At 45.8% G+C, this 72089-nt stretch overlaps 1 protein-coding gene across 4 annotated transcripts; it reads left to right on the plus strand.

Annotated features, from left to right (window-relative positions):
- Window positions 1–8822: 8822 nt before the first annotated feature.
- PAN2 (poly(A) specific ribonuclease subunit PAN2) lies at window positions 8823–53070 on the plus strand. 4 transcript variants are annotated; one of them, XM_075591375.1, is made up of 27 exons: window positions 8823–8980; window positions 11287–11463; window positions 17391–17701; window positions 21471–21640; window positions 22354–22474; window positions 23286–23363; window positions 24254–24521; window positions 26903–27242; window positions 27724–27820; window positions 28353–28463; window positions 31221–31340; window positions 32073–32201; window positions 32725–32927; window positions 35339–35487; window positions 37804–37910; window positions 43788–43886; window positions 44492–44565; window positions 44656–44806; window positions 46845–46997; window positions 48044–48103; window positions 48571–48661; window positions 48867–49024; window positions 49659–49802; window positions 50045–50224; window positions 50320–50413; window positions 50957–51154; window positions 52866–53070. In XM_075591375.1, the coding sequence occupies exons 3-27, from the start codon at window positions 17420–17422 to the stop codon at window positions 52898–52900; spliced, it is 3612 nt and encodes a 1203-aa protein (XP_075447490.1). In that variant the 5' UTR covers window positions 8823–8980; window positions 11287–11463; window positions 17391–17419; the 3' UTR covers window positions 52901–53070. The 4 variants fall into 4 exon arrangements, with proteins under 4 accessions (XP_075447490.1, XP_075447493.1, XP_075447491.1 ...); XM_075591378.1 differs by having other exon boundaries at window positions 46854–46997; XM_075591376.1 differs by lacking the exon at window positions 8823–8980 and adding an exon at window positions 9007–9785.
- Window positions 53071–72089: the final 19019 nt, after the last annotated feature.

Consider the following 72089-nt stretch of genomic DNA (forward strand, 5'->3'; position numbering starts at 1 on the left):
TCCAATCCTAAAACAATAATCCCCCCTCCTCCAATCCTAAAACAATAATCCCCCCTCCTCCAATCCTAAAACAATAATCCCCCCTCCTCCAATCCTAAAACAATAATCCCCCCTCCTCCAATCCTAAAACAATAATCCCCCCTCCTCCAATCCTAAAACAATAATCCCCCCTCCTCCAATCCTAAAACAATAATCCCCCCTCCTCCAATCCTAAAACAATAATCCCCCCTCCTCCAATCCTAACACAATAATCCCCCCTCCTCCAATCCTAACACAATAATCCCCCCTCCTCCAATCCTAAAAAAATAACCCCCCTCCTCCAATCCTAAAACAATAATCCCCCCTCCTCCAATCCTAAAACAATAATCTCCCCTCCTCCAATCCTAACACAATAATCCCCCCTCCTCCAATCCTAAAACAATAATCCCCCCTCCTCCAATCCTAAAACAATAATCCCCCCTCCTCCAATCCTAACACAATAATCCCCCCTCCTCCAATCCTAAAACAATAAACCCCACTCCTCCAATCCTAAAACAATAACCCCCCTCCTCCAATCCTAAAACAATAACCCCCCCTCCAATCCTAAAACAATATTCCCCCCTCCTCCAATCCTAAAACAATAATCCCCCCTCCAATCCTAACACAATAATCCCCCCTCCTCCAATCCTAACACAATAATCCCCCCTCCTCCAATCCTAAAACAATAATCCCCCCTCCAATCCTAACACAATAATCCCCCCTCCTCCAATCCTAACACAATAATCCCCCCTCCTCCAATCCTAAAACAATAATCCCCCCTCCTCCAATTCTAACACAATAATCCCCCCTCCTCCAATCCTAACACAATAATCCCCCCTCCTCCAATCCTAACACAATAATCCCCCCTCCTCCAATCCTAAAACAATAATCCCCCCTCCTCTAATCCTAAAACAATAATCCCCCCTCCTCCAATCCTAAAACAATAATCCCCCCTCCTCCAATCCTAACACAATAATCCCCCTCCTCCAATCCTAAAACAATAATCCCCTCTCCTCAAAACCTAAAACATTAATCCCCCTCCTCCAATCCTAAAACAATAATCCCCTCTCCTCAAAACCTAAAACAATAACCCCCCTCCTCCAATCCTAAAACAATAATCCCCCCTCCTCCAATCCTAACACAATAACCCCCCCTCCTCCAATCCTAAAACAATAACCCCCCCTCCAATCCTAAAACAATAACCCCCCTCCTCCAATCCTAAAACAATAATCCCCCCTCCTCCAATCCTAAAACAATAACCCCCCTCCTCCAATCCTAAAACAATAACCCCCCCTCCAATCCTAAAACAATAACCCCCCTCCTCCAATCCTAACACAATAATCCCCCCTCCTCCAATCCTAACACAATAATCCCCCCTCCTCCAATCCTAACACAACAATCCCCCCTCCTCCAATCCTAACACAATAATCCCCCCTCCTCCAATCCTAACACAATAATCCCCCCCCCTCCAATCCTAAAACAATAACCCCCCTCCTCCAATCCTAAAACAATAACCCCCCCTCCAATCCTAAAACAATAACCCCCCTCCTCCAATCCTAACACAATAATCCCCCCTCCTCCAATCCTAACACAATAATCCCCCCTCCTCCAATCCTAACACAATATTCCCCCCCCTCCAATCCTAAAACAATAACCCCCCTCCTCCAATCCTAACACAATAATCCCCCCTCCTCCAATCCTAACACAATAATCCCCCCTCCTCCAATCCTAACACAATAATCCCCCTCCTCCAATCCTAAAACAATAATCCCCCCTCCTCCAATCCTAACACAATAATCCCCCCTCCTCCAATCCTAACACAATAATCCCCCCTCCTCCAATCCTAACACAATAATCCCCCCTCCTAATCCTAACACAATAATCCCTCGCATCCAATCCTAAAACAATAACCCCCCTTCTCCAATCCTAAAACAATAATCCCCCCTCCTCCAATCCTAAAACAATAACCCCCCTCCTCCAATCCTAAAACAATAACCCCCCCTCCAATCCTAAAACAATAATCCCCCCTCCTCCAATCCTAACACAATAATCCCCCCTCTTCCAATCCTAACACAATAATCCCCCCTCCTAATCCTAACACAATAATCCCCCTCCTCCAATCCTAAAACAATAATCCCCCCTCCAATCCTAACACAATAATCCCCCCTCCTCCAATCCTAACACAATAATCCCCCCTCCTAATCCTAACACAATAATCCCTCGCATCCAATCCTAAAACAATAATTCCCCTCCACCAATCCTAAAACAATCAGCCAGTCAGGTCACTATGTCCAGCGAGATAATACTGGACACGTACATGTTCAGTATTACCTCAATTTTTTTTTACTGGACAGTGTCCAAATATAGGACAGTCTGGTTCAATACTGGACACCTGGCAACACTACCCTCATCGTAAAACAATAAACCCTCCCACCCCCAAGGTATTGGGGGTAGGCCTAGGGTGCTGCGTCAATCCGGACGTTAGGCCCGATTTCCGGACGGGCCCAATGTATGTGTGCGGGAACAGGGTTTACACCGGAAGCTGGGCCCGCAGCAAGGTGGAGAGGCCCACTGCAGGGGGGAGAGAGAGAGGCCCGCTGCAGGGGGAGGGGGTGTAAAAGCTGTGGCCAGCAGCCAGACCTCTGGCCAGACCAAAGAACCAGTGCCAGCCACCGCCAAATCCCCACCCGCAGCCGCTCTCCCCCTCTTGGCGGCCCTGTCCATGTTGCCAGGAGTGCCTCTTTAATAAAGACATATGGTAGAACATGCATTCATCTACTCACAGTCACTATTTTATTTATCAAATATTTTCCCAGGAAAAAATACTTTAGCACTCGTTTTCAGGTATGTCCGCTGTGCAAAATAATAAATTGACAACATTATAAGTTACAGTTACAAATATGTTGAAAGTAGGAAACAGCCAAAGTTTTAAAAGAAATTAGACAGGAGGCGGTTTCTAAAGACTCGGGTAAATTTTCCCAGAAGCGCAGCGTTAGGTAAGAGAAGGAAGAGCGACCGGATTCTAGCCTAATTCCTACCAATTTCAGAATCCCTATGTAGCCCCCTTTCCCTGTAGCTAATAGAAACTACCCGTGCTGCCGTTAGGGTTGCCATGTGGCTTGTCCAAAAATACATATAAAAAAATACCCCCACGCCCCCGAATACATATAAAATATATCCCCACGCCCCCGAATACATATAAAACATATCCCCACGCCCCAAATACATATTAAAAAAATACCCCCACGCTCCCCAAATACATATAAAAAATACCCCCACGCTCCCCAAATACATATAAAAAATACCCCCACGCTCCCCAAATACTGTACATATAAAAAATACCCCCACACCCTGAAATAGATATAAAAAATACCCTCCGCCCCCAAAAACGTATAAAAAAATACCCCCCATCCCCAAATACATATAAAAAATACCCCCTACCACCTCCCCAATACATATAAAAAAATACCCCCTACCTCCCCAATACATCTCACCCTGGCTCCCTATCATATCTCACTCTCCCCTCCCCACCCATCATATCACATCTCACTCCCCCCCCCACCCATCATATCACCCTGGCTCCCTATCATATCTCACCCCCCCCACCCATCATCTCGCTCTGGCTCCCTATCATATCTCACCTTGGCTCCCAATCATATCTCACTCCTCCCCCCCCACCCATCATCTCGCTCTGGCTCCCTATCATATCTCACCCCCCCCCCACCCATCATCTCACCTTGGCTCCCTATCATATCTCACTCCCCCGCCCCCCCATCATCTCACCCTGGCTCCCTATCATATCTCACTCCCCCCCACCCATCATCTCACCCTGGCTCCCTATCATATCTCACTCCCCCCCCCCACCCATCATCTCACCCTGGCTCCCTATCATATCTCACTCCTCCCCCCCCACCCATCATCTCACTCTGGCTCCCTATCATATCTCACTCCCCCCCCCACCCATCATCTCACCTTGGCTCCCAATCATATCTCACTCCTCCCCCCCCACCCATCATCTCACTCTGGCTCCCTATCATATCTCACTCCCCCCCCCCCCCCCCACCCATCATCTCAATTTGGCTCCCAATCATATCTCACTCCTCCCCCCCCACCCATCATCTCACTCTGGCTCCCTATCATATCTCACTCCCCCCCCCCCACCCATCATCTCACCTTGGCTCCCTATCATATCTCACTCCCCCACCTCCCCATCATCTCACCCTGGCTCCCTATCATATCTCACTCCCCCCCCCCACCCATCATCTCACCCTGGCTCCCTATCATATCTCACTCCTCCCCCTCCACCCATGATCTCACCCTGGCTCCCTATCATATCTCACTCCCCCCCCCCCCACCCATCATCTCACCCTGGCTCCCTATCATATCTCACTCCCCCCCCCCCATCATCTCACCCTGGCTCCCCATATACCCCCCACATACCATACCTTATTTCCTGCAGGACGCAGACATTACAGGATCTGTCCCTGAAATAGATATAAAAAATACCCCCCATTCCCAAATACATATATAAAAAAAATACCCCCACCCCCAAATACATATAAAAAAAATACCCCCCACCCCCAAATACATATCAAAAAAATACCCCCCACCCCCAAATACATATAAAAAAATACCCCCCACCCCCAATACATATAAAAATACCCCCCACCTCCCCAATATATATATAAAAAATACCCCCTACCTCCCCAATACATCTCACTCTGGCTCCCTATCATATCTCACTCTCCCCCCCTCCCCCACCCATCATATCACCCTGGCTCCCTATCATATTTCACTGCCCCCCCCCACCCATCATATCACCCTGGCTCCCTATCATATCTCACTCCCCCCCCACCCATCATCTCACCTTGGATCCCTATCATATCTCACTCCCCCCCCCCCCCCACCCATCATCTCACCCTGGCTCCCTATCATATCTCACTCCCCCCCCCACCCATCATATCACCCTGGCTCCCTATCATATCTCACTCCTCCCCCCCCCCCCCACCCATCATCTCACCCTGGCTCCCTATCATATCTCACTCCTCCCCCCCCCCCCCACCCATCATCTCACTCTGGCTCCCTATCATATCTCACCCCCCCCCCCACCCATCATCTCACCTTGGCTCCCTATCATATCTCACTCCTCCCCCCCCCCACCCATCATCTCACCTTGGCTCCCTATCATATCTCACTCCCCCACCTCCCCATCATCTCACCCTGGCTCCCTATCATATCTCACTCCCCCCCACCCATCATCTTACCCTGGCTCCCTATCATATCTCACTCCTCCCCCCCACCCATCATCTCACCCTGGCTCCCTATCATATCTCACTCCCCCCCCACCCATCATCTCACCCTGGCTCCCTATCATATCTCACTCCCCCTCAACCCCCCCATCATCTCACCCTGGCTCCCCATATACCCCCCACATACCTTACCTTATTTCCTGCAGGACGCAGACATCACAGGATCTGTCCCTGAAATAGATATAAAAAATACCCCCCATTCCCAAATACATATATAAAAAAAACCCGCACCCCCAAATACATATAAAAAAAATACCCCCCACCCCCAAATACATATCAAAAAAATACCCCCCACCCCCAAATACATATAAAAAAATACCCCCCACCCCCAATACATATAAAAATACCCCCCACCTCCCCAATACATATAAAAAATACCCCCTACCTCCCCAATACATCTCACCTTGGCTCCCTATCATATCTCACTCTCCCCCCCTCCCCCACCCATCATATCACCCTGGCTCCCTATCATATCTCACTCCCCCCCCCACCCATCATCTCACCTTGGATCCCTATCATATCTCACTCCCCCCACCCCATCATCTCACCCTGTTTCCCTATGATATCTCACTCCCCCATCATCTCACCCTGGCTCCCTATCATATCTCACTCCCCCCACCCCATCATCTCACCCTGGCTCCCTATCATATCTCACTCCCCCTCCCCATCATCTCACCCTGGCTCCCCATATACCCCCCACATACCTTACCTTATTTCCTGCAGGACGCAGACATCACAGGATCTGTCTCTGGGCTGCAGGCCTCCAATTGGCTGTCTTCTCCTCCAGTCACTCACAGTCTTCTCCTCCAGTCTCAGCACAGGCTGCCTTTCAGCCACCCTCGCGCTTCCGCCCTCGCCGCTGTCCTCGCGCAAGTTATAATGATAATACTGGACACATAGGTGTCTGGTATTACCTCCAATTTTATACCGGACAGGCATCGGAATTACCGGCCTGTCCGGGTGAAAAACGGACACCTGGCAACCCTACCTGCCATTACCTGCGTGGCTAACAGGAGGCCTAATCCTCCGCCGGTAGGAGCCTGGGGTGATCACGTTCATTGGTACCCAAGAGAGATCCTACGTAGTAGGATTACCCCTCACAGGACCCAATAGTCAGTAAACACACACCGAGTTTATAGCAATGTATTTACTAACATATAAACAGACAACCCTATAATAACAAGGCTATGCAAGGTCGTACCCACACAGTACAAACCCACCACCTTGTCCACACCCCAGTGAGGTTCCCCAAAGTTATGAGGGTGCCCATGGCACCTAACCACCCAGTGTCCACAAGACAGGCCCACCCCAAAGTGTGTGAATAGCGCTACCGCTGTGTGTGGCCGTTGGTGCACGTAGTGAGATACCTTCCTGGTCTTAGGCCAGACCAGGCCAAACTGTAGTGTGGTTTCATCAGACCACGGATTGATCCCACGACGTGATCTCTCCGCTCCTTCCACGAAGGCGTCCGCATCTGAAGGAACACCCGCTGGAGTGTGTCCCTTTTAAGTGACTCTTTAGGTGACATCGTGGTCTGGTCCCAGACCACAGGCCGCAACTGACAGTGTAGCCGTCTGTCACTGATATAAGACCTGTCACTACAATGGGCTAATGGGGAGCGTCCCTATCTGCGGGCCTTCCCTATAGAACCACAAGCTGACAGGGTCAGGGGCCTAGCTGGAACCTAAGGGGGATGCCTGGCCTAGTCCGGGACCCACTTGCACCCGGACACTACCTTACCCCTTGCTGTCCCTGCTCCGACTGGCGTGGTCCCTTTCAAGCGCGCCAAAAGTATCTTTCCTTCGCGCAGGGGATACTACAGCCCTATTGGCTATTGCGCACCACGTTCTGCAGCCCCAGTGGCTGCTGGGACTCATAGTCCCGTGCTGAGTCCTTTCCAAGATGGCCACCGCAACTCTATTCTGCACTGCACATGCGCGACATTAAAGATGGTGGCGCCCTGTACCGAGTCTCGCCACGGAGCTCCGGCGACCCGATCGCCACGCTCCCTACTCCCGGCGGCACCCGCACGCACCTCTGCAGCTGACCCCTCCCCGATGACTAGGAGGTAAGGGGAACCCAGCTACACCTATATGGAGTTCTTTATTGACCCCTAAAAAATATTATATAACTCAGTGGCCCCACAACAATCGATCTGGACACATATCTACGATCGAATTCCAGGATACCTGTATGACAGTGACCCGGTCCTGATTTTGTTTTCCCATTTGCTGGTTTGTTGTCTATTTAATAATAGTGGAAGATACAAAGAACTACACACAAAAACAGAAAGGCCAGCACAACATAAAAAACGACACAACATATAGTACAATACTTCAGTGCTTATCTGCTCATGAATAAGGGTCATTTAGTTAAACCCTTTGGCCAAAAGGTTATAAACCTGCAGCCACTTCATGGCATGACCAATCTGCAGGTCCTAACACTACCTGGCACAAACATGTACCTCTCTTTTCTGCTGGAGGGAGAAAGACCATACTGGGTCTGTGATTCACAAGATCATGATAAATACTGCTAATTGGAAAATGGGGCAGGGCGACCTTTAAACCATTAGGAGGGCCACACCTCCAAACAACAACAGCTGCATAACCCATCAAGCCCCAGAACCCCAAAACCCACCCTCACATCATATATACAGCATATATATTATTGTCAAAAGCAGTGCTACTGAGCGTGGCAAGATATGTACACAAAAACTGAACTACCATCCTCTATCTCACAGGTCATCTGGAGTTGGTTAGAAGGTATGAACAATGATGCTGCCAATTTGATTTTCCCAAAGCACCAGGAACACTACTGCCAGATTGCGAAATGAAAAGAAAAGAATGGCCCTGATGAAGGTCTGATTATGGAACGAAATATTGGCACTATGTTTTTAATCTTGTTATAATAAAGTATCATTTTTTGAGTGCCTGGTTTAAGGATATATTTTTGACAATTTGTGAAAAATATTTTTAAAAAAAAGTAATCCCCCCCTTTATGGCCCTTTATGTAACCGACAGTAATCTTTTCATTTCTTTTATTTTGTAGAACTCCAGACATAGGTTTTGTAATGGACTGGTTGTGTATAAAATGCTTGCCACATCTAATCTTTATACCAACCTAATGATAAAAAAAAAACAAAATAAAAACATATTATAATAAACATAAAACATATTGTTGAATATCTGTCATAGCACTTTGCTTTGCTCCAAAATAGGACTTGGGAAATTGTAGGTTGCATGAATGAGATGAATAACTCCTGATTAGAGATGGATCATTATTTTTTTAAATTAAATAAATCAATATTAAGAAATCCTGGCAGTGGGTCTCAACCCTCTGAACAATAAATAATCTCTTCCATTCACTCCTAGCAACATCAAGCCGTCACTTCACACGCGAAGCTTTCGCACTGAGTTTGACCCTGCACGCTTCCCGTTCAAGTCATTTCTATGCTCTCATCCTACCCGAGTCACGCCACATCCGTCAACAAAGTTCCACCAACAAGCCCCGCCTTTCTGCCCTCTGATTGGCTGAGATAGCTCTAACTTTTCTACCAGTGTCATCTGATTAGTCCAGCCAGCTGTCGGTCGTGGTATCCTGGGAGGTGGGGTTAGGTTGTAGTGCGGTTCCCAAGCAAGATGCGCTGTTAAGAGGTAATCCTGTGCTTGAGTTTCACATGTACGGGATGGGGTCGATGCGGTTAATTGTAAGATCGGGGGGGGATCACAGTAACCCTTTATCGGTGTTTCCCCTAATGATATTCATTATTTAACACTTACAATAGAAATAGTTTCCAAGTATACCTGTCCCTATTCAATGAAACCGGGAATAACAAGGAATATTGGCATATGTCCTCCTGATATATCGTTATATAATGTCATGGGTAATATGTTTGCAGATAAAATACGTTATTTGTTCAAATAAACAGTAAACCCCAAACGATTAGTTTGTTCCCATGTTTAAATAGCATCTAATCTTGTAATTCAATAGAAAACAATGATTAGTGCAGCTGATGGGCAAACTTTACCCTCATGAAAGACACACTGTTTTCTTTGTTTTTGTTTTTTAAATAAATCAGTTCTGTAGTATTAAATACTAAATACTACCTTTTTTAAAATTCAACTCAATGCCATTTGTAATGAGTTTTAATATACTGAATATCCTTTGATTTCTATAAAAAGTTTTAAACACTTTCCCAGCAGTGCAAGATCTTTGTAACACTTTCCTGTTTGTGATAATTTGTTGCCAATGTTCCCAGCAGTTTGAGCTACAAACTATAACAATAGATAATGTTACCTTAGTAATATAAGAATACATTGTAACTGCTGAGTTACACTGACTGAAGGTAATTTGAAACGGAAAGGCAGCCATTTAGTGAACCCAGTGAAGCAGGATTTTGGTGATCGATCACTGGAGAACGAATTGAATGGCAGTTTAGGTAATTGGTTTTCAATAAAGGTAATCCAATGCTGCATATATTAAAACAAAATGTAAACAAATATATATGTTCCTGAGCAGCCCTGAAACATTGCTTGAATAGACACAATTAATTGAAGCTACTGTACCACAATTCAGGGAGGACCATCAGTCAGGTTAAAGTTTATATGAGAGCAGAATACCTTAGAGCAGGGGTGCGCAAACGGGGAGGGTTACAGAGGTCTAACGGTCTTCCCCCAAGGCATTTAACTGCCGCGGCACAGTGCGAGGCCTCTGTAAACTCACTTCTTGTGATTAAGCCGGCTTCGGGCGACTCATCATCGTGGCACTAAAGTAAGGGGGGTCGCGAGCACTGGGGGAGAGCAGCACTAGAAGTTTGCGCACCCCTGATCTAGAGATAGGACAGGAGGCTGTTCTAAAGGTGTAATCTGTGATACCTTAGGCTGCGTCCATAGAGCCTCAGCCCGCGCTCCTCCGCGCTGACGCTGGGGCTCGCCTGCCCGGTCAGGTGTGATCCCATGGATTGGCAGGTGAGCCAGCATGCGCGATCGGGAGGGAGGGGGAGGCGGGGCAGTGACGTCGCTGGGCCAATAGCCCGCGGCGCGCCGACGTCACGGCACCATGACGTTCACGCTGCTTTGCTGTGATTAAAGGTTTTCAGCCGACAGCGCGCTGAGAAACGGTCTCTGCTGACGGCTGAAAATTCCAACGCCTCAGCACGCCTGCGGACGCTCGCGTGAGCCCCATCTAAAGACATCCTCATTGAGGATGCCGGGGCTCAGCGCGGCTTCCCCTGCTATGGACGTAGCCTAATTCAAATAAATCAGTGGTCTCCAAACTTTTCAGTACGAGGGACACATCGTATATTCTACACATTTTCGCGGGCCAAAGAAAAAAAATCTTTGTATATATTTTATAAATGAATGAATACGTTTTATTTGGATCTTTTTGGGGTACTCAGCATGATATGATTCAGAACAAAAGAGAAATGTGACAATTACAAAGAGAGGATGCCATGCTTACACTGGGAAATGATAATATAATGAGCAAAAATATATATATTTCAAGTTGCTGCGAGCCGGATAAAATCTTGTGGGGGGCCTGATGTGGCTCCCGGGCCGTAGTTTGGAGACCTCTGAAATAAATGATAGTTTGGAAACTGTATCAAGTCAGTCATGTTGTCTACAGTTATTTGCGAAAATTGAAAAGGTAGAGGGTAGAGCACAGCAAAACAATGTAAGGGCTGGAGGCAAAAAGTAAAATAAATTATTTATTAGGCATATTAGCCACAAAAATCGAACACACAATTAAAAAAAACTCTTGACACGTTTCCCGCCGTGGAGGCGCTTTATCAAAGAGTAACACACTCCTTTCAACAAGTAAAGTTTTTACTTTTTGCCTCCAGACCTTACATTGTTTTGCTGTGCTCTACCCTCTACCCTTTTGCTTACCATATCGAAGCACGCCCTCTGGATCTCGGGTATAACAGCTGCTCATCTGCATTGTGAATATTTCCCTGCAGCAGCGCTCCGGTCCTTTCTCACCAGTGTGGTCACGGTACTCCACTCGCCAACAGCGGTTCGGTGGGAGGTGACACAGGCACCCGACAAGAGGTGCTCTGTTGCTGCAGGACTCATCTCTCGGGTGGTCGGATCACCCTGTCTTTCCCCGCGTTCTGCTGCCTCCAGACGGAGTTCAGGTGAGGTGGTTGCCGCATTATTCCACACATAATTGGGTCATTGCATTGACTTTTATTACCTTATATTGTTATGGCTCCGGTCATACTCTTCACCACCATACCTCAGTGGTCTCCTTTTCAATGATTGTTATATGGACATTGTTAGACACACATGGTTTGTAGCATCAATTGGGGGTTTTTCCCATTTTTTTTCTACAGTTATTTGTGATCTACCTGTGCAAAGAGGAACGGTCCTGGGTTAATTAGGACATTTTGTATCTTTACAATTTGTTATTTAGGTGTGTGTGTGTTTTGTTACTTAAAGATTTACATAATACTTTCTTGTAACTGGTCTCATTACATTTAATATCCATTTAGAATGCTCGTTGTGAAACCTTCCAGTAATTTTTAATTTGGGGAAAAATTGTAAAACCATTTATTTCAAGGGAATCTTAAATATGACCACACTTGTGTGTGTTGTATAAATTTTTTTTAAAAAAACAACCCAAATATTTCAGCTCTGATTATTGCTGCATTGTCATGGCTTCTTAATTGTTTCGGTAGATATGCGCTTCTCAAGGAATCAGTATTATGTATTTTGTGATTAGTATTGTCCCTTTTGCTGTTTGGCAAAGCTTTATTAAACAAAATTGTGTGTGTGTATCCCTAGAGATCCAATATAGCGGCACAGCACAAGAGATAATCACTTAAAAGTGGTTCATTGGGTCCAAAATGCACACATATATGCCTGACGTTTCGGGCCCCTGGGACCCAATAAACCACTTTTATGTGACTATCTCTTGTGCTGTGCCGGTATATTGGATCTCGATCCTCTCAGACTTAACTATATATCTATATCTATCTCTTCTCTCTATCTTACCTGAATGAGGATTTCCATGGGAAAGTGGACATACAATTGGTGCAATGTAGTGATGTTCCTTTCAATGATTACTACATGAGCAACGATGAGGGGGCCAACTATTTTGATTTGCCTTACGACCAGCAAATCCATGTTTACCAGGTCATGCTATTGCATAGGTCACTATGGGCCATTCAAGTGAATGGGCTGTAAGATTGTAAGATGTCTCCAGTGTAGGAAGATGCCTTCTAACATAGCATCGCTTCTTAAGTGTGCCCCTAAATTCTTGTCTGACAAAGAGGGAACGGCTTCACAGAATGTTGAATAGAAGCCAAAGAGAAAACAAGCACAATATAGGCACTAAAGGTGTTTTTTTTGTGTGTGATCACTGGAAGTCAATAAGTAGTTCAAACTTGGAGGAACATAGGCGTAGTTATGCTAAAAGTATATCTGTAGATACCTGGCAAAGTACGTATGACAATATGAGCATTGTACTTTAAAAGTATGTGTATCTGTACTCATAAAAATACATATGCAAAAGGGTGCTGGAATTCTTGAGTACCCCTACAAAAACAGCGGTTTGTGTGTATATATAAAGAATGTGTGCTATGTTCATTCTTATTCAGTATTAATGGGGCTAACAATAAATAGGAAAAATAAATGTTGTTGTGTTTTTTTGGTACAAATATTTTATTGAATAGGCTGGAAGATAAATAATGTAGCATAACATTGATTCAAGTGTCAAGGTGCAGATACCCTTACAGTGGGTTTAACACAATTCGGATACTTTGACATTTTATATAACAGTGTGCCATTCTTTCAACATATATAACAGGGGGAATAACAATCTTCCCACCTGTAAGCGGAATCCAACTAGCGCCAACCAGTGGGGTTCGTTACTGCAGTATGGTGGGACAGAGAGTTGGGGGGGGAGTTATTGTATGTCTTTATTTATATAGCGCCATTAATGTACATAGTGCTTCACAGTAGTAATACACGTCGTAATCAAATAAATAACAGATCATGGGAATAAGTGCTTCAGACATAAAAGTAACATTAAGGAAGAGGAGTCCCTGCTCCGAGGAGCTTACAGTCTTATTGGTAGGTAGGGAGAACGTACAGAGACAGTAGGAGGGAGTTCTGGTAAGTGCATCTGCAGGGGGCTAAGCTTTATATCATGTGCCCAGTATTATCCACAGTGCTATTCATATGCTTGTTTAAGCAAGTGTGTCTTAAGGTGGGTCTTAAAGGTGGATAGAGTGGATGCTAGTCGGGTATTGAGGAGAAGGGCATTCCAGAGGTGCGGGGCAGTCAGTGAAAAAGGTTTAAGGCGGGAGAGGGCTTTAGATACAAAAGGGGTAGAAAGAAGACATCCTTGTGAAGAACGCAAGAGTCTGAATGGTGCATAACGAGAAATTAGGGCTGAGATGTAAGGCAGGGCAGAAGAGTGTAAAGCTTTAAAAGTGAGGAGGAGAATAGAGTGTGAGATGCGGGATTTGATAGGAAGCCAGGAGAGGGATTTCAGGAGGTGAGACGCAGAGACAGATTTAGGAAAGAGCAGAGCGATTCTGGCAGCAGCGTTTAGGATAGATTGTAGGGGAGACAGATGAGAGGCAGGAAGGCCGGACAGCAGGATGTTACAGTAATCAAGACGGGAGAGAATGAGGGCCTGAGTCAGAGTTTTAGCAGTCGAGCAACAGAGGAACGGGCGTATCTTAGTGATATTGCGGAGGAAAAAGCGACAGGTTTTAGAAACGTTTTGAATGTGAGAGGAGACTGTGAGAGAGGAGTCCAGTGTGACCCCTAAGCAGTGTGCTTGGGCTACTGGGTGAATGTAATGTGGAAGGAGGTAGTAGGGCCAGATTTGGGAGGAAGTATGAGGTGTTCTGTTTTTGCCATGTTGAGTTTAAGGCGGCGGAGGGCCATCCAGGATGATATAGCAGAGAGACATTCAGAAACTTTGGTTTGTACAGCAGGTGTAAGGTCAGGTGTTGAAAAGTAAATTTGTGTGTTGTCAGCGTAGAGGAGATATTTAAACCCAAGAGATGTTATTAGGTCACCTAGAGAGAGTGTGTACAGAGAAAAGAGAAGAGGTCCCAGGACAGAGCCCTGGGGTACCCCCACAGAGAGATCAATAGAGGAGGAGGTGGTGTTAGCAGAAGAGACACTGAAAGTACGATGGGAGAGGGTAAGAAGAGACCCAGGATAGAGCTTTGTTCCGAATACCAAGAGTATGGAGAATGTGAAGGAGAAGAGGGTGGTCCACGGTGTCAAATGCTGCAGAGAGGTCGAGCAATATGAGCAGAGTGTAATGACCTCTGTCTTTGGCAGCATGGAGATCAGTTATTTTAGAGAGGGCTGTTTCCGTGGAGTGAGCAGTGCGGAAGCCAGATTGTAGAGGGTCTAGGAGAGAATAGGTGTTGGGAAAATGGAGCAAGCGAGAGAATACAAGACGTTCAAGGAGTTTAGAGGCAAAAGGCAGGAGGGAGACAGGTCGATAGTTAGAAAGACAGGTAGGGTCAAGCTTGCTGTTTTTGAGTAATGGTATGACTGTTGCATGTTTGAAGGAGGATGGAAAGGTTCCAGAGCAAAGGGAGGAGTTAAAAATGTGTGTGAGCGTAGGGATTATAGTAGGGGCAAGAGGTTTTAGGAGATGGGAGGGAATGGGGTCAAGAGGGCAAGTGGTTGAGGAAGAAGAGGAGAGCAACAGTGATACATCCTCATCTGAGACCGTGGAAAAAGAGTCAAGGAAGGCAGGAGGAGAGTTAGGAAGAGGTGTAGGATGGGAGGAAGAAACAGACGGGATGTTCTGACGTATGGATTACACCTTTTCCTTAAAATAGTCAGCAAAATCCTGAGCGGAGATGGAGGAAGAAGAGGCAGCTGAGGGTGGTTTGAGTAGAGCGTCAAAGACAGAGAATAGTCGACGTGGGTTAGACTTGTGCGTGTTGATTAGTGAAGAAAGGTAGGCTTGTTTCGCTTGCGAGAGGGCAGAGTTGAGACAGGATAGCATAAATTTGTAGTGAAGGAAGTCTGCGAGAGTATTAGATTTCCTCCAGAGGTGTTCAGAGGAACGTAACATGCGCGTGTGGGAATTTAGCCAGGGTCTGGGGTTAGAAGGGCGAGGACGGCAAAGAGAAAGTGGGGCATGTAGATCAAGAGAGGAGGATAAGGCAGAGTTATAGTTCCTGACCAGGTTGTCAGGGTCTGTAGCAGAGCTGGGAGAGAAGGAGGAGCGTTAAGTGGACTCAAAGTCAGGTAGGTGAATAGAGCGCAGGTTTCTGCAGAACCGGGGGGGTATATGGAGTGGGAGAAGCGAGATAGAGAGAATGAGATGAGGTGATGGTCAGAGAGAGGAAAGGGGGAAATGGAGAAATCAAAGAGAGAGAAGTTTTTTTGTGAAAACCAGGTCGAGGTAGTGGCCGTCCTTGTGGGTGCTGGCTGCAGTCCACTGTTGAAGGCCAAAAGAAAAGGTTACAGAGAGAAAGCGGGAAGCCCAAGGGAGAGAAGGGTCATCAATGTGGCAATTGAAGTCCCCATGGAGAAGAACAGGGGAGTCTGAGGAGAGAAAGAAAGAGAGCCAGGATTCAAAGTGAGAGAGAAAGGCAGAAGGGGGGTGAGTAGAGGTAGGTGGGCTATAGATGACTGCCACGTGGACAGGGAGAGGAGAGAAGATCTGGACAGTGTGAAACTCAAAGGAGGGAAAAGCAAGAGAGGGAGGAGTAGGAAGGGTTCGGTAACGGCAGAGAGGAGAGAGCAGGAGCCCAACGCCTCCACCCCTGCCATCAGGGCGCGGAGTGTGGGAGGAAGAAAGGCCACCATAAGAGAGGGCAGCTTCCAGAGCAGAGTCAGACTGAGTGAGCCAGGTCTCAGTTATAGCAAATAAGAGCAGAGAGTGAGAGAGAAAGAAGTAATGCACAGAGAGGAACTTGTTAGAGAGGGAGCGAGCATTCCAAGGGGCACAGGAGAAAGGGAGAGAAGAGGGAGGGTGGCAGGGGATGGATATGAGGTTGGAGGAGTTTACACCAGGAGTAGAGGTTGCATTTGGCAGGTGAGGGCGAGAGCATGTAGGAATAAGGCAGGGACCAGGATTGGGAGCGATATCCCCAGAAGCAAGGAGGCGAAGCATGGATAGAAAGAGAATGTGTGAGGAGGATTTGTAGGGGTGTGATTTAGTGCAGGCAATATAGCTGTGCAGTGTCAGAGGGCGCAGGTAAGAAAGGAGTTCATGTGAACTCAGAAGTGGTGAAGGAAGGAGAGATGGAGATATATGAATAGAGTTAGAGACATACTGAGCCTGGTAAAAGGAAGTGTATAATTTGAGATTATTGTATTTTTTTGCATTATGAAATTTGAGTAATAACTGCAGAATTTGCCCAACCTTTTTTTAATTGATGCAATTAAAAGAAACAAATGTTTTAAGTGTTTTTTAAAATATGTTCTGAACATTTGTTTTTATTTCCAGCGGACTTACCGGTGGTGGGGGGGGGGGGGGGTTAATCTTGCGAGCATTATTTAGTTAATGTATGTTTTTTGTTCTCGTGTGTGGGTCATTTAGTTCAATCTTGTCACCAAAACATGGTAAGTCTGGAACCATGTCAGGATAGACTCCATAGGCTCAAGAAGTTGTGTTTTTAGATATAATTTTAAAGTAGATGTACATTTCCAAGATAAACGTAAAAAATGTATGTATATCTTTATATAGTGCAATCGATGTACATACACGTGATACAGCAATAATACACGTGATAATAATATAACAAATAATTGGAATAAGCACTTAATAATAAGCGACATAAAAGTAACATTAGGAAAAAGGAGTCCCTGCCCTGAAGAACGTACAATCGAACTGATATTAAGACACTTGTTTTTTGGTAACTTATTCAGCAGACTAGGGTCTTTAGTTCAGTGGGTTGACTTCAGTGTTTGAGTTCATCCATGAAAGCTAGAAGACTCTTATCTTTGGAAAGGCTTCCACCTGGGTTAGGCTCTAGGAAACCTTCCGTCCTAATCCTGAGTGCTCAACGTGTCTGGGATCCAGTGTGGCTGGCAGAAGTTAACCCTTTCCTTTTTGTTTGTTTCTTTTTAGTCCACCTTCTGCAGATCTCCAATGCCACCATGAACTTTGATGCCCTCGACCCTGCTCTGGCAGAGTATGCGCCCACCCTCCACGCCCCCCTTGACCCGACCCTTGATCCCCACCTGAACCCCAACCTCCTGCAGAACGTGGAGCTGGATCATGATGGTGTGCGCCTGGAAGGGCTCCCTGTCCCAGAGTCTGTACGCATCATGGAAGGGATGTACTCCGAGTTGCACACCACTGTGTCAGAGGTTGGCGTACCTGTCTCTGCTGTACACTTTGATCTTCACGAGGAGATGTTGTGGGTCGGGAACCACGGAGTGAGTTTTATCTTATATCCTTGTGCTTTCTAGTACCATGTACTTGTGATAACTCTGGGACTTAATCAGCCTTTAAAATACATCAGCATGTAGCTGTAATTTATTTGGCCTCAACATGGGATGAGGTCACCAACGAATAACCCATATCCTGATCTTTTAAAGGTGAAATATCCTCTGCTGTACTTTTTTATTTTTTTAAACTCTGTTTCCATTTGAAAGGCATCCCTCCACTCCTACAGAGCCATCTTAGACTTCCTTAAACCCTTTTATACTGCCTGGTCACATGATCTTCCCCACAGAACTTTAAATCTTTGGTCTTCTTCTGCTGCACTGACAGCCATTTAGTGAACCCCCGAGCCAAATCTTCACCGATTGGCAATTTGGCTAATTACGTATCATTGTGTGGATTGTATTGACGCACATATTCAAGGGAAAAAAAATCAAATAGAAAATGGCTGCTTTAATGTGTTTATCACAAAGTAGATTGGTCATGCATTAAATGCTTGTTTTCTAAGGGGTGAACATGATGGGAATGAAAGTGGGGGGCCTGCATGCGACCATGTTATCCCTATACCAGGTGGGGTTGAGTGCCAGAAAGATCGGTGGCACTCGCATACCGCTGGTCTTACGGCTCTCTGGGATAAAGGTGAATTTACACTTCACACTTGCAGCAACTTATCTGTCCTAAAAATACTTTACTTTACTCCTACAAATTGCTGAGAGAAGTTGCCTCCAACCAAACTGAGCATTTACTCTATCACCGTACAGTACCTCTCAGAGTAACTATCGACCAATAGCATGCCGCTTACAGAGAGGGTAGTAAAACAAGCTGCACTTAATTTACTTGGATATTGACTTTAGCAAAAAAGGCCAAAACCCTGCTTCACTGTTAAGGCAACATTTCCATAGGAAATAAGCTTGAGGTGTTTCTTGGCTTTTCGAGTGGTAAGGGGTTCTGTATATCAAGAACAACAACAACAAAAAGGCATTTTAGAGAGATCCTAAAGCTTCCTCCCTGCAGTCAGCCAGCAGGGCCAGGATCCTGTGCAGGTTACTGTACTCGTACTGTCTGAGAATGAAGATAGCAGGAACAAACAAACAAACGGCTGATGGGAAATAACAAAATGGATATTGAGCTGCACTCCGGGAAAAGCCACTTACTTTGATTAGTTGGAAAGCGTAGATCTAAAAGACACGAGCATAGCACATAAATGTCACATTTCTTTGCAACACAAATATTGACGTAAACACTGCTCTATTCTTAGCTTCACTTGTTTTATTAGGCACGAAGGACAAGCGCGGGGTCCAGTTAACGCAATGCTAAACATTGGAGATGGCTAAAAGAAAGGGACCCCCCAAACATGAGGCTTTACCAGGTCTACTCACGTTAAATCAGCAGGTTAATGCAGGGGTGCTCAACTCCAGTCCCCCCCCATCATGTCCGGTTATCCCTGCTTTGACTGAGCCACTGGTTGCGCCACCTATGCTGAAGCAGGGATATGGACCCTGTGCTTGTTCTCCATGCCTAATAAAACAAGTGAAGCTAAGAATAGAGCAGTGTTTTATGTCAATATTTGTGTTGCAAAGAAATTTGACATTCCTGTGCTATGCTCGTGTCGAAGACTGAGCCTCTGATTGAGCCAAGTGTACTGAAGCAGGGATATTCTGAAAACCTGACCTGTTGGGGGGGCTTTGAGGGCTGTAGCTGAGAACCCCTGGGTTAATTTATAGACAAGGCATGCAGAAGTCGGGTAGTTAACTACACTTGCTATAAGCAATCTCCAGACTCCACTCCCTAAGCAAATGATAGGATCTTATTTTTTAAAGTAATACAGAGTCACATACATGACATGGCTTGGAGTATCAGAGAGCTTGATGTGAAAGTATGGATTTTCTTACTGGGCTACAGATACTACATATTATTAGACTTTAAATCCCATCGACTTCACCAGTTTATAAGTTCAATATTCTCTTCATGCCTCCATTTTTGTGAGCCTAGTAAGGGGTTATTCATTAAACCTCCAGACTGTTGTTTGATGCGCATTTTAATAAGCCCTATAATATCATGGCCAATGTCTCTAAGAAATCAAGATATTTCACACAGACTCTGAATCTGTCACTTTTTTCCGAGTTCTTTATTTTGTGTTGCTTGAAGCAATAGGCCAGGCCTGCACAACATGCGACCCGTTTGCACTCACTTTGCAGCCTGCTCTCCCCCGCGAGCCCGCTGTCAGCACTGCAGGGTAGCAGTGTGCTCCAGCATTGAGGCACTTCCGTGCCTGCTGCTTGCTAGAGCGTGCGTACAGTCCTGCCTGCTCTGCCGCCTCCTCCTCCATCGCAAACCAAGGTGGGGTGGGGGGTGGAGAGATGATGTGATTTGTGGTGCAGGGGAGGGTGATTTGATGTGAGGTGCAGGGGGAGATGGGTGTGAGGTGCAAGGGGGGGGGGGTATGTATGTTGTGTGCAGGGGGGTTATTGTGTGTTTATGTGGAGGGGGAGTATTATTTGTGTGGGGGAGAGATGGGGGTATGAGAGATAGTTGGGGAGTCTCGCAAAGGTTGATAATGAGGGGTTCTGGGTGAGATATATGAGGATGATGATGAGAGGTGCAGGAGGAGAGATGATGATGATGATTTTACCCGTGCGGCCCAAATCTTTTTTTCATTGGAGCAGTTCGGCCCTTCTCACTTTACAAGTTGTGCAGGCCTGCACTAGACGGTATATCATATATACATTCATTCCACAGTAAAAGTTATTCGAAGTTTGTAGAAAGAATTGTATGTTGAGGTTAAAACGTCAAGCAACATTTCTAGCAAAAACGGAAATTATAACTGAGTAACAATGCACAGAAATATAATGTATAATATAAAAGAAGGGTACACGAGCATTGGTTCTCATCTTGTTAAGCCTGGGGAGGAGTGTGTGAGAATTTGTATTCATACAGGTGGTTCATGCATATCAGTATGGGTAGGTGTGAAGCATAAGCCTGCATGCTAACACCAATATTCCTGTAACTGTTCCATTCCCTTATATTATTACCCAGTTGGACCATTGTGTTGTATTTTTGGAGGTGTAGTTTTGCCATGGGAGCTGAATCTCTCACTTTTAATGCTGAAGATAACCGCTTCAGGGACTTCACCAAGACCTCGAGCAGCAATCATTTTTTTTATTCAATTGTATATTTGTGCATCCTAAACCTTCATAGCTGTATTTTTCCTGTCCTTTATATAGCTAGCACCTGAAGAGCAGTGATATTTTGCTTAAGACGCTGGCTTTGGAAGTGGGAGATTCTGGTCCAGGATCAGAACCTGTTGCGTTTCGGTGATTCGGTTTATCTCCGTATGAAAGGCGTAACGCATACTACAAAGAGAAATTCTGACTTTACAGCGCGTGAGCAGTACCTTCTACAGAGGCATAACATATAAGCATTGAGCCTTTTCTACAAACCAGATTTATATTTTTAACGTTTTCTTCCATTATTTATCCAGATTCTGAATATTCTTTCTTCTATACTTATGCTATGATAATGCAGACTGTTGTTTTTGATGGTGGTGGAACCTTTTTTTTATTCGTCCTTTAGATATTTTCTTTGTGCTCATACTTTATCAGCACCCATTCATATCCCCTCCATGCCGCATACTAAATTGCAGGTTAGGTACTGTTAGGTACCTGCATAATATGACCATGTACAACACCATGAAGATAAGAAAGGAATCGGATGTTTTGAGTAATGTCCTTCACCAGACTCCCTCTCTTTGTTTGTCCACAGGGCCATACCACTTCCTTCTTTAGCCCTGCGCTGGAGAGGTACTCATCATTCCAAGTACACGCCACCAACGACATTCGGCAGATCCAGAGCTTGGAGAACGGAGTGCTCTTCCTCACCAAGACCAACCTGAAATACCTAACCCGTGGGGGACTGATCATCTTTGACTATCTGTAAGTCTTTAGTCCCTATTCAGTGTTCTGTGCGAGCATCATTTCTTTTCTAGAGAAGGTTTTAGTTCAATAATTGGAATGGAGCTGATCTCGTCCCAGCACAGAAAAGACCGCATATTTAAGCAGTATGCGTGGGGTCTTTATTCCATGCAACACATTGCAGTACGCAAGGTTTTAATACCAACTATACCATCTAAGGACAGACTGTAGTCCTTTGTTTCTGTTTGTTATGATTTTTGACACCATGTCAATTTTTGGTTGGAGGGGCAGGCGTGATGGGTCATATATTTATTTGCCTAAACTAGAAGGACAGATTGTGATGCTACTTTTTCTTCTTGTTACTATATTATCCTGCTGCAAGAGAAATAGGTTCAATTACCTGAATATTCCTTCTGTCTCTCACTGTCATGTATATCTTTATTTATATAGCACCATCAATGTACATAACTTTACAGCAGTAACACACATTACATAATAGGAATAAGCGCTTCATGCATAAGTAGACATTAAGAAAAGGCGTTCCTGCCCTGGAGAGCTTACAATTATGTATCAGAGGGACAGACTCAGTGGATCTTCGTTTTCTTCTGATATTGTCACTCTTACACTGCAGTTACACACTGGGTGACAAGCATGATGGACCACAGATCCTATGTCTTTTGTGGCAGTCTACCAGCAAATGAAGATAAGTGACCTTGTTTTCTCATGATTTGTAGCATGGATGAAAATGTGGACATGCACAGCCTGCTGCTCACAGATAATAGTACCCTGCTCATGGGAGGGATGCAAAACCATGTGATACAGATGGACCTTAACACTGTGCAGGAGACACAGAAGGTAACTTCCCTCGTCATAACTTCATCTCCACATGTATAGATCACTGCAAGTGCAAGTTTTACGTCAAAGAACTCTGCCCACAAGGGGAAGCCGGGGAGGTGAATGTAGGAGGGAGGTGTAACCTCCCTCCCACATGGAAATATTTCCACCGTAATTGTAAATAGCCATAAATAAAAGGAAAATGTTAGTGTGCTCATTATGTCCTTTGACTCACGTTAGACACATTCCGTGTAAAAAGAACAACATAATTTCACTACTTTTATAACACTTATTTTTGTTTTTTTGGCAATGCACTGCAGGCCCCTCTTGTACTGAGTTTCCATTGTGATCTGTCGTAACATTTGCTCTTTGATTTGTCAGTAGCATAACTTGGGGGAATACAGAAGTTGAATATGTTAAATAGATCTGTAAGTCGGGTGTATTTAGCTAAAGACTTCTGTAATTAAAGCGTAATATGGTTTGATGGGTATAGTCTGCTTCTGTAGTCAATTTGATAACATAAAAAGTTACATGGGCACCTGAAGACTAAGATACAGTATCCTGGAGTACAAGTAGGATCTGCGGTATTACTGTATGTAGTGAAAATTACTGTGGTAGACTAAATAGGCTGAGTAACTTGTATATAGGCATTATTAAGCTTATTTTTTATTATAGTTATTAACTTGTATGTTTCCTTTTGAAACCAGAACATTGTGTATATCCTGTATACTTGTTCCTTGGTTCGAATCTGATGAGAATGGTGATGACTGTGAGAGCCTGAGTTTTTGCGTTTTTTGAAGGTCCCTCAGATATATTTTTTTCTTTTTCCTAGTATACAACAGAGGTCCCTGGGATCACAATCATGAGGCAATCAAATCGCTTCTTTTTCTGTGGGCACACATCTGGAAAGGTATCTTGTTATTCCTTCGGAGTACTACAGTATATGTTTGTAGTTTTCGTTGGTTTTTTTTTTTGATTTGTTTTTTTTCTCCACATAACTTTTTTCCATTTTTCTTCTTCATATAAGTCTGTGCCACTAGACCTTGCAAAGTCTTTACTTTGTCATGTCTTTTCTGCCCACATGCAATACATTTTGTATGATCTTGGCCTATTGGTCCCTCTCATGCTTCACATCTTCTGATGCCATACAGAGTAGCATAGTAGATTAGGTTGAAGAAAGACATGCCTATTGAGCTCAACCTATGTTCAATTCGAACTGGGTAAGATATTAAAATATTTAGTCTATATTTTTAGTTATATTGCTCAAGAGGATGGCAAACAAAAAAATCTCATTGAAACATTTGCTAATTATGTCTAATAAGTGACATAAAGTGACATAAAGTGACATAAGTGAAATAATTCCTGACACCAGTAATGGCAATCTGATTTCTCCCTGGATAAACACTCTTCCTATTTTTAACTTATTTGGTATATCCCAACACAGTATTCCTTCTTTTTCTTAAATATATCTGCTGTATCTGCCATCACAGCCTCCATGGGTAGCAAGCCACATTTTCACTGCCCTTACTGTAAAGAACTCTTTCCTTTGCTGCTGGTGGAATCTCCTCTCTTCCAAATCTCAAGGAATGCTTCTGTGTAATTTCCACTGTACTAGGGACATAAAGTTACCTTGAAAGTTCTTTGTATTGACCTTGAATATGTCCTATAACCCAGACACCTGGACCCCTTTGATACGTGTAAGCCTTGCCCTATCATATTGGGCTTCTTTTTCTTCTTTTTTTATTCTGCTCTCCAACATGTTTATTTGTTTTATTCCTGGCTTTTCTCACAACCCTCCAGGTCTCCCTTCGAGATCTGCGCACTTTTAAAGCTGAGCACGAGTTCGACGCCTACTCGGGCAGTCTCTCCGATTTCGACGTCCACGGGAACCTCGTCGTGACTTGTGGCTTCTCCAGCCGTATGAACGGGCTGGCCTGTGACCGATTCCTGAAAGTGTACGACCTGCGCATGATGCGGGCCATCACGCCTCTACAGGTCCATGTGGACCCTCTCTTCCTGCGCTTCATCCCAACCTACACCTCTCGACTAGCTATCATCTCCCAGCGGGGTGAGTCCCTCCATGTGATGTGTTTCCTCTGTAACATACGACTCTGCATGAGAGACTCCATTGATTATGATCTGTGCTAGTAGTTTGAATTTGACCTTAATTACCCAATAATAGGGAAGTAATGTCGCAGAAACACAATATTGTGTATTTTTTGAGAATTTTAAAATGTTCTGTATTCTCTAAAATGTTTGAGAATAAGGAGCCTGCTCTTTTAGCCCCTTCTCTACCCTGTAAATCTGCAGCCCATTGCAAAGAATCACGTTACCTATTATTGTCTGAGCCTAAATATCCTGCAGGGCTTGTGCAACCAAAACATAGTCTGTCCCAATACACTCATCCTGTGATGGCCTCTGGGCCCTCCTCTGACATCAAATATTGATTTCAAGCCAAACTGTGCATAACAGTGATGTTGGTGGAACTCCCAAGGAACCTGGGGAAAGTACATTTATGTATGTATTCTAATAATCATTGTATTGTATTGATATTTAGGAAGTATAACAACAAGATACAAAAGGGAGAATGAAGTACGGGGGAAAAAAAGGGGGAGCAATCTGGGTAAGGTTAGTGTAGAAGAGGAACATCAGCTTTTTAGTAAACGATGCATGGGGATACAATGACTACATCAATTGCATCAATCTTCACGGACTCTTTAACCCCTTTCGCCACGGGGTTAGAGGGACCGTACGATTCAATATCCTCTGTGCCCATATACGGACTTGACCTCAGAGCCGGGCTCTTTGGGGGCAGGACCCCCACATGTGCAATAGTGTAGCGTGTTCTTCACAACCTCTTCAAAACAGCACTTTATGACTGGCCTCCCAGAGCCATGTGGCAGGGAACACCCACTGATCAAGGTTCCACCATCCGAGCAGTGCAGGGTATTGCTCTCGCTATTTGCAGTTTGTCATTACACAGGGTGATAAAGCAGTTAGTGTCACTGGGAGCCCTTACTGTACTGTGGGGGCAGATAACAATGGCAGTTTTTTTAATTTGAATTAATATAATGAAGAGAAGCTTAAATGGACGATCTCTCTTAGGACCAAAGTGACCTAATTCCAGTGACATGCGTAAGAGGCCCATCTGGCTAATGGATACCATTTTTAACCCAAATCTGACACCTATAAATGTGTTTTTAAAGTTGGACAGGTATCATTTCCTCTGGCTACTCCATATTTTTTTACATTGTTTTTTTTTTTCAACTTCAATGTTTATTGATTTTAAAAATGAATTGTTATTGTCACAGGAACTAAATGATCAGGGGAGTTGAGGTAATAGGGTACAGAAACACATAATGCAATTAAATCATACTAATGAAATGTTCAACTGACAAAGCAATTTGATGAAAAAGAACACACAATATCTAGGCGGTTGTTTACAAGGTACAGCAAGGTCATCTAGTTTGGAGACCCAACCCTATCCCTGCCCTATTAATCGTTAAGGAGGAGGTAATTCCCGATCCATCTGTTTAGAGAAAATGGAAAAAGCTAGGGAGCTAAATGGTTAGGAGGGATCCATCATAGTTTGGACATTTTGTGTTGTCTCATCCAGGGATCCCATATGGACAAGTACACTTGTTAATTTGTCCTTGTCCATAATTTGACAAATAGCTATTCCTCTTTGTGTGGTGTTATTGTGTGATCTGCACCTCACCTTGAATGCATTGGTTCTCTAATGAGGACAGGGTGGGATCAGGGAACGTAAAACACTTTCTTGACAGTCATCTTCCCTGAATAGGAAAGGTTTATGTGGGATTGCACCTTTTAAGCAAATACTTTCTTTAAAACAATGTAGCTTCCCGTGACAAATATTGTTGTGTAGAAACAGGACAGTCCGGTTTATCAGCACAGCTATTATGCAACTTATACTTTTGTAGTGTATCCAAGCAAAAAAAATATATGTGCAATTTAATCAGGCTTAAAGCAGAGATGTGACTGTATTTTGGTTTCCTTGGGAATGAAGAGATTTGCTTTTCCTTAAGGAGTCTGAATGGAGGGCTTGTCAGTCACGTTTACTCATCACTTGGCCCACACTGTTCTTGTTAGTGGGCCAACAAAAATCTGAAAGGAAGGTTTGGCTACACCAGTAACAGCACCCAAAGGGTAGTGACCTGAGAAATGGCAACCCCAACCATCTCTCCGTTTACCATATTTACAAACCAATTTACAAACATTTATAGGTGTCTGGTTTGTGTAAACAGAAAGTGACAATCGCACAGATTTAAACACGCCATTGCTTCATTTTGGTCTGTAGAAGGACTGCCCTTTTAACCCTATAAAATAAGCTGTCTGTGTATCACAGACAACTCTGGCAATGAAGGGGACTAACTAATACCACTTATTTGTTTAAGAATCTTGTGTTTTTTTGTCTTCCATCACCCACAGGTCAGTGCCAGTTCTGTGAACCCACTGGCCTCGCCAGCCCCGCAGACATCTTTCACGTTAGCACAGTGAGCCAGGTCATCATGTCCTTTGACGTGTCGGCAAGCAAGCAGGTGCTGGTGTTTGGGGACTCGGATGGCTGTGTCCACCTCTGGGCAGACTCTCCCAATGTGACGTTCAATGCCTACCCCCGCGACACTGAGTTTGCATTGCCCTGCATGGTGGACAACCTGCCACACATGGACTGGAGTCAGGACCTCATGCCCCTCTCACTCATCCCTGTGCCACTGACCGAGACGCTGCTCTCCGACTGGCTCTCCGCTAACTCTACCCCGGCACCCCGGTATCTGGCAAACTCCCTTTATCTATTACCACCATTACCTGTTCCACACATATTTCATTTCTGACCTGTCTTCCGATGCCCACACTTTGCTCTGGGTTACCGTGCCATCTCAGATCTCAGTTGCTGCTGTGTTTTCATCTGTTCCAGTACTGATTTTTCCATATACATACACACACCATTGCCACAGCCCCTTAACCTGCATAAATATTATTTCAGCTCTACACTTCAAACGTTTGCACCAAACTTGTATTACTGTAGAGTACTACCTCACCAACATGAATCTCTGCTGTTGCCCCTCATCACTAATTGACCCACCCATGTCATCAAACACTGCTCTGCTACTGCACCTCAATACTGCCCTGTTAAATTCTTATTACTCCATTGGCTTTACCCCTGTTAATTCTGTGTACAGCATTAGCTTGCCAACTGTAATTTCACCTTTGCTATCCTTGTACCTCCTCACCATTTTCTCTTCCCGTAGACGGGCTCCTCCTGTAGATCCTGAGATCCTGCGTGCCATGAAGAAAGTAGGGTTTATCGGCTACTCTCCAAACCCCAGAACAAAGCTTCGCAACCAGGTGTGTGTTTGCTTTTCAGAAAATCCCTCTTTGGTGGTCCCTCTAATTCAGATCTCCTTCCTAGCCTTCCTTTTGGACGAGCTTACCAGACTGTTACTCCTGGTATAAGTTATAGGGGTGTAGTGGCAGCGCTTTCTTGTTGAGTGGTCATTGGGTGTCTTCTAAAAAGACAGGAGGAGCAAGATGCTGATGCTTTCTATCTTCTAGGGATTATAGAAGAGAGCCCTCTTATTATCTCATAAATAGTACCCTACGCATATTACCAATCCCCAGGAATTGTGGGTGGGTAGAGCATTTCAAAGAGCCATTTGCCATCTTGGGTTAGTAACAGAATCAACACACTCATGACAACATTTTCAGCCTTACCTGAGATATCTGAAGACTATGCAGTAGCGCCTGTTAGAGATAAATATGACGATGTCACATTAAAGCATTTTGCTAAATTAATTTGAAACCTGATTTTAAAGTCCTGTAACAAGAGTCCCCTTATTTGTGCATCAGCCTCCATCCTTTTTTCTCTCGTTCACTTTAGGTGCCGTATCAGCTGGACAATGAGTTTGACAGCTTCAGCCAAGTCCCAGAATCCCCTATTGGGCGAGAGGAGGAGCCACATCTCTATATGGTGGCCAAAAAATACCGCAAGGTCCAGAAGCTCTCACTGTAGTGCAGGAGTGGCCAACTCCACTCCACAAGGTCCACCAACAGATCAGGTTTGAATATCCCTGCTTCAGCACATGTGGCTCTGTCGTTCACTGAGCTACTGATTGAGCCACCAGTGCTGGAGCAGGGATATCCTTAAAACCTGACCTGTTGGTGGCCCTTGAGGACTGGAGTAGGCCAACTCTAGTGTGTGTGTGTGTGTCTGGTGACATATTTTAACCACTTTCTTGCTATAAGGGCCAGAAACCCACAGCAACGCCATATAAGCTGATGCTAAATTTATCAAATGTGTCTAAAGGAAAAAAAAATCAACAGGGCAACCACCAAAACGTGCAAGTCTCCGCTGGATCCCAAGCTAAAATAGCAATTCAAAGAGAAATAGAGGTTGCCCTCCTTGCTGTATAAGCATGGCTGTATACATGCATACTGTGGACCAAGATAAAGAGCCCTCATCTGTTATTTTTGTAGAAATGTTATCATTTTAAATACAATGCAGAAACTTTCAAAACCATGACAAATATTCAAACGTATTCATTCCCTGCAGAGGGTAAGAAATCCTCCTAACGGCACACACAAAAGTAGTCCTGAAAAGTATATCAAAATGTATTGCATTAGTACATCAATAAATGAAAAGTGACGCAGGAATTAACTTTTTTGTTATAAAGAACATACACACCCAACCGCATCACTGGGGTGCCTAACACAGCATAAGATAATCACACTCTTAACCTAAAATGTTTTTATGTAAATACAGTGAGATAAGTGTATGTACATGATAAATAGACCACTATAAGTGCAACTACAAAATTAAAACCGCTTTATGGTTCATTTCAAATGTAAGGACATTGCAAAAATATTTTCTTCATAACCTTTACATATAAAAGAGAAAAATGAGAGTGAAAAGTACTTGGAAAGTTGTCCCTCAAGGTAGCTCCAGCTCCAAAAAAGCTCTCCTCGGCCTTTGAATACAAGCTACAAAACAGAAGCGCAAACTGCTACCATAGTGAAGCACTGTAGTATAATTTTACTGTGAATAAAAGAAAACCATATTGCCCTTGGAAGAAAAAGAAAACAAATCTGCTTATCGACTGAACCAGCTGTGGAGCCACTCGTTCTCGGTCCAATCCGGTGACAAGGACTCCTGAGTCCACGGAGTGTTGGGCGTCTGCAGATAGAACCGGAATTGACGTCCTAGTGCTTCTTTCCTCGGAAGACTGGGAGTCACGGTTGGGTATTCAGGTCCCAACCTCTGCACAGCAACATCAGCACAGTACTTCCCCTATGCGTTTTGTGGGGGTGTCCACTTTGTCAGGGGGTGGCTGTACTGTGCAGTAACCTACATTTTATATGGCCAAACCTATATTCTATTGAATGAACCAATCATTGGAGGTTTTGCCATATAAAATGTATGTTACTGCACAGTACCGCCACCCCGTGACAAAGTTGACACCGCCACGAAATATGTAGGGATGATACTGTTCTGCAGAGGTTGGACCTTGAATATACAACCATGATTCCCAGCCCTCCGAGGAAAGAAGAACTAGGGACTAGGATGTCACTTTAAATTTTCTCGGGTAGATGCCTGGCGATCTCTGGATACAGGAGCCCTTATGATCCGATTGGACAGAGGACAAGTGGTTCTACAAGCTGGTTCAGCCAATGAGCATATTTGTTTTATTTTTCTTATAAGGGCGATATGGTTGTGTTTTATTTGTATTTATTTTTTATTCACAGTAAAATTGTATTACAGTGCTTCACTATGGTGATAGTTTGAGCTTCTATTTTGTATACACACACACACACACACACACACACACACACACACTGCTCTTAAAAGCTCAATCATGTACAGAGTCCTACATATTACTCCATGCTAAGATAGTATTATTTCAGTGGTACTGGAGGAATAGCAACCCTGGTTGTAATACATAGGCCAGGTGATGCCGTAATAGCTGCCCATCTATCCTCCTCATGGTCCCATTCAGGATGCGTAAGTTGGTCACACGCCCGACGTACGTTTCGCTTCTTGCTTCTTGCTTCTTGCTTCATCATGGGTGCCACTGTGTGACCGACTTCTGCATCCTGAATGAGACCACAAGGAGGATAGTATTGATAAGTATATATTCGTATGTATACAAAATGTAAATTGTGTGATGTTACATTATGCAAATCCTTGCTGACGTCACTATACTTTTTGGTGCAAAGTCGAGGTGGGTGGTCCTCAATGGACCCTCCACCTTTTCTAATGGGATATTTATAGACTGTTTTACGTGGTGTTACGAGCACTTTCACTATTACCACCCGATGAAGGGGCTAAGAGCCATAAAATGTTGCGCTTTCACTTTTAGCATAATAAAATCAACATGAGTATTTCAAGCCTGTTCAGCCAGGTCTACTTCCTCGTGTGCGACGGATATTCGTTTTTTGAATTTTATTGGTACGTGGTGCCATATCTTCTCCAATTTTTGTACAATGGGACATTTAAGTTGCTCACGTGTCCGCTGCAAAAGGAAACGCGAACCCATACTCCATTTCTGCAAAAACCTAATGGGGCCGCTTTTCATCTTGGACCATCTTTTTATATGCCCACACAATCAAGATGATCTGTCTGCCCCCTCTCTATCCGTTTATCTCTGTACTCTTCCACATGCACCAGTGTAGGATTCTTGTTTTTTTAACCTCTTTAGCCCCTCTGAGGTAGGTAAGGAGGTTAATTATCACTGCTGAATGTTTTTCACAGGTCACAATTAAATATTCTAAACTAGGACTGGAAGACTTTGACTTTAAACATTACAACAAAACCTTGTTTGCAGGCCTGGAGCCTCACATTCCCAACGCCTACTGCAACTGCATGATACAGGTAAGCAGGGGGTGAGCCTGGCAGTGTGTGGGTGGTACTTGCTGAAAAATTGGAACAGAATCTCTTGTGAAATGGCTGTACCGATGTGATTGGCGTCAAGTGACTGGAACCTGACAGGACACACAGTAATTGGGGTGTTTGGTGTTTAATTTTGTTTTGTTTTTCTGGTGTTTTCATTTTGTTAAAAAATATCAGTGTTGGCAATGGCAAAAAATTGACACACATTTGAATTTGGTGTATATCTGCACACTTGGCTTTTATTCTCCACACCTCCTTTGGGTCGCCTCTGTATCCTACAGTGTCTGTGTCTGGGTTGCTACAAAAGGTCTAATTGAATAAGAAATGATGCTTAATTTTTGCTTTTTTTAAAATCGGTTTGAACTGTAAGTGCAAGATGATCGGTCAGTGGTGGGTTTTTTTCGGTTTAAACCGCAATCGCTAATGATGATAAATGGAGAATGTTGTCTTATTGTATATGAAAGGTAGGGCTTTAGGTGATTGGCATCAAGAGGACAGCAGTTCGGAGTGCTGTGGCTGAGGTCTTGAATAGACTGTGAGACTAGGATGATGTGGTAAAACTTGAGAAATCTGTAGTATAGTGAAGGTTTTATTTGATGGCTGGTCTGTCATCTCAGATGATTTACATGTAGCTGTTCACCCCAATCTTTGAGTGCAGATCATTACCAGATGTTTCCCTTTCCACTCCTGTTGACATTGTTCTTGCCCCACCAGGTGATGTACTTGCTGGAGCCAGTCCGATGCCTGGTGCAGAACCACCTGTGCCAGAAAGAGTTCTGCTTGAGCTGTGAATTGGGCTTTTTGTTCCACATGCTGGATCTGTCGCGTGGAGACCCCTGCCAGGTAAGATGATCAGTGAATGACACCATATTTCCTTAATGGTGAGGAGAAATATCAACCACAAATCTCCAGACCTTCCTCCTCTAAACTCAAGGAGTGTTGCTGAGCTACAGAGACAATCCCTTGGCTCCGCTTATGGGAACTATTTTATCATTTGACATAAAATCCTAGAACCTTTTCCATGTGATGCATTGCTACAGATAAGCAAATAGGATGTTCTTCTGTGTAATAGTGTTCCAGGTGATTTCCGAGGAGGTTCTCATGATGACGCAGTGCTCCAGATAAGTACAATGATGTTATGGTCTTACAAAGTGCTCTACATGAGTTGTTGGGAGGATCTTCTATGTCACAGTGCTCCAGATGAGCTCATGATGTTTTCATGATGTGACAGATGCTTCAGATGAGATAACAGGAGGTTCCTTCGAGACATGGCTTTATGTTGAAAACCTCTAACAAAGGGGTTGTTGTCCGTCCTTGTTTAATGTTTTCTTTTCCCCCTTTGATTTCTACACCCTTTGCTCCACAGGCCAGTAATTTCCTGCGTGCCTTCCGCACCATTCCAGAGGCGGCAGCGCTGGGGCTAATCCTGGCTGATTCGGATGAGGCAACAGGAAAGATGAACCTGGGCCGCCTGGTCCAGAGCTGGTGCCGCTTCATGCTGACCCAGCTGCACCAAGAGACACAGGAGCTGGAAGGGCCTCAGGCTTACAGAGGGGTCGGGGGCAGCAGGTATAGAGTAGGGAGTGCTGGTGTAGTGGCAGCATGTGCCTGTTTCTGGTAACCATGTGGGGTTGTCCTTGGCAGAGTGAAACGAGGCATTTGAAAGCTTGTGCTTTTCCTGCACACATTGCTATTCATATAAATGCAGTGACTGCAGAGTTGGCTTGCAGCGCTGCTGCTGCTTCTTCTCCAGTTTTGTTTATAATCGGAGAGTTTGGCAGCGCAATGTGTGTATTATCCCCGCCCATAAGTTCTAATTACCTCTGCATTGTTATGCCAGCCTCCCTGCCCCCACACGGGGTTACTGTATATAGTGTAGGCCTGCTACTGTGTGTACTGACCTTGTTTTAAGAGTTTATTGGCACTATGGGCCACGTTTACGTAGCAGTGCTATGCCAGAAGACCCCCTTCTGGGGCTGAAAGACACTGCAGCTTATTCATTTGTATAGGCTGTAAGGCAGGGGTGGCCAAATGCAGTCCTCAAGAGCCATCAACAGGCCAGATATTCCTGCTTCAGCACAGGTGGCTCAATCCAAATCCGGGGTGCGCAAAGTTTCTGTGCTGCGCCCCCCTGCCTGCCAGTCCCAGCGCTCGCGCTCCTCCCCTTTCCTGTTAACCGGCGTCAAATGACGCAGCGGGTCATGTGACGTGCATTATCATGGCGACACGTCACAGGAAATGTAAAACAAATATATATTCACCGCGCTTCTCCATGTAAGGAGCATGCTGCTGGTGTAACGATTGGCCATACAAATGTGCAAAACAGAAAGTGAATCCCTGCGCTTCTCCCATTTGGGATAGCAATAAATGGGGAAATAAATATAGTGAAAACCAAGTCTGTAAGACAACGGAGACTTTTGGTTACATCCTTTGATCAAATAATGCCAAGCCTGCTAATCAACATCAAGGTAAGTCTCCATAGCAGGTCCCTATGCTAAATAGGAATAGGTGATAGTGCGCAGCTAATAACTAGTAAAACACAACCAGTGCACAGTGGATATAAACAATATTGTGGACCTTAGATGTGAAGGTATCACTAAGGATGGGTTTGCAGCCTTTCTTGGGGGTGGCTCGGCACCCCTGGAACTAGACAAAAAACAAAAGAACAGGGCGCACAACGCACATAGTGATATATAGTTTAAAAAGTGAATTTATATTCAAAAGTAAATAGTTCTGCGTACATCAAAGTAAATACAAGTATGCAGTGGGTTAATGGGTTTACCACACCAGTCGACGGCTGAAAGCGACACTCTTTACTTGATCTCAAGGAGTAGTGGGTCAGCAATCGTCTTGTCCGGCAGATGGTCTCTCCACACGTGTGGATTCCAAGACTCTCCGTCTCAGGGTGGCATGTGGGTCTGTCCTAAGGTAAAAGTCCCGGAGCACAAAGCTCAAACCGGCGTGTAGCAGCCTCCGTCAGTGCCCGCACAGCTGAACAGCACTCGCACACCGCTTCTCCTCGTTGCGCGCCCGATGATGACGTCACGGATCGCCCATCCACTTCTAGGAGGCGCCTGATGGAGTGCAAGGTATAGGGGACCGCGCAGGATACACGCAACGGCACAGGATGCGATGCACGCAAAATGGAAACAGCAGCACTGGCTCTCACATAAAAAACAGGGGAACACATAGTGTTCTAAAAAGCACGGGGGTACAAAATATGAGCAATGACACCCTCTGCATACTTGTATTTACTGTACGCAGAACTATTTACTTTTGAATATAAATTCACTTTTTAAACTATACACCACTATGTGCGTTGTGTGCCCTGTTCTTTTGCCCTATGCTAAATGCATACAAATGTTCTGTGAAAAATACCCTGAAGGGGTTAATATACTAAGCATAAGCTTGTATAACTTATTGCAGTTAAAAACTGCTATATACTAGTGAAGCTACTTAGCTGTAAGCAAGTAAAGTGAAAAGTAGAGCGACACATCACAGGGCCCTGCGGCGTCATTTGATGCCGCGTTGCCATGGCGACGTGTCCAGAAGCCGGTTAAATCCCGGTAAGATGAGGTTGCAGAGGCCTCGCGCGGTCACCCGGCATTTCATTTGAATGCCTCGGGGAAGAGCGCAGGGGCCACTGCAACCGCCGCGCTCCCCCCGCCCCCCCCCAAAAAAATCCTGCGCCCTACCCCCTGCGGGGCACACCGCTGATCTAAATGACTGGGCCAATGGTGCTCAAGCATTGATATCCTTAAAACCTGAGCTGTTGGAGGCTCTTGAGGACTGTTTGGCCACCCCTGCCACACAGCCTATTGAAATGAATGAGCTGCACAGCGTCTTATAGCCTCAGGTGTCTGACAGAATAGCACCTGCATTGTACTTGTTTCTGTGGAACTGTGAGGTTTGACAGTGTGTTAATGAGAAGGTAGGCGCTGCCAAGTAGCATACGTGTGTGTGTTTTTCTATCTCCGCAGCTCTTTTGCATCCCCCGGGGGCTCTGTGATCGGGCAGCTGTTTGGATGCGAAGTGGAAAACTGCAGTATGTGTCGGTGTGGCAAAGAAACAGTGCGTTTGTCCACAACTCTGCTCTTCACCTTGTCTTACCCTGAAAGTTACAATAACGGTGCGTACAGCTTATTAGTACAGTGACACCCTACACTGCAGCAGGAATGATACTTTCTGCAATATTTCTGAGACCGGTTTCCCCTGCATGATTTTCATCTTTTGAAATGTTCAAAAGTATTATGTATGTCCACCTAATTTGTTCTAAGTAGCTGCAAAGGCAAACAAGATCTTATCTCGCATTAAACGGGCAATGGATGGGAGGGATGTAAACATAAGTATGCCCTTTTATAAAGCATTAGTAAGACCACACCTTGAATATGGAGTACAATTTTGGGCACCAATCCTAAGAAAAGACATTATGGAACTAGAGAGAGTGCAGAGAAGAGCCACCAAATTAATAAAGGGGATGATCAATCTAATTTATGAGAGGCTAGCTAAATTAGACTTATTTACATTACAAAAGAGGCATTTAATGCCGCGTCCATGGTGGGTCTGGGTGGTGCGACAAAAATGCCGTGCCTCTATGAGGCCGCCCATGAAGTGCGTGACCGTGCGCACGATGCAGAGCGCTCGCGATGCGCAAGGAAACAAATACATTTGTTTCTGTTGCGCACCGGCCGGGTCATGTGAGCGGATCACCCAATGAGCGCCAACTAGCTCCGTGCCGTCACGACCACGCCCCCAACACGCCCCACCCGTCGCATCTACCTAGAGGGCACAAATAGCTCAAGCTAGAGGCGCGTGGAGCCTGCACACACCATGAACGTGGCTTAAGAGGGGATATGATGACTATATACAAATATATTCAGGGTCAATACAAGGAGCTTTCAAAAGAACTATTCATCCCACGGGCAGTACAAAGGACTCGGGGGTATCCCGTAAGGTTGGTGGAAAGGAGATTTCACAAGCAACAAAGGAAAGGGTTCTTTACAGTTATGGCTGTTAAAATGTGGAGTGCATTACCCATGGAGACTGTGATGGCAGATACAATAGATTTGTTTAAAAAAAAGGTTTTAAAAAGGAACGGTATACAGGGATATACCAAATAAGTAAACATGGGAAGGATGTTGATCAAGGGAGTAATCTGATATTTGGAGTCAGGAAGGAATTTATTTTTCACTGGGGGTTTTTGTTTGCCTTCCTCTGGATCAATATACTGTAAGTATGGATACAGGGTAAAGTATCTGTCGTCTAAATTTAGCATGGATTTAATTGGATGCACATATGTCGTTTTTTCAACCTCGGCTACTATGTAACTATGAAAAGCACCTCCCTTTTCTCTGCATTTAGCTCCCTTTCCAGCTTGCATCCCCCAATTCAACATGTCAACATATGCAGAGGGCGGTCCCATCCAAACAGAGCTAAACACGCAGACTTCAGGCAGCTCGAACTAAACACAAACATGTCAACCTTCTGGTTTAGGAAGAGGATCCTATACCAAGAGCTAGTTATTCTAATAATACCCCTACGGGTGTCCTTTATTGGGGGCATGTAGATTAGAAAAATGATGTCCCACTAATGCAAAACAAAATGTTTATTTTTTTTTGTCAACTTTGTGCTGCGTACAGATGCGGTCCTCCGTTCCGTGGCGCCTCCAGGAACGCTCCGTGGGCAGTCCGTTGTCAGCCCACGGGGGAATTTTTCCTTCCCGCGGCACACTTTCACCTGCTATGGCTTTTAAACAGCCGGGTGAAGCTTTACTTTACGTGCACGCGGCACAAGAGGGGTTGCCGTGCGGGAGCTGCGAGGGCGATACGACGGAACGGGGGACCGCATCTGTATACATCAAATACATTTGTAACATTGGTGGGATTTCTGTGGATATCACACTGACTGTGTTCACTGCGCTGCACATAACATTTTGCAGGTGCAAAAATTTGAGATTCGAAGTGAAGCAACCATTTCTTTGGCAGCGTTTTTTTATTTTTTTAACACCATTAAACAAATATATTGGTCAAAATTGCTGTTTATTAGTTCCTATTTCAGACTGTGTCGTAACATGAGACGTAAATTATGTATGTAACTTAACCTGTAACAAGTTCTACATTTACACTTACTGTACTTCATATATATCGTTTGCACTGAAAGACACAGCGTAGATGTTTATCTGTGTGCCTGCTCGTCTATGAGTGTGGCATTTACAGGCTCTTCTGACTCTTTAGGTGCACATGCATCAAATGCCAGTACGGGTTATTACACCCATTCCGTCGTTAACCCACATTCAAGTCAATGGGAGTTAACTCCGGAACGGGTGCGATAACCCATACTGGCACTTGATGCATGTGCCCCCCGTGTGTGTCTCCCTTCTATCCTTCATTATCTGCTTCTTATATGCTAATGATGATCACGCCATATCTCTTCTTTTGCCCACCAGATAAAGCTCCTCATGATGTTGAGTTTGTGGAGGTGCTGAGGAGGAGCATCTGCCTGGAGCAGAACACCCAGGCATGGTGTGAGAACTGTGAGAAGTACCAGCCTACGGTATGTGCAGGAAGCATCCCCACATGTATCGTCACACACAGGAATGCAATGCACAACGGTCACAGTAGTAATTATGCTCTTGTTAGTTTGTGGTCAATGATTCGCTCAGCGAAGAGACGCCTTCGAGCCCTGTAGACTGGCGGTATTGGATCATTTTGAGTTATTTTTTCCATAGACTAGAGCGATGATCACCACAAATGAACACTTTATATGGAGCATAGTGTCTCTATTAGAGTTTTCTTGTTGTTACTCTTTTATGAGTAGCAATAAATTAAAAAAAAAAAAACAACTCCTTGCAACACAGAAATGCAAAGCAGGGTACAAGAAAGTTTTATTTATAAAATATTTTACAAGGAAAAAAATACATTGAGCGTTACCTCTCGTTTTCAAGTACGTCCTGGGCACAAAGTACAGTTGACAACGTTATAGTTACAAAGATATTTAAACTAGGAAACAGCTGAAGTCTGGAAGGAATTTAGACAGGAAGTGGATATGAGGGACTCGGGTAAATTGTTCCAGTAGTGGGGTGATCGGTACGGAAAGGAAGAGCGACCAGATTCCTTTATTGAACCTTGGGACTATAAGCCGGTTTCTGTAAGCAGATGTAAGGAGATAAGTGTGGTGTGCAATAGGGGTGAGAAGCCAGCTCAGGTAACTGGGTAACTTGTCCAGAAAGTATGTGAAGGTGAGACGGGAAAATGTACATTGCGTCTGGATTCCAGGGATAGCCTACCTAGTTCAGTTCGCATATCACAATGGTGTGTGTTGAAGTTACATAGCAAGACAAATACAGCATATTGAGATGTAAAGAATGTCCAGTTTGCTGAGGTGAGTTTGGGATGCTTTACATTATACCTCCATAGTCTATAATTGGCATTAGCATCAGATGTGAAATGCGCTTTCTGACCAATGGGCTTAGGCAAGATTTATTTCTATAAGTACAGCCAGTTTGGAATAGATTGTGGGTGATAGTTTAATATGCAAACCAAATGTTTCATTGGAGTCGTAACTGAGCTAGTAACTGAGGCAAGATTAGCATTAGAGTGGATTTGTTTTAATAGGCTGAATAAAAGCAATGCATAGTAAATGGTGACTTGCATGTCCAATAATGTCACAACTCGGCCACACGTGCAACGTGTCTCCCTCCCTATTGCAATGTCACTGTCTATAACAATATAAAAATGGGGGGGCTGCAGAGAGACTTCTCTCCTGCAAAGTGAGGGGTGTAACAGTATAAGGGGATGTGTTAGTGCAAATGAATGGGACGTGTGTTTGCATTGGACAGTGGGGTTCATGAAAGAGATTTGCAGTCAAAGAACCAGGAGACATTGAATAAGACCAAAGGTGCAAGGTGTTATAAGGAGGCTGAAAAGACCGTAGGACAGTGAGAATAGAAGTCTATGAAGGTGGTGTCATGTCTGTGATCTCCCAGGGGGAAGAACAGACATTAGAACAGCTCAACGACCACCTAATGTGTTCCCGTTTCATCAGGAATCTGCTAAGGACGGAAATGTGTTGAGCTAGTGATTGCTGCTGAGATGCTTGTTAGCATTGATGGTGACTGTGGCAATTATCTCCTCGAGTACAGTCTTCTGAGCAAACAGGAGATTTTTAAATTATCCTTGGTAGTACTTAATTAACCAATCAACATGGCTCTAATTATTACTAATACAACTTGCTTATGGTATGAGTCACCCTGAAAACCTGTCCTGATGGTTGTCCTGAAGGAGTGAGCCGTGGTATAGAGCAGGGGTGAGCAAACTTTTTATGCCGAGCCCCCCTTTTCATCCATGAAATTTCTCGGGCCCCCCCTGCCTGATGTAATCAAAATCACATGACGTCAGCGCATGTGCAGTGCATGACGTCAGTGCGAACCTGCTTTGTAACGCCCCCGCCACGCGTCTACAAAAAAAGTATTTATAGCACAAATTACATAACTTAAAAATAAATATTATAATATTTGTCTAATAGCGTTCCCATTTCTGCTGTATTATTAATCTCTCTCTTCCCGCCACATTAGAACACCTCAGGACCTCTCTAACCTCTTCCAGTCTCTCCCTGTATTTCTCACTCCCCCTCCAGTCCCTCTCTATTCCTCCCCTCAGTGTCTCCCCCTCCCCCCCACTCTCTTTCCCTCCCCCAGTGTGTATCTCTTTCTCCCTCCCCCCATTGTCTCTCACTCTCTCCCCTCTTCCAGTCTCACACTCCTCTTCCAGTCTCTCCAAGTCCCTGTATTTCACACTCCCCCTCCAGTCCCTCTCTATCCCTCCCCTCAGTGTCTCCCCCCACTCTCTTTCCCTCCCCCTGTGTGTCTCTCTCTCTTTCTCCCTCCCCCTAGTGTCTCCCTCCCTCCATTGTCTCTCACTCTCCTTCCAGCCATTGCCTCTCCCTCCCCCCAGTGTCTCCCCTGCACTCTCCAACCAGCTATTGTTTCTCCCTCCACCCGGTGTCTCTCTCACACTCTCCCTCCAGCCATTGTGTGTCTCTCTCCCTCCTGCCAGTGTCTCCCTCCCTCCCACCAATGTCTCTCTCATCCCCATCCCCATGTAGCTCTTTCACCCCCCCTCCCCATGTCACACTCACTCTCACCCCCTCCCCATCTCACACTCTCACCCCCCTCATGTCACTCACACCCTCCCCATGCCTCAGTCTCACACTCACTCCCCCATGTCCCAGTCTCACACTCACTCCCCCATGTCCCAGTCTCACTCTCCCACCCCCCCATGTCCCAGTCTCACTCCCCCCCCATGTCCCAATCTCACTCCCCCCCCCATGTCCCAGTCTCACTCCCCCCCATGTCCCAGTCTCACTCCCCCCCCCATGTCCCAGTCTCACTCCCCACCCCATGTCCCAGTCTCACTCCCCACCCCATGTCCCAGTCTCACTCCCCCCCATGTCCCAGTCTCACTCCCCCCCCCATGTCCCAGTCTCACTCCCCCCCCCCATGTCCCAGTCTCACTCCCCCCACATGTCCCAGTCCCACCCCATGTCCCAGTCTCACTCCCCCCCATGTCCCAGTCTCACTCCCCCCCCCCATGTCCCAGTCTCACTCCCCCCCATGTCCCAGTCTCACTCCCCCCCCATGTCCCAGTCTCACTCCCCCCCCATGTCCCAGTCTCACTCCCCCCCATGTCCCAGTCTCACTCCCCCCCATGTGCCAGTCTCACTCCCCCCCATGTGCCAGTCTCACTCCCCCCCATGTGCCAGTCTCACCCCCCCCATGTCCCAGTCTCACTCCCCCCCCCATGTCCCAGTCTCACTCCCCCCCCATGTCCCAGTCTCACTCCCCCCCCCATGTCCCAGTCTCACTCCCCCCCCCATGTCCCAGTCTCACTCCCCCCAATTTCCCTGTCTCACTCCCCCCCCATGTCCCAGTCTCACTCCCCCCCATGTGCCAGTCTCACTCCCCCCCCATGTGCCAGTCTCACTCCCCCCCCATGTGCCAGTCTCACTCCCCCCCCATGTCCCAGTCTCACTCCCCCCCATATCCCAGTCTCACTCCCCCCCATGTCCCAGTCTCACTCCCCCCCCCATGTCCCAGTCTCACTCCCCCCCCATGTCCCAGTCTCACTCCCCCCACATGTCCCAGTCCCCCCCACATGTCCCAGTCCCCCCCCCATGTCCCAGTCTCACTCCCCACCCCATGTCCCAGTCTCACTCCCCCCCATGTCCCAGTCTCACTCCCCCCCCCATGTCCCAGTCTCACTCCCCCCCCCCCATGTCCCAGTCTCACTCCCCCCCCATGTCCCAGTCTCACTCCCCCCCCATGTCCCTGTCTCACTCCCCCCCATGTCCCAGTCTCACTCCCCCCCCCCATGTCCCAGTCTCACTCCCCCCCCCATGTCCCAGTCTCACTCCCCCCCCATGTCCCAGTCTCACTCCCCCCCCATGTCCCAGTCTCACTCCCCCCCATGTCCCTGTCTCACTCCCCCCCCATGTCCCAGTCTCACTCCCCCCCATGTCCCTGTCTCACTCCCCCCCCATGTCCCTGTCTCACTCCCCCCCCATGTCCCAGTCTCACTCCCCCCCATGTGCCAGTCTAACTCCCCCCCATGTGCCAGTCTCACTCCCCCCCCCATGTGCCAGTCTCACCCCCCCCATGTCCCAGTCTCACTCCCCCCCCATGTCCCAGTCTCACTCCCCCCCCCATGTCCCAGTCTCACTCCCCCCCCATGTCCCAGTCTCACTCCCCCCCCATGTCCCAGTCTCACTCCCCCCCATGTCCCTGTCTCACTCCCCCCCCATGTCCCAGTCTCACTCCCCCCCATGTGCCAGTCTCACTCCCCCCCCATGTGCCAGTCTCACTCCCCCCCCCATGTGCCAGTCTCACTCCCCCCCCATGTGCCAGTCTCACTCCCCCCCCATGTCCCAGTCTCACTCCCCCCCATGTCCCAGTCTCACTCCCCCCCATGTCCCAGTCTCACTCCCCCCCCCATGTCCCAGTCTCACTCCCCCCCCCATGTCCCAGTCTCACTCCCCCCACATGTCCCAGTCCCCCCCCACATGTCCCAGTCCCCCCCCCATGTCCCAGTCTCACTCCCCACCCCATGTCCCAGTCTCACTCCCCCCCATGTCCCAGTCTCACTCCCCCCCCCCATGTCCCAGTCTCACTCCCCCCCCCCCCATGTCCCAGTCTCACTCCCCCCCCATGTCCCAGTCTCACTCCCCCCCCATGTCCCAGTCTCACTCCCCCCCCATGTCCCAGTCTCACTCCCCCCCCATGTCCCAGTCTCACTCCCCCCCATGTCCCAGTCTCACTCCCCCCCCCATGTCCCAGTCTCACTCCCCCCCCCATGTCCCAGTCTCACTCCCCCCCCATGTCCCAGTCTCACTCCCCCCCCATGTCCCAGTCTCACTCCCCCCCATGTCCCTGTCTCACTCCCCCCCCATGTCCCTGTCTCACTCCCCCCCCATGTCCCAGTCTCACTCCCCCCCCATGTCCCAGTCTCACTCCCCCCCATGTCCCTGTCTCACTCCCCCCCCCATGTCCCTGTCTCACTCCCCCCCCCATGTCCCAGTCTCACTCCCCCCCATGTGCCAGTCTAACTCCCCCCCATGTGCCAGTCTCACTCCCCCCCCCATGTGCCAGTCTCACCCCCCCATGTCCCAGTCTCACTCCCCCCCCCATGTCCCAGTCTCACTCCCCCCCCATGTCCCAGTCTCACTCCCCCCCCCATGTCCCAGTCTCACTCCCCCCCCCATGTCCCAGTCTCACTCCCCCCCCATGTCCCAGTCTCACTCCCCCCCATGTCCCTGTCTCACTCCCCCCCCATGTCCCAGTCTCACTCCCCCCCATGTGCCAGTCTCACTCCCCCCCCATGTGCCAGTCTCACTCCCCCCCCATGTGCCAGTCTCACTCCCCCCCCCATGTGCCAGTCTCACTCCCCCCCCATGTCCCAGTCTCACTCCCCCCCATGTCCCAGTCTCACTCCCCCCCATGTCCCAGTCTCACTCCCCCCCCATGTCCCAGTCTCACCCCCCCCATGTCCCAGTCTCACTCCCCCATGTCCCAGTCTCACTCCCCCCATGTGCCAGTCTCACTCCCCCATGTCCCAGTCTCACTCACCCCATGTCCCAGTCTCACTCCCCCCATGTGCCAGTCTCACTCACCCCCTCTCCCCATGTCGCTGATGCAGGAAGCAACGAGATGCTGCTGTGTACTGTAGCACAGCGCCGCACAGCGCCACCTAATGGCCAAAAGAAAAATTGCAGCTGCAGACGGCTTTTTTCCCTCTGCTCCTGGCAAAATCGCCGCTGCTTCCTGCGCCCCCCCTAAACAATCTTGCGCCCCCCCAGTTTGCGCACCGCTGGTATAGAGTGTGCGTGACTGTAATGCTCGCCTGTGACTGCATGTTTTATCTCCCCTTTGCCTCACAGGTTCAGACCCGTAATATTCGCTGTCTTCCCGACGTGCTTGTCATAAACTGTGAGGTGAACAGCACCAAAGAGGCAGAGTTTTGGCGGACACAGGCAGAGGTACACGTGTGGTGTGTCTGCGCATTTGTTGGGGCTGATTGTGAGGGAAGGTAATAGGTGTCACCCTTTAAAATACACCTGTCACCTTTAACTTGTATGCCAAGGAATGGGACAATTGGCCGCTGGCCATCTCTGTGGGATTTTTTTTTATGGTTTAGGGTTGGTTGTTGGGGGTTAAGGTTAATGTTAGGCATATTAAGGTTAGGGTTTAGTGATTTAAGGTTGTCGGGTTTATGAGCTAAGGTCGCAGTTATCGGCATTGCCCAAAATGGCCTAGAATTCCACAGACTCCCTGCGTCATCCGCGGCGGCCAACTGTCCTAGACCCCATATGCCACTCTTACCAAGGGTGTTAAGCCGACGAAAGAACCAGTATCTTGGAGAGAGTGAGACAGAATTAGTAGCAGGTAGTGGTAGAACAATGATCTGTTTTTGTAGGTGTACAGTATGGTATGTAATTAGAAGAACCTTTACATGTTCATATGACACCCATGTCATTTCATACAACAGGAAATTAATTCTCGTAGACCCCGAACATTATCGATTTCTCAAATAAGTTGAGATGTAGACCGGCTCCCACATTTCTTTGTGTTTTTTGTTTTGCAGTACACCTTCAAAAAGGCTGTGAAGAACGCAGAACTGAAGGCTCCTAATATCAAGGAAAGTGTCCCGGGAGAGTGGTGAGTAAAGCGAGGAAATACTGCTAGTTTACTCCATATATTTATTGTGGATCTCATGTCCTCTGAGCCGATCTTCTCTCTTCCTGGCAGGGACGAGCTCAGTAATTCCGAGGCAAACCCACCGCCACCTGTTTTCCCCTCGGTGGAGGAGCTCCGCAATGTCTGGATGCCCGTTTCTCTCAAAATGAAGCTTGCTAAGAACAAAGAGTTAGAGGTTCTGAACTGTACTGAGAGTGAGGAGGTGAGCCTAGAAACAAAAAGAGATGTGGCAAATGCTGGACCCCCTGCCAGAAATTGTTTACAAAGTGTACAGCAAATACAAATATCACTTGTGAGCACATTTCACATGCGCGGACTGGAACCCTTCTTTTCCCCATTATCTCTTTGCATACAGTGCTTCCACTGCAGCCAGGGATTCTGGGTAATGACATGCAAATGAGCACTCAGTTAGATGTTAGTCACTTATTTGGTATTTCAAAGGGTTTACCTACAGCCTAGTAGGGAAAAGGCTGAGACCAGGTTTCAGTAACCGCAAAACCTCTTTGATGCATGAATGTGAAGAACAACATATTGTAGGCTAAATGCTTATCTATATTAAAGCGAGTGCCGTCATGTTTGGAATAAGAACTATACTGACTTTTGCTTAAAATGACTTGTAACTGGGCTCTCGTACATTGTTGAACAGCCGGGTAGATTTGTGTGGATGAAAAAGTTTCCTTTAAAAAAAAAAAAAAAAATGTTTCATCCCCCTGAATCTCTTTGCTACATTACCATTAAATGCAATCTTTTTGTCAATAGGTGAGAAAACTGATAATTTGTCACAGGATCTCTACTTGCTGTCTATTTTAAGTTGATAATGGTACTTAAGCACTACGGTACATTGCTCATCAATGTGAAATCAGGGGATGATTTTGTGATGGTTACCAAATGTCTGCAGTGCATTTGGCCAAAATTCTGTAGGGTACCGAAGACTATGGGGAATATTTAAAAAGGTCCCCAAAAAAGTGCATCAAGGTGCACAGCTCAAAGACATCTCCAGTTTGTGTTTTCTTACACTCAACACAGATCAGTATTCAGAGGAGTTTATGCAAAGTTAGAGGTTTTTGAATCTGCAATCCCCCCAGAATCCTATATTCATTTAACACCTATAATGTTAGGATCTTGTCCCCTGAGCATGACTTGCTTGTTTTAAATTAGTTTTTTGTTTTTTTTTTAATTAAAAACATACATTTCTTAATCTCCAGCTTCTGAGGTTAACATGGTAACATTTAGACTGCAATGAGCTCTGGGGAAAACGTCATTTTGACTTCCTGGACACTTAACATTGCAACCGCTTCTCTCTCTCGCACGAAGCCTCAGACATTCACAGCAGCAATAGTTAGAAAGAGCAAGACGAGAGCGCTTAAGTAATACATACATAAATGGTGATCAGTGTGGACGGCTGCTTTAACACACACAATATGGGGACGGGTGGCTTACACAGATGCAGCACTTAATACTTCTGATCATTTGTACGACGTTGCAATAACCACCCCCACATTTTAAAGTGACGCACGCAGGACAGAAGAGGTGCAAAATCATTTGTTACATTGCAGTGTAGAGACCTGTGTTAACAATGTCTCACTAAGGGCGTACTCAATACGCTGTGAAGCGGCTGCCTGTGCTGGAAAACATGTGTCCCATTCATATGAAATGAGCTGGACTCCTCTGCAGCATTGTGAGCAGCTTCCCAGCGTGTTCCATAGGGGCCTGAGTTTCGAATGTATACTTTTACATTTATACTTTGCCTGTACGGTCTGTTGTGAGCGGTCCCTGACAATTTGCCGTGGTCAGCTCGCTGCCGGCCATCTCTCCGCAAAGGTAACCCCCTAACCTTACCGCTTGCCCCTAATCTTAACTCATTACCATAACATGTTAACCCCTTACCCTAAAACCCTAACCACCTAATGCTAACATTCACCCTAAAAACCTTAACCCCTAAAACTAAAACCCCTAGCGTTAACCCACTTACACAAAAATCTAAACCTTAACCCCTAAACCCATAATCGAGCCCTAATCCTAAAATCCCTAACGCCTTATCCTAAACCCACTAACCTTACCCTAAAAGCTTAACCCCTTACCCTAAAACCGCCAAAGTTAACTCCTTAATAACTTACCTTAGCGGCGAGATGGCTGGCGGCGGCCATCGGTGGCGAACTTCCCCATTCCGGTTTTCAGCACCTCTTTATTTAAAGACAGGGTAGCATGACTCCATTTTGCCGATAAGTAGCTCTCTCTAGTCCCTGCAGCCTTGCCCATTGGAGGACGAAAAGGATGAAGCAACAAACGTGTATGACCTTGTGGCAACTGTGGTTCATATCCTGGACCCTCGGACAGGCGGCAGTCTGGTGGCACACATAAAAGTAGGAGAGACGTACCATCAAAGGAAGGAGGTGAGGGAGAGCGCAGGGTCCATCTCCAGTGGCCTTGCGACTGATACTTTGCACAGACACCATGCACTACATGCAGACTCCTTCCTGCGTAGGGATTTATTCTCTGATGTAGCCTATTTTTTCATTCCAGAATTTCAGTCTATTTAATATTGGAGATCTTTTGTATTCCTATTTCCCTATTTGTTTTGATTTCATGAACTGGAAAAGGTGTAGCCAGATTTTCTAATTTCCCAGAAAACATTTTTTATTACGTTATCCTTGTATACTTTCTATACAATTCGCCCAAATAAAGGCACAGTGGTTCTGTGCTTTTGAACACCTACCAATCTACGTTTGTAATAATCCGAGGCACAGTAAGATGCAAGTGATTTTGACCTAGTGACCCAAAAAGATGTTCCTGGTTTGGAACTGGAGTCTCCTACATCAGTTACCTATAATGTATACAAGTCTATAGACGCCATGGGCGCTCACCCTACCTTTGAACTCATGGAGTTCTGAGAATTATTTGGACCTTGAGATCTAATTAAATCAGGATTTCCAGATCAGTGCTACCGCTGCACTTCTCTGTGCACACAAAATGTTCTTTGTAAGAGAGAGCAAATCTCTCTTGGCAAGTAAAAAATCGCCAAACAATATAAGTATTACATGAAAAATATTTAACAAAATTATATATAGATATCTACCATTTTTAATTATTGACATATTAAAAATTCATCCTGGCTGCAGAGACCCAAGCAGAACACCTTGGATGTTTTTCGGTTCTTTATTGTAGGCACGTCCTACTTCAGAACCAGTGCTTCATCCCAAGATCATGATCATACACTCGTCTAATATTATACAGAGATCTAATCTGTCTTCCACTGGTTTCCATAACACATTCACCCACCCACATATTCACATCATACAGAGGTTGGGCTGCAGACACATTTTTGGTAAGGACATTTAAATGAGGACACTGAGTGGACGTCTGCTGCATCTTTTTATGTACGGACTTGTCTCTTTATTGTTGTTGGTTTTTCTCTGAGCTTTGTGTGTTTTTCCATCAGGGGGTTACACACCAGCAGTGGTATCTTTTCAATGACTTCCTTATTGAACCTGTGGATAAGGTAAGATGCTGTAAGGGCGAAGAGTATGTGTCTTTCTTGGCCAGGATGACTGCAAGGATTAAAGGCCTTGTATGACCTTGCCTGAAGGATCAGTGAAGCAATATGCCTCATGTAACCGTACCGATGTTTTGCATGGATGCAGGGCTTGTGGCTTCCTACAACCTGATTACTGCAGGGATACAGAGCCTGTCCTTCTAGAACAAGGTGGCTGCAGGGAGGCAGAGCTTGTTTTTCTAGAAGATCATTACTGCATGAATAGAGATCTGGTCCCTTCAGAACAGGGTGACTGTAGGAATAGAGAACCTGCAGAGCTACTAGAACCGATCATTGCTACAATAGCACACTTTGGTGGTACAAGGCTACATATCTGAAGTTCATTATAGTCCGTTTACAGTATGTCTGTCTTTCCCTTTACAACGTTGTTCTTTGTAACCTCCCTTACTTTCTCGTCTATCTTCCTCTCACAGTGTGAGGCTGTGCAGTTTGACATGACATGGAAAGTTCCTTCAATCCTGTTCTATGCCAAAAGAAACCTGAATTCAAAGTACAACCAAACAAGTAAGGTCCATAAGTATAGAAGTCAACACCATATGACTACCTCCTAGACCACATAGGCTAATGCGTGGTCTTTTACAGCCCAGTTTCCATGTTTGGTCCTTCTTGGTCTTTGCTGTATCCCATTATCTCTGCCCTTTGCATCTCTGATTCCCTCTCCACTCTGCGTTCACTTGTCTCTGCCTGTGTCTCTTATTTTTGTCTGCAGTTAAAAACCCGATAGAAGCCAGTGTGTTGTTGGCAGAGGCGTCTCTCGCCAGGAAGCAACGGAAGTGTCATGCCAACTTCATTCCACTGTTACTGAATGAGATGCCACAGGCGGGAGAGCTGGTTGGGCTTGACGCTGAGTTTGTTACCCTCAATCAGGTAATCTAAAAGCAAGTGAATTTGCATTTTCTGTTATTGATAAGATGGTTACATTTATTTTGATTACGTCGTGTTTCTTTTAATGAAACACATAATTTTGTAATGTGCTTTTCATGTTCTCTGGATGTAAATGAAAACTGCTCAGGGTGCAGCTGCTCGTTCTAGTTTTGTAATGCTAAAACAGGAGCTTCAACTACAGCCAGGGATACAATATACGATATATTAAAACATAGTGTGACAACTTCAGGTTGCTCAGCGCTGTCCTCACATCTGTATGGCTAAACAAATTGGAAGGGCAATCTCACGAGATTTAAGGTATCTGTAACATTTCATGACATACTGTAGGAGACAGAAGGGACTTGTAGCGCGTCCAGTCTGTACCTCCCACAGCATGGTAGTCGTGACACAGAAGCAACAGGGGTCCATTAAGTCTGTCTCTCCTACCACAGATGACTGTGACGCATACAGCCCCTATAGTCAATCAATTTTCTCTATTGTACCCTGACATGAGGTATTGAGACTAGTAAATGTACCTGTATCTTATAAAATCAGTCCCTTTATATCACAGGAGACAGAGACATTTCAGCCTGTGGTCACCTTTATATGCTATGTCTGTCTCCCTACGTTACTTCAGGAAGAGGCTGAACTTCGCAGTGACGGCACCAAGTCCACCATCAAACCCAGCCAGATGTCAGTGGCTCGTATCTCCTGTGTGAGGGGACAAGGGCCCAATGAGGGGGTGCCATTCATAGATGACTACATCTCCACCCAGGAACAGGTGAGCTGCTGCTCCCAGCCCTTCACAGACACAATAAGATGGTGCCACCATGTGTGCATTGCAGGGCAGGTCTGTACAGGGAGCTGTCCGTGCTGGAATATTAGGAGATGCTTCAGGGAATGACGGAGGGGGCAGTGCACAGCTGTTGGAGACCTATATACAGGTTCTATATGGCAGGATAGAAGTGCAGAGCTGTGAAGGTGCTATAGGATGTGACAGTAAAAGGACATGTTTCCCTGCAGGTGGTGGATTACCTTACACAGTACTCTGGTATTAAGCCTGGAGACCTAGATGCCAAGATCTCGTCCAAGCATTTGACCACGCTTAAATCCACATACCTCAAACTGCGATTCCTCATCGATGTTGGAGTCAAGTTCGTGGGTCATGGGCTGCAGAAAGATTTTCGAGTTATAAACCTGATGGTAGGACCCCTTTTGCATGTTTAGCAAGGAAGAGGATAGGCATGAGCGCTGAAGATGGTGGGAGGTGGTTGCTTGATTGCATATCTCCTCTGCAGATACCTAAGGATCAGGTGATTGACACAGTGTACTTGTTCCATATGCCACGCAAGAGAATGATCTCTCTCCGGTACCTGGCCTGGTATTTCCTAGGTTAGTGATGTGGCTGTATGTGTTTGCTCTCTTCTCCCTCAATCCTTCTGTTTCCCTATTATTTTTAATACCCTCCATTTTGTTTCTCTCTCTCTCTTCCTGTTCTCCCTCCCCCCCCACCCATTCTCGTTCTCCCTCCCCCCCCACCCATTCTCTTTCTCTCCCTCCCCCCCCACCCATTCTCTTTCTCTCCCTCCCCCCCACCCATTCTCTTTCTCTCCCTCCCCCCCACCCATTCTCTTTCTCTCCCTCCCCCCCACCCATTCTCTTTCCCTCCTTCTCTCTCTTTTTTTTCCTTTACACCCTATCTAACGAGGAGCCCGCTGACTATTTCTGGAAATTTGTTTCTCTTGTTAAACACGTCATAACATTGGTATGAAAGTAGTCTGTATAAAATGAGTTTTTGATGCAAGGGACAAACGATTATGTGGCTGGAGAGCCCAGCGTGTATTGTAGTACGGGAGAGCAGGCTGGAAGGAAAAGACACTGCATCACGGTTAAACCCTCTCCCTGAAGCCCCATTGCTGCTTTGTTCTTCTACAGACCTGAAAATACAAGGGGAGACACACGACAGTATAGAAGATGCTCGGACGGCCCTCCAACTCTATCGCAAGTACATGGAACTGAGCCGAAATGGGAGCGAGCCAGACCACTTCCGCAAGGTGCTGAAGGGGCTGTATGATAAGGGCCGTAAGATGGATTGGAGGGTGCCGGAGCCAGACAGCCAGAACAGCCCAAAAAGTAAATTCAACGTGTCTCCTTAACACCTGCCCTCGTGATTCACCTCCACCCGGAGACTGTCCCTCTCACTCATTAACTGAACCTTACAACTTAACACATCCCTCTCAATAACTGTCCCATATGAGAATATTCTCTCATCCTCCCCTTACTTATTTAGTCTCTCAAATATGATCAAATGTGCATCTCTCTGATTTAGCTCTTGTAACACTGTATTTAAAAACAGATAATCTGTAGCCCCCTTTCATCCTTCACTCAATGACTATACCTGACCCAATGATAATATACCCACCCCTCACTAACTAGCCCCTCTGATAAAATCAATCCATCGTTCCCTCACTGTCAGATGCCCTCTGAATTAATTACATCTGTCTCTTTACTGACCACTCTAACGCCGTGCTTACAGCAACAGCGACGCGGCCGATGACGTCACCCGTTGCCATTGCGATAGTTATATTTCAAATTTAGGTGACGTCGCTGGCTACAAGGCCAGCGATGTCATAAAGGGGGAAGGCAGAGGGACGCAGAATCTCCTGATTTGACCACAAGGGGAGACCGTCGCTGAAAAAAATCAAATAACGGTGACTACCAGATTTTTGGTAGCACTGTCGCTCCGTCGCGTGCACTATAAGTGCCGACAATGGCAACAATGCATTTGTTTTAACGCGACGGACGTGTTGCCATCGACAGCACTATAAGCGCAGCATACTCTCCCTCTGCCAGTTCTCTCCCAACTTCCCCCTGTGTATATTCAAAAGTGTTACATACTGTACAGGCCAATCAGTGTGGGCTTACACAGCAGCGGTGGCAAACTTCCTCGATTACGCATCTTCTGTAGCAAACCCTTGATTTACGGATTGGGACACAATGCGTACAGTAGAATAACGATAGTGTTGGTGTTGTCTGCCCTGCCAAATACCTGTAACGGGTGTTCCCCCACCCTCTGGGAGATTTCACGGTTACCTGGTGGTGTTGTGCTGCTCACCTGCTAGGCTTACAGTATACAGAGTGTCCGCCGATGTTAGTTGGGGACTAAAAGGACAGGCTTTAGGGTTCTTCTCTGTTCTTCACTTGGTGCAGCGCCTCCATCACCAGCAGGCCCCAGCAGAACTGGGTGCAGTCCCTGCAGGAAAACCCTCTTGTACTCCCCCCTGCTAAACTGCAGTCACAGGTTGGAGTATATAAACACCGCAACCTGTCTTTATTCCTTTTCAACAGGACACAGCATACAGCAGGGTACACTTCTTCAAAGGGGTCCGTGGACTCGACCCCCAGGGCTTCAGGCCCTAAAGGTCTATCCTTAGCTCCCTATGCCATAGTGGAATAAGGGGTAGTATCCCACTCCCCTGTGGGAGGGGAAGAAAGTTGGCCAGAGCCTTGGCTCCATACTTCCAACAACTACTAAATGTAAGCTCTGCAGCTCCTTTTGTACCCAGGGGGTGGGTCCCAGGTCTGAGACCCTGTTAGGGCAGCACACAGGCCTTAGGCCACACACCCCCTGTCACTCAAGGGAGTTGTTTACTGCTGCAGCAGCAAGGACATAGATTAAACGCTAACACTGGTACCAAGCCTTGTGTTAGGTAGGGCGGATTAGTAGCCAAAAGGAGACATGGCTACATATCTATTGTCTCATATAGCAGATTGCTCTTCCTGATACACTGATACAATAAGACATTTCTTTAACTGATTTCCACCCTCTCTGTTTTATTCACAGATGCACCAGCGTATTCTGCCATGGTGGGACATTAGTGCCCTTTTTAATTTCGCTTTATGAATTTCTGTTAAAGGGGAAGTTACTTTTCTCATTAGTATTATTATTATTGATATTTTTATTTGTAATGAATTGTGATTCCACGAAGCCCAAAGCCGTTCTGTGAACGCAGGCATATGGAATTTTAATAAACAAACAAGTGCCCGCATCCTCTTGTATTTCTTGGTTATGAACACGATACGTAGCTCTGAGCTGTAGGTCTGGGTAAGGCACTGTGCTCACTCGCTATGGCACAGGAAACACACATGTAAGTTATGAGTTTCACACTTCCCTTTTGTGGTAGTAAAAAATAAACACAAACCACGGAGGTGTGGGATATAATTCTGACCGCTGCCTTCTCTCTGTCATTTAAATAAGGAACTGCTGTCAAACATAATTCCATAACCTGCACGTCCTCTCTCTAGAACAAAAAGAATGGGGGCGCAAAGAAGGAAAAGAATCACTAAAAGTGCATAAATAAATTTATAAATTCATAGTACGGTAACAAGTAAAAACTTACAAGAAATAGTGGGATCATATGGATCCAAGTACACAGAATGGGTAAATCACTCAAACAGAAGATCCGTAGTCCAGGCAAAATCCCCCTCTCTGGATCGCAGTTGGCGTGTGCTGAGGGGAAGTCCCAAACCGGCATCCACGCGTAGTGATCCCTGCACTCGTGTAGGCAGTGCTAGGCGTATTGCGTCATCACGTAATTACCCAGCATGCAATGGCTCTCCTACGCGTTTCGTGTCACGTGGGACACTTCATCAGGGGGTAGCCATGATGATCATTGGAGCTAACTAAATGAGCAGCATTGAAGAGGGATCCCCAAGGAGACTATTGACGGCCAGCGCGCATTTAACTCTCTACTTCCTCTCAATACATAACCATAGCAGGTATCTGTAAAATAAGAGTTCATTATCAGCGCTCCCTATAAGATAGCACTGTCCCGCAGCTGTACGAAATCACTTTCATGAATTAGTCCATCTGTAAATATTTACCATACCAACATAGAGAAAACTTCTCTGTCCATCTTTGTACTTTTGTGGGGATCATCTCATAAAAAAAGCTCTTTTTTTTTTTTTGTCCATTAAGTACATTCCAGCTGTGTTCTAAGTATTACAACAAATGAAGTATTGGGGCACTCAAAAAGTAAAAGAAGCTTGTATAGAGAAAGCTACTATAGAACAAAACAGTCACTACTTATCTTCATGGGGCTCCGGCAGCCAAACCAGGGAAACCATGCCAGTTCAAAAATATGTATATGAAAGTCCACCTCGCTCTCCAGGTTACACTATAACCTTAAAACCAGCTTATTGCATCCAACAAGCTAAAAGAATAGCGCAACGTTTAAAAACACACGGGTTCGTTTTCTAGCACATGAGGGGGACAAAGCTATTGAACCTCTCAAATATACCCCCTGGATCTCAAACGCCACCCTTATGGGAACCTGGCCAACATGACATTCTCCCAAGGGCAACTCCCACTACAAAGGCATGCACCCTGCCTAATGTGTGTGTACTGCTCTATTCTGCTGCCCTTCTGTAGTAAATTTCCTCTCATTGATGCTAAGACGATCTAGTTAGTCTCTCAACCTCCCACTGCGGTTGGACTTATTTCCTATATTGTCACATTATGTTGTAATGATCTTGTTTCATGAATATTGGAAAGCCTAATAAAAAAAAAAAGATACTAAAAATGACCTTCTCTAATAATACCACAAGAGGGGGTTTCCAGACAAATTGTTCCTAAAACAGTGAATGGTCCCGTCGGTGAGAACAGGTTCCTCTTACCGACTTTATTCACATTACTCTGTATTTTGGGGGCTGAGGGAAATTGCAATTTTTTTTTCTCAAATTCTTGATTGTTTTGAGGTTTTGTTTAATCGGCTTAAGGGCGGAGATTTTTGTGCACTTTTGTTCCACATTTGTTTAAACCCGCGCTGGTGCGCAACTTACTGACAGATCCCACACAGCCAAATTCAGTCTGATCCACAGTTATACGCATCTCTAAAGCTGGTAAAGTTGGGGCTATGACATGATCTATACCAGGGTTGCGCAAACTTTTTCCCCTGCACCCCGCTGCCTGCTCTCCCCCACTGCTCGCGCCCCCCCCCCCCATTGTCTGAAGCATCAAATGATGCTGTGGGGTCATGACATCACATGACTCCAAGCCGACTGAGTCATGGTAAGGGAAGTTGGAGGCCTCGTGCGGTCCCCCCTGCATTTAATTTAAATACTTTGGGGAAGAGCTCGGTGCCTCTGTAACCGCCGCGCCCCCATGTCTGAATTCTATTAACCCTTCAGCCCTGACATTGTTAAAAAAAAAAAAAAAAATTCTGGAGTTGGTTATTATAATAATTATTATATATTTATATATGTAGCCAGGGTCCCTCTGGTCCCCCTGTCTGCAGGTTTCTTTCCCCCTTGCGTGTGTGCTGCTGCGGGGGCGAGCGCGTTCCCGGGGGCTCCCGGTGGCAGCTGCGGCAGGACGCCGCCATGTTTAATGTGTTCGCGCATGTGCGGAGGCTTGCACGTAAGCAGAGCAATCGCGGCGGCCATGTTGAGGTTGGCGTGGGAGTTCGCGACTGTGCCGTGCAATGCACAGAGGTTGGCAAGCATAGAGGTGGCCATTACATGTGTGCAAGAGCTCTTGGAAGTTGCGCATGCTCAGTTAAGAGTAGCGGCGGCCATTACAGCTTCAGACATGCGCAGTAAAGATCGCGCACGCGGTCCCCATAGGAAAGAGCTGTACCAAGAACTACAATTCCCAGCAGCCTCTGGGGACTGCACTTTCACCCAGGTCACAGGCAGCATTTAAGCCAATAGAGCTGGCAGCTTCTCCTGCAGCAAAGAAGATACAATGTTGTGTGCAGACAGGGTTTTGTCAGTTGGATCCAGGAAGCGATTGGGAAAGGTAGTGTACACAGCTGCAGTGCTCTGCTGTACTAGGCCCCAGACACCCCAGGCCAAGGTAGGCCCCACTGGGTAAGTTCATAGGGAAGGCCCCTTAGGTAGGGACCCTGCCCTCACCTGAGTCTTGTCAGTGACACAGCTGCAGTGCTGTGGGCTCTGACAAGAAGAGACAGTGTGGCTTGCAGTGCAGCCACAGCAGTTAGTTTGGCAGTTTCAGGGAAGACCCCTTTCAGTGCAAGGTGGGGTTGCTTTCCATAGTACCCAGTTCTATGTGATATCACCGGTGCCAGTTGCACTCAGTGATCGCGGCCTGCGTCTGGGCTCAGACAGACTCTACAACAAAAGACATTCCAAAGGTGGATCACTCCATGCGGGAGTCACCCACCGCCAGGCAGAGTTGCAGGACGTCACAGAGGAGATCGCAGAGCGGCGGATCCTTTGTGAAGAATCTGCAGCCTCAGGTGCTGGAGCACTGGGCAGGTACAGTCAGTCATCAAGTGCACCAACTTTACCAACAGTCACTCACTTGGGGTATTGTGGGACATTTGGGACTATTGATATAACGTGTGGGGTACAAAGCCCTGCGTGGTGACCGGGTAGTTGTGCCTATTAGTGTTATAGAGGGACACTCTCAATGTCATATTGTCGTGTGTTGTGTTATTTGCCATATAGTAAACCCCTTTTAGCCATAACCTTTGGTGTGGGCTGGTTACTTTATGGATGTTCCCATGTGAGTGCCACTCTACACTCCTAGAAGCTCACATAGGTGGAGGCGCTGACAAGAAACGTTCCAGAGGATTCACCCCAGGCTCTCACTAGCGGAGGCTCAGACCTCCTGTGAGCCTGACAGGTATACTGCACCACACCTGGTAACATATAGGTTCCCCCTCACATACACTCTATATGGGATTGGGTGGGGGGATACCCGTTACATATATATATATTTAAAATAAATACATTCTCTCTCAGGCCAGTGACTGAACCTAGGAAAGGAATAGCATCATTGGGTGTTGGGAAAGGCTGATGTCACAGGAGGAGAGATGAGCACGTAAGAGCAGAGCCGGTGCAGATAGAGAGCTCAGAGGATTCCCTACCCAGGAGGAGCAGAGGGGTGTAATCCAGGATCGATACAACCCTACCTAGCCAGTAAGGGCCTATGAGTAGCACGCAAGGATGCGCTCCAACGCTGTTCCGGCACTTGAACCGATTAATTACATTGTGAGATACTAGCTCAGCGATAGATTTGTCAGTCTCCTACGTCTATATGTTGTCACCGGTGTTGTCTGGGATCCTCTAATTAGAGGGGCACTGAACTGGTTTATTGTGTTCCCAGCTAAATATGCATGTAACATACTTTTGCTCCAAAAGACAGCTGTCATCTGATCTTGGGCTCATTGCGAGCTGACTAGTCTCATTCATATCCAGGGGAGGTGGATTAAGGCCCCCCCACCCTAGTAGTTGCATATCTAAGGAAATAAAGAGGGGTTACATAATCTTCTAATGTCCAACCTTCCTGCCTCTCATCTATCTCCCCTACAATCTATCCTTAACGCTGCTAATAGAATCACTTTACTTTCTCCAAAATCTGCCTCAATGTCTCCCCTGCTGAAATTCCTCTCCTGGCTTCCTATTAAATCCCATATTACTTACAATATTCTCCTTGTCTCTCAAGGCTATATACTCCTTACATCTCAGCCCTAATTTCTCGTGAAGCACTTGCCCTACTCTTGCGTTCTGCTCAAGGATGTCTTCTGTCTAACCCCTTTGTATCTAAAGCCTAAAACCTTTCCCACTCGCTGCCCTGCACCCCTGGAATGCCCTTCCCCTCAATATCCGACGAACACCCTCTCTCCCGCTTTAAGACCCATCTTAAAACACACCTCTTTAACAAAGCATATGGCTCATACTATACATCACACATGCATTTACCACAGGGCCGGCTTGATGGCGGTTCCATCATCGCACCGAGTGCCGCACTTAGAGGCCCGGTGCTCTTCCCCACATCAGTTAATCTGATTACCGAGGGAGAGCGCAGGGCCTCTGTAACTGTTTCTTAACTTCTATTTGGCTTCTCCTCTCTGGCATCTCCTCCTGCTCCTCATCTCTGCAATGTCGCAGCGTCACCATGTCATGACAACATGATGTTGCGGAGATGAGCAGGATGAGATGCACCAAGCCCTGCTAAATTTCAAGCCGACTCTGATTTACCATGACCCATTGCAGACGAATTTGCCAGAACATCCTCCTACTGTCTATGTAAGTTCTCCCACTTGGACTGTAAGCTCTTCGGGGCAGGGACTGCTTTTCCTAATGTTACTTTTATGTCTGCAGCGCTTATTCCCATTATGCGTTACATTATTATGTCACGTGTATGTAACCTCCCCCCTGCCGCTTGATGGCAACTAATGTAATATAGTAAGTTAATAGTAAGCAGTAGATGATAGGCCCACTCTGTGATGACAGTTGGAACTATGTCAGAGGAGATATAAGAGTCAGGGGGACTGTTGAGAGGGAGGTTCCAGAAGGAGGGGAGAGTAAGGGAAAAGTTCCCCTAGTAAAGGAGAGATGAGGCCTCCCTTGTTTATTGTGGTTTAGGCAGGGACAGTGCCTTAACAGTTAGGATCCCTACAACATGAACAGAAGATATATGTAGGTCCCAGAGAGGGAATCCAGACATGCCAAAGTGCTGCTTTGATGGGGCTCTGGGATATCAGGGGATCAGCCCACAAGCAGATCTCCATATACAGATGTAGCACTGGGCTCTTTTGTGCTGCGTGACCCCCCCCCCTCGTTACCGCCGCTACCGGGCGTGCTGGTGAGTGCTGCCGGAGCCAAGCGGCAGACCCGCTGGAATTTCAGGAGGGTGGGGGCCGAGCAGGGAACGCTCTGGTGCTCCAGAATGCTCCGCGGCGGCCTGACAGCAAAGGGCGCCGCCATGTTTGTTCTAGTAGAGATGCGGCGGGAGGCCCCTGTTAGCTCGCGCATGTGCAGTTATAGCGCGCGTACCCCCCACCAATCAGGAGAGGCAAATAGCAGGGACTACATGTCCCATGAGCCTCAGGAGTGCACCGCATGATGCCAGGGTACCTATAGGGCTGGAGTATCTCCCTGCTCTCAGGGATTGATACATTTCTCGCGCGGAGCCCACGTTTAGTCAGGACCAGGGAGAGCTAGGGGTAGGAGGTGAGTGCAGGGGTCTGTGACCTGCTGCATTAGGCCAGCAGCCCCCTAGGCCCAAGTGAGGTCCTGAGTCACCCTTACAGCTTGTTGTGCTTCAGGGACAGGCCCTAGGTTAGGGACCCTGCCCCTTAGTAACATATATATTGTCAGTGAGGGACACAGCGGACGCTGCGCTTCCCACGAAGAGGCTTGGGATCAAGCCTACGGTACAGAGAGAGCAGGACTATCTCCAGGGTGGGATCGCCCCTAACGGATCACCGCGCTGGTGAAACTAGGACGTCGCACAGGGGATCGGCGGATCCTTTTTGAAGATCTTTTAAAGCCCAGGTGCCGGCGCACTGGGCAGGTATCGTTATATAAGTGCACTAACAGAGTACTCGCACATAGTGGCAGCGCTGACCACGGGAGAAGGGGTGTACTGTGGACACGGTGTGCGGGTACACGGTGGTGGGCACGAGGTATACACTCCTAAGTGAGAGTGAAGGATATTGGGGACTGTGGACACGGTGTAGGGTTATCATCCGGGGAAGTAGTGTTACAGGGTGACACTGAGGCTATACACTGTGGAGGTCATATGGTTGATGCATGTGTATTGTGTGATGTTATCTGAATATAGTAAACCTGTGTTATATATACCTTTGGTGTATGTGGTTAATATATGTGGGTCCTGTGTGGGGTACATTCTACACTCCTAGAATCCTACATAGGTGGAGGCGCTGTAAGGAAGATCGTTCCAGAGGATTCACTCCAGGCTCTCACTAGCGGAGGCTCAGGCCGCCTGTGAGCCTGACAGGTATAAAGCACCACACACCTGGTAACATACAGGTTCCCCCTCACATGCACTCTATATGCGATTGGGGTAGGGGGAATACCCGTTACACAGAGTTTATAGCCCCTGAGAAAGTAGCCGTTTTCTGCATGGAAATTAGGGTAATAACCTCCCTAGAACAGGACAAGGTAGAGAGTTCCTTGTTGATCCGGATGGACGCAGGGAACCAGAAAAGCACAGCAGCAAAAAGCAGGGACCAAACAATGATGTGCCGTAAAAACAAGGTTTAATCCATAGGTATAACACACATGAACATACAGGTGAGGGCAAAGTGTTCCTCTAACGCGTTTCATGCTTTCGCAGCGCTTTGTCAAAGAGTACTACTCTTTGACAAAGCGCTGCGAAAGCATGAAACGCGTTAGAGGAACACTTTGCCCTCAGCTGTATGTTCATGTGTGTTATACCCATGGATTAAACCTTGTTTTTACGGCACATCATTGTTTAGTCCCTGCTTTTTGCTGCTGTGCTTTTCTGGTTCCCTGCGTCCATCTGGATCAACAAGGAACTCCCTATCTTTACTTGCCTTTACAGGAGATGCACGCTACAGAGCTTGTCTGATGGTCACACTCAGTGAGTACAACTTTCTTATTACCAAGATTCATACATCATTCTGGCTTCTTGGACTGTTATATTAGGCTTATGATTGCCATTGGACTGAGAGTTTTATACTGGTATACTATCAATTATTGTGCAGTTAGTGGTCCACTTGTGCTATAGGGGTACAGTAGTTACTGTTATCACCATCAAGATCATTGGATGACCAGCACATACTCACATATGCAATTTGACCATCTAGCTCTTACTTCTTACTCAAGAATATATGGTACCTCATTGATATTGTTTGGTCATTGTGGTTGGAGCACTAGCAGAGACAAAGTGGTCTGTTTCTCAATCTAGAACAGGACAAGATCTAAGAAGTGGCCCGAAATAGTAGGATCACATGGAAAGTGCTAAGCAAGTGAAAACAAAGGGGGCCAGGTTCAATATGATTAGTTCTCTCAGTTACATAGTTACATAGTTACAGTATATAGTAGATGAGGTTGAAAAAAGACATACGTCTATTAAGTTCAACCTATGCTAAATTTAGACAATCAGATACTTTATCCTATATCTATACTCAGTGTTCGACAAACCTATACATTTGCTCGCCCCGGGCGAGTGGATTTAACCCCCGGGCGAGTAAATATTGGCCCAAGCAGCACACGTTTGGTACTAGGTGGCAAGTAGATTTTTTTGTGTGGCGAGTAGATTTTTTGGTGATTTGTCAACCACTGTCTATACTTATTGATCCAGGGGAAGGCAAACAAAAAAACCCAGTGACATATCATCCAGTGATATCTCATAAGAGGGAAAATAAATTCCTTCCTGACTCCAAGAATTGGCAATCGGATTACTCCCTGGATCAACATCCTTCCCATGTTTACAGTACTTATTTGGTATATCCCTGTATACCTTTCCTTTCTAAAAAGATGTCCAACTTTTTTTTTTTTTTAACAAATCCATTGTATCTGCCATCACAGTCTCCATGGGTAATGAATTCCACATTTTAACTGCCCTTACTGTAAAGAACCCTTTCCTTTGTTGCTGGCGAAATCTCCTTCCCTCCAACCTTAGGGGATGTCTCCAAATTCATCTCTCCTGGCTACAGGCACTACTCCACTATTGCCTCCGGCTTTTACTCAGTGCTTATTGAGTCCTGCGGCACGGATCCTTTTGCGGAATAGGCACTTTTTCATTTTACTTCAAGTTTGGATGCCTTTGGGTAGTGCTCTCAATTTTCACCATTTTGCCTATTCCTGAACCATTGCAACGGAGGCCCGCCAAGAACCACTGGAACCTGGGACACATATGTGGACATTGCAGGATATCAGCGAGTCTGCTTGTTACGTGTTTCCTGCTTTATCTTTGGACTTCAGGTATATTACAGGGTGATTTTATATGCTGCAGTTTCTGGATCGTTTGTGTCTTATACCTTCACTTTTCGGGTAATGTGCACTAAAGTCTATAGTATTACACAGCAATAAACAAATACAGGTCAAAGTAAAAACCTTGTAAAAACAAAATGGAAAATCCCTCTGAAATGTAAAATGTTAGAGAGTTTGAACTCTTCGGATTCCTTGGGCCTGTGTGGCCGAGAAAGGGAATCACTGAGTGTAGACAACCAGTCCAAAATAATGTCTATTGAGAGTAGTTTAAAACTTATAGTAAAATACTGTACTATGCTTGGAGTTTTGATGTTTTCTTTCCATATGTACTCTTTTTATTATACAACGTTGGTGCTCGCCTTCCCACAATGTACTGTGCTGCAGAATATGTTGGGGCCAGCCAAATATAAAATAATATTATTATTAATAACCGCATCAAAATAATTACATACCACTTTATAACCATTTTAGACAGACCCTGCAACCTCTGATGCTTCGCAGCCACAGAGGCACCATCACAGTGGAGTGAATAATACCCACAGTGTGTGAACGCTTTGTCCACATCACTTGCGTTGTGTATTTCTTATCCCTTTATATTCCCTTGTAGAGCACTATAAATCTAAATATAATAATAACAGATAGAGAGGCATGACATTACTGGCGCGTTTCAGTCAGACAGACAGTAACAGTTTCATACCCTTTGGAATAGGCAAAAAACTATTTAAAACCCTTTGGCCTCGGTCCCGCTGCACTCGTTGGCGCGGGCGGCCATGTCGCGAGTTTCCCACCAGCAGGGGAATCCTCGCGAGCCGGTCCCGGTCCCCCCTGGCGGCACAGCTGACTACACGCTGTGGTGTGTCAGCCGCTAGGAGACACAAGAGAATGGTGTTTCCTAGCGTTGACGCGTCACGTGGTGTGGCTGTGAGCCAATGGGGAGGGGAGGCTTCGGGAGGAGGGGAGGCTTCAGGGAGCGGGGAGGAGTGTGGAGTGAAAGCAGGTGAGTGCCTGTCTGTGTGTGTGTCTGAGTGTGTGCGTGCCTGCCTGTGTGTGCGCGCGTGTGTGTGTATGAGTGCGTGAGTGCCTGCCTGCCTGCCTGCCTGTGTGTGTGTGTGTGTATATGAGTGCCTGCGTGTGTGTGTTTAAAGTTACCCTCAGCAGCTCCAGCTCCAGTCCGTGGAGGGAGGGGGGGGGAGAGTAGCGGGTCCCTCCGCTCAAGCCACGTCCCCCCTCCCTGTCAAGCCTCCCACTCCCGCCCACCTCCCGCTCCGGCTCCCGCTCCCTACAGACCGCATATCGCGGTCTGTGTAGTGTCAGTGCACCGCCTGTCTGCAGTGCGGGCGTGCTGACTCTGGGAGCGGGGCCTTAGCCTTTCTCCTCAGCTGATGCTACGTGTATCTGATCAGTATTTATATTCTTGCACTTTAGAAGATTAAGTACAATAGGTTCAGGGGATGTAATTATCAGTGCAATAAAACACCCATATGGGCTGATGGTGTTTGATCTTATTCTTACCAAAGTGAGAAAATCAGCTAGGTGCATTATGAAGGACAGATAGTACAGTGAAGAGAAACTATCCATATCCGCTGTTGTAGTGCATTGGAGCAGCCAGTGCTCTGTGCAGATTTCTCCAGGGAACAGTTTTTACCAGCTAATGTAAGAATGCTGTTGAGAACTGCAAGTGTGAGGAAGCAAGGGCTCTATTCTCCTACATATTTTATTATGGTCTTAGAAGTAGGTTAACATAAAAGCTTTCTGCTTCCTTACGCGAATGCACCTTTATCACCCGAAACATCAAGGGCAGACTTTGCACCATGCTACGCTAGTTAGGGGGCCATTCATAAAACCATGGGGCACCATTGCACGGAAACTCTAAATGACCAATGAGAGTTCCAATAGTTAAATAATAATAACAACTTTATTTCATGTAGCGCTTCACTATCAATGGGAATCAAAGTGCTTCACAATTACAGTACAGTATAGTGCGCGGAACGCAGAACATGGGATTGTTACAGACACAATACCTGCCCAGATGAGCTTACAATCTATGTTCTTGGCTCCTCAGACACAGGCAGATAAAGTGACTTGCCCAAGGTCACAAGGAGCCGACACCGGGAATTGAACCAGGTCAGAGTCTTTACTCACAGAGCCACTCCTTCTCCCTTAGTTCATATGATAGTCCCTCCTACTACTAATTGTTGTTTGAGACCACTCTAACACACATTCACTGACACAGACGCTAGTTAATGCCAATTTAATTTATTTTTAATGTAGTATACACGACGCTTTTGGTAACATATGTTTTATGGAAATATATTAAAAGTTAAATTTTAAATTAAGTAGGAGTGCATTATAGTGAATTCTTTTAGGAGACACATTCATTTTGTTGTTCTCCTTTCCCCCCCATTTTTTGATTCACTTTTCAGTTCACAGTTTGCACCCACTTTTTTGGATTACCATTCATTCACCTATTATTTGCTTCTATTGGTGTGGTTTTGTGATCACTCCCTAACTCTAGTGCTTTTTCTGGACTATCCTCTTTGGGGTACTCTAATTAACCCCTTCTAGGTAGTGGATCCAATTCACACACATATCATGGCTGGTTACCTCACTAGTGGCATGGATATATCTGGCTGGCAAGATGAGGCCAGAAATGTCTTCACTAAAACCGCACATGAAACACCTGGTGCAGGACAAGATATTGTTAATTATTTTCGCAATATCTCACAACTGTTACGCACACAGTCAAAAGTTTGGTGGGAGATCACAAGTTTGCAAAGCTACCTTGACTCCAATATGATTGCACGTGGCCTTAGACTTCGATTATGCCCTGCTCTTCCCAGGACTTTATTAAAAAATGGGAAGATGCTCTATCCAGATGTTCCTTTGCGCTTATGGATCTCCTTATTGATCATGAAAAGGCAAGGTTAGATGAGACCAATAAAGAACTTGACATTAATCTCAAAGACTTAAGCAAATACAATCAGCTTAAAGAATTTGAAGATATGGAGAAAAAATTGGAAATAAATATGTCCAAATTCAGACAGGAACTGAAGGATAGAAAACACACGAAATATATACGTGACACTAATGATTATGAGCAGGGTACTGTTTATCGATATCCCACTAGGTCTAGGCGTAGAGGCAATTACTCTGATTATTCCTCATCAGAGACAGATGCCTCAGACAGTGAACAAACTAGCTCTAGACCTAAAGGCCAAAGTAAAGGCAGAGGGATTAAGGTCACTAAAGACACGCAGGTTGGTTTTTTAGCACAGGCCCTCCAAAACGTAAAACCAGGAGAGGAAAAAAGAAGCTTGAGAACAACCACCAAAAAAAGCTAAAATCTAATCAACCACTGACTGAGGACTCTGCAGATGATGATGCCTTGCAAATCTTCAATCTTTCTCGTCACTCCTTCAGTGAGGTTCAACTGAATTTATTAAAGAAAGGCTTATCCTTTTCACCCACGGCAGACTTCAATCTATTTGAGTGGGTTAAGGATTTAAACCTATTTGGAAGACGGCTGCTGCTGCATAAATTTTACGCTAAGCGTGCAGCCGCTAATCCAAACATACTCACTGACGGTCTGAATGTACAAGAAAGACAAGATGTTATAGATCTCTGCCAACTTTTTGATCAGAATATCTCACCTGATAATGACATTACAGGTCCATTTACACCACTAACTGTGCTCCCCCATCTTCTTTTTGTATCACCTTATTCATAAGGATCCTGGATAGATCCTGCTGGGGTCTGAGTCACAGGAGAACAACTCGAAAGATATTGCATCCAGGCTGTATTACCTTTCTTTTCATTGACATATTTATATACGCTTCATAGAGATAGCGCCCGGGTACCTTTCCATATTACAGGTCCATTTACACACCTGAAACCTAGGAGTCATTTTACCCCGCCAATTACCACCTGTCCAGCTGTCGAATTGTTTGTTGCCTGTGTAACCAGGGACCTGGAAGCAGAGCCAAAACATTACAAGTCTGCCAATAATCTTACATGTGACGAAAAAATCGGCCTAAAAGAACTGATGTCAGATAAAGCCTACACAATTAAGCCATCTGATAAAGGTGGCAATATCGTAATTCAAGACACTGAAGCCTATGTAAGTGAAAACATGAGGCTTCTCAGCGATAAAGACTGCTATGAGACCCTTGACCATAGCCCGACATCAGTATATAAAGCAGAACTGTTAGACATTTTACAGCATGCTCTTGACACCGATATGATCAGCCGAAGTGAGTTTGACTTTATGTACCCCAGGTCACCCACAGTGGCGACATTCTATACCTTACCCAAGGTACATAAAAGGTTACGGTCCCCTCCAGGTCGCCCAATAGTCTCGGGCAATAACTGTCTGTCCGAGGGCAGCAGCATTTACTTAGACAAGGTTCTAAGGGATTTCGTCATTAGTCTCCCATCGTATGTCCAGGATACGAAAGATACACTCAAGAGACTAGATGGGATCCATGTTACATCAGAGACCATTCTTGTGAGTCTAGATGTAGAATCACTATACACTTCCATTGTTCACAAGAATGGTCTCAATGCTGCCCAATACTTTCTGTCTACCAGGGACCGTAGATTCAACAGACACAACTCTTTCGTTCTTGATCTATTAAATTATGTTCTAACACATAATTATTTTATTTTTGATGGGCTTTATTACCACCAGACCCAGGGTACCGCCATGGGTACTGCCTGTGCCCCGACGTATGCCAACTTATACCTGGGCTGGTGGGAGTGTATCCACGTCTTCAGTGAGGATCTCTCTATGTATACTGACCACATCTCTATGTGGATCAGGTACATAGATGACATTCTGCTCCTATGGGAAGGTTCCACTCAATTACTCCATGAGTTTGTTGAGAAATTAAATACTAACACTCTGAATTTGAGGCTCACGACAGTGCTAAGTACCACCTCAATAACATTCTTAGATTTGAATATATACATTGATGGTGAACGCAACATCCAGACAAAGGTCTATAGGAAAAGCACTGCGACTAACAGTCTGTTACTAGCGCAGAGCCAGCATCCTAGAAGCCTCATAAGTGGCATCCCCATTGGTCAGTATCTCCGCCTTCGGAGAAACTGTTCTACGACCGAAGAATTTGTAACACAATCTAAAGAACTTCGGTCTAGATTCCTCAACCGTGGCTATCACATTAAAACATTGAATAAAGCTTACCACCGGGCATTGCATAGTGATAGGGCCTCCCTCTTGTCCAGAAATAAGACAAAATCCAAGGATTGTACAATCAGAGTCATTGGCACCTTTAACAAACGTTGGTGGGCCATTAAAAAGATATTCACCAGACATTGGCATCTCTTACAGGCCGATGATGATTTGGCACAGGTTATAGGCCCCAGACCCATGATTACCAGCAGGCGGTCCAAAAACCTACGGGACTCATTAGTGAACAGTCACTTTCAACGCCCAAGAACTACAACCTGGCTGAGCCCTGTTAATGGCATGTACCGCTGTCCAGGGTGCAAAGCATGTAGGCACATAGATGTGGGCAAAGTATTCGCCAACTGTGACAATACATCAAATTTCTCTGTGGACAGCTTCATCAATTGTCGGACTCCAAACGTTATCTATCTTATCACATGTGTATGTGGTAAGAGATACGTTGGAAAAACAACTAGACAACTACGCAGACGTGTCTTGGAACATATCAATTCCATTAAACATTCTGCCGAAACATCTGTTGCTAGACATGTGACACAGTATCACAATGGCGATACCAATGCCATCAAATTCATGGGCATTTACCAGCTTAAATGCCCCATGAGAGGGGGTAATATTGACCAATCCCTGCTTCGGATTGAAGCAGAATGGATTTTTAAATTAAAAACAAGGAGCCCTAATGGACTCAATGAGGGGTTTACATTTACACCCTTCATTTGATCACCTGGGTTCCGTTGCTTAGACTCTATTTTCTAACCCGTGGTTTCTTGGTGTTTAAATGGCTTATTCATGTGTGATAGATACTCTTAGATATGTGCAGCCAGATTATTTTCCATGTTCACTGGGTTGCTTTCCGGCATTTGATATTGAAGGATATTTACTTACTTACTTCAATTATTGACTATATTACCGAAGTCCGTTATGTATGACATACGTGTATAGCATGATAATTATATAATGAGAACTTTATGCAAACTTTCCATATGCATACACACAATTTGTTTGTTTTTTATTCTCTTTATTTATCTTACCACTACCTTCAAGCCTGACACATTGTGCAGTATATTACTATGGGGGAGTATATATAACCAAATTTTTGCAATTACACTCTGCATGAAAGAGTTATAAAAGGTACCACTAACCCTTACCTACTACAGTATGAACTGGCTATTATCAGTCATATACTCTTCAATACCCTGCCCATTCCTTAACATCTAGGGCATGTACAGATCGTTTGAACAAACTAAATTACACTTTTTGTTAATATGGCTAAATATTTCTAAGTGCCCACGCATGCGCGATAGGAATAACTTTTTATTCTGAAGAAATTTTCTAAGTCCCGACGCATGCGCGATATGAACAACATTTTTATTGTGCGAAATTTTCTAAGTCCCGACGCATGCGCACTGCGCGCAACTATAGACGGCGGTCAGCCAGAAATATCTGAGACCGAACGCATGCGCACCATGTCTGAACTATGGCAGTATTATTGCCTGAGTCCTTTGCACATGCGCATCTAAATGAGGAATTTCGAGAGCTTTCGCGCATGTGCAGTCATATGTATATCGGGCTAGAATTTATAAGTATCCGCGCATGCGCATAGCACTATTCTGATCTGGTCAATTTCACTCTAAGTGCCCACGCATGCGCAGTGGGTGTCATTCTGGTCCGCTGTATTTTCTGAGTCCGCGCGCATGCGCATTAGACTCCAATTTTGCCGATTTATGCCAGACTGATATGAGAGTCTTAAAAACACTCGTTTTTACACACTAATTCAGCACTTTTGTTGCTGTATGTGTGGTAACCTACACAGATGGTTTAATAAGCATTTTTGTAATTTGAAGGGTGTAGTTTGACAACGGACCAACTGCGCATGTGCAACAGGTGTAAATTGTTCAATCTGTAATTAAGGTATTGTTTGGGTATATAAGGGTTCATTCTTCCTCCCCCAAGCAAATTTGTCCCTGAGGAAGCTCCTTTGCTGGAGGGAAACGCGCGTTGGACGCGCCATGTTGTCAGTCTCCTACTTGGAGCTGCTTTTATGTAGTGTTTTGTAGTCTACCTGGCTTTATCTATGTAGATCTGAATTGGGTACTTTACTAACACTCAGTGTGCAAGCCTTCCTGCTCTTTATATGATTTAACCATTTGGAGTGTGTTGTAGAATGATTCAATGATTAATATGCTGTGAACATTTGCTTCACTAAGCTATGAATCATCTACCCTCCATCACCATACTATCAGTAGCACTTTAATATATATTGGTTGGCAATACATGTACAACTAACATCTTTCTGTGCACTGTGGTTTACAAACCAAGCAGGACTGCTGGAGCCTTACGACACATCTTAGTCACTGAGTGTCTACGTGTATTTATTTATTTAATAATAATTGTGTACCTGATCTCATAGGTGCCCCAGAGGGGTTTATACCCTGACCAAGCAGCGTTCTGTGTCTAGAAGCCTCTACTACTAATTGTTGTTTGAGACCACTCTAACACACATTCACTGACACAGACGCTAGTTAATGCCAATTTAATTTATTTTTAATGTATTATACACGACGCTTTTGGTAACATATGTTTTATGGAAATATATTAAAAGTTAAATTTTAAATTAAGTAGGAGTGCATTATAGTGAATTCTTTTAGGAGACACATTCATTTTGTTGTTCTCCTTTCCCCCCCATTTTTTGACTCCTCAGACACAGGCAGATAAAGTGACTTGCCCAAGGTCACAAGGAGCCGACACCGGGAATTGAACCAGGTCAGAGTCTTTACTCACAGAGCCACTCCTTCTCCCTTAGTTCATATGATAGTCCCTCAATTAGCACTATGGGATTGATTCTATATGTCCCGAAGCAGTCATGGAAGTTATGGGACAATTTCAGTTACAAATAGCCCGCTCAGCCACTTCGGCACACGTAGAATGAGTCCTAAATCTCTTACCACATAAACAACAGGGGCACAGACCTCTCTCTACCACTCTCCTCTGATAGAAGAGTCAGGGGTACATGCATCATGACAGCATGCATGGTTGGCAGGATTAAAGGCCCTTTGAGTGAGATTTAAGGGTTCTGGAAACTAGAGTACTGTAGCATCCAACTGGGATCACTCCGGTTACTCCCCTCCCCATCATATGATGTAGGATGACTTTGCAAAAGGAATGCTACTCCCCAGTATGTCTTGTGACCTGTGATGTCACCATAGGGAGATAGAAGGTATATACAGTATAGCTCCACCCAATGTTATAGAAGCAGGGTTCCTGCAGTTCAGCAGAGGGCCTCATAGTGAGTCCTGTAAATATGTTTGTGTATAGATAAGTATATGTTGTGTCCTGTCCCGTTTATCATTATTCGTTCAGTTAAGGAACGTGCCCTATGTAGTTAGCGCCTGTAGTAATGGATAATTATTGTTCTCATGCTGTGGACGGAGGAAGCGTATGCTTAAGAGGAGTTCTCGGAGTAGAAGCGCACGAGCATAATTGAATTGGCCCAACCGGAAGGTCGTTAGCCAACTCCCGATCCAATATGCATAGATGAGGTATGCAGTGCCGGGATACTGATCCGAGAGAGGGTATAGTAAAAGGAGTTTATTGCGTGGGGAAATAGCTAAGGGTTCTGAAGGTACAGGGGGTGGGGGGGGATATGGTAGTTTGGCGAGCAGTGAGGCACCAATATTAAGTACAGATAATACTAGTAAACTTCTAAAGACTAAATCCAATTGGAGTAGAAAGGCAGAAGCGGATAAGATATAAGAATGGCACAGACTGGAAAAAAACCTTAAATACATGCAAGAGCCTGGCAGGTAAAATGGGGGAGCTTCAATTAATAGCTACAAGCAGTAGCAGATTTCCCATTACGCCCCAGCCTGGGGCGGCAACATTTTGGGGTGGCAAATTTCCCTTTTTTCCCCATATACAGAGGCCTTGCTCTCTTCCCCACTGATTTGCCAGGGGAGAGCGTGGGGCCTCTATAAAGTGCTTACCTCCACCTGCAGCGTCGCCCTTCTCCTCCAACATCATAGCGTAAAACGACGCTGCAACATCACATGGCGTCGCGTTGCCAAGGTAATGCGATGTTGTGGCGTCATTTGACGTCGCAACCTCACGTTTCCATGGCAATGCGGCGCCACGTGACAACACATTTCTAAGGCAACACGATGCCAAGTTACGTCGCAATGTCATTTGACACTGCAAGGCTGAAGGAGGAGTAGGGCGGTGCTGCAGGAGGAGGTGGCCCGGGGCAAGTGCCAACGGGCGGCGGATTTTTAAATCCCCCACTGGCTACAAGGGAGCAGTATGATGTCATAGGCATTACTGAAACACGGTGGGATGAAACTCATGGCTGGGCAGTTAATTTGGAGGGTTATTCCCTTTTTCGGAAGGATCGAGCAAATAGAAGAGGAGGTGGAGTATGTTTATATGTTAAACCGGATCTAAAACCTATTATAAGGGATGATGTCTATGAAGGGAATGATGAAAATGTAGAGACCTTGTGGCTAGAAATTATCAGTAGAGGTAAAAGTACAAAGAAAATGTTTGTGGGAATATGCTATAAACCACCAAATATCTGTGTGATTGGGGAAGCTGAAATACTTTTGCAAATAGAGAAGAAATCAAAATTAAGTCATGTTTTTTATACTAGATGATTTTAATTACTCAGACATGGACTGGAGCAATGATATTAGCATGACAACTAAAGGTAACCTTTTTGGGGGGTGCTTAAAGACAATTACATGAGCCAAATTATTCAGGAACCAACCTGGGGGGGGGGGGGGGGTGGGGGGGGTAGGGGTTTTGGGGGCATTACTGGGATTGAAGTATTATTCAAATTCGGGAACATTTGGGAAAAAATTATCAAAAAAACCTATCGTGCGGGTTAAACAAACATGTCTCAATGTTCTGTGAGGATCAAGGGGAAAGGTCAGGCCCGCCCCCAATGATCTTGACCGGAGGAGGGGCTAGTGATGCCAAGAGGAAAGCCCGTGTGGGTAACTGTGTTAGGAGGCCTAGCCCCGCCATGCGCACTTTGAGCTGAACTTTGTGCTTCTCCTAAAGACTTGAATCGCAGGCCACACCACTGAGTGAGTTCCTACTTGATGGTGAACAGATTGCAGTATTTTTTCCGAATTC

This window comes from Ascaphus truei, chromosome 3, assembly GCF_040206685.1.
Source record: "Ascaphus truei isolate aAscTru1 chromosome 3, aAscTru1.hap1, whole genome shotgun sequence".
Classification (NCBI taxonomy): Eukaryota; Metazoa; Chordata; class Amphibia; order Anura; family Ascaphidae; genus Ascaphus; species Ascaphus truei.

What these genes read in the sequence shown, in the direction of transcription:
- PAN2 (XM_075591375.1), top strand. Translation starts at nt 17,420, where the DNA reads ATGAACTTTGATGCCCTCGACCCTGCTCTGGCAGAGTATGCGCCCACC. An exon ending in AGCTATCATCTCCCAGCGGG is followed by an intron (nt 24,522 to 26,902) that starts GTGAGTCCCTCC and finishes CATCACCCACAG; the next exon opens with GTCAGTGCCAGTTCTGTGAA. An exon ending in CAGCCAGAACAGCCCAAAAA is followed by an intron (nt 51,155 to 52,865) that starts GTAAATTCAACG and finishes TTTTATTCACAG; the next exon opens with ATGCACCAGCGTATTCTGCC.